This window comes from Anolis carolinensis, chromosome 6, assembly GCF_035594765.1.
Source record: "Anolis carolinensis isolate JA03-04 chromosome 6, rAnoCar3.1.pri, whole genome shotgun sequence".
In the NCBI taxonomy this organism is placed as follows: domain Eukaryota; kingdom Metazoa; phylum Chordata; class Lepidosauria; order Squamata; family Dactyloidae; genus Anolis; species Anolis carolinensis.
In genome coordinates, this window is record NC_085846.1 from 25,519,298 (window position 1) to 25,591,386 (window position 72,089).

Here is a 72,089-nt window from a genome sequence, read left to right on the forward strand (position 1 = left end):
AAAAAAATGCTGCACCTGCAGAGCTCAGGCATTGTTGTATTTCACTATTGTTGATTTTTGTGGAGGTGGTTGCCAAGGTCGTGGAAAGGGTCAACGTTTTCTAATGTTACACCATTAAGCTGTACTTCTGGCGTTGCAGAGGGATTGGCTGGTGCCTGCTGAAAGAGCACTTTGGTTTTCTCGATGTTCAGTCACAGGCTGAGCTTCTCATATGCTTCTGTAAAGGTGTTTAGTGTTGGAGATAGCAACCTTTCCAAGCCTCCTCTATTTAATGTTTTGTCTGTGTCACTTTATTTCCTGAAGTGTATGTCTTTTTTGTTTTACAGTTTCCTTAGCTTTATATACTTAAAGCAGTGGGAGGGGCTGCAGACCATGTTACTGGTTCAGTGACTGTTTGGAATGTTCAGTTTTAAAAAAGGACGAGTTAGAAGTCAGTTGAGTCTATTTAGAGTGCAGAGGTCAGTGATAGGAGTTAGAAGACGTTGAGGCTTGTATTTCTTTGTAAGTAGACTGTTATTAAAGAGAGCTATACAGAGCAATATAATTTTAAAGAGACTGTTAAAGATGCTAAGTTAAAGATACAAACTGAAACATTTTGAAGTTTAACCTGACAAGAAATGTACTTGTATATTTAAATACATGAAGTTGTGAGTAAAACAAACATGTTATTTTAATGAAGTCTACTTGAATATTTGTCGAATAGAAACTATATACGTGCCCAGTGATCTTCCATTACTCAAGAAACTAAGGAACACTCCTGAAACTCTGCTACCCAATAGGTTATGATCCTAACAGGTCACAATCCATTATTTATTTATTTATGACATTTATATCCCACTCTTCTCACCCAGAAGGGGACTCAGAGTGAGTTATAAGTATAATTTGGGGTGGCTATTTCACCCATTTGTTTACAGCCAAGTAATGCAAGAAAAGGCTTTAAATATTCACGAGGAGCCTCGTTTTTCTCTGTTAGGACATCATCTCATCCCCTTCCAACGTACTTCATATTTTTTTCTCCTTCCTTAATATCCCTGACATCTCTACAGGTTGGCTTATTTCCCGCCATTTTCACTCGGAGAAGAGATTCCTTACTGCGCACGCGCAGGACCGCCACCTCCCCATCCCCTCCTCCCTTCCCTGAATGAAAGGAGCGTCGCGTCAACGTCACGATAGAGTCCCGGATGTGTCAGGTCAGGGCGGTATGAGGAGACCACAAGGGGACGGCCGCAGCCACCGCGAATCGCTTTCAGGTGAGGCGGAGCGGGCAGCGAAGGCGACTAACGGCGTCGAGGGGCAAAGGGGGCAGGAAACGTCGCACCAACGGCCGCCCGGTTCCAAAATAACGAGCCCAAAGGGCCTGACGCAGGGAGAAGGGGCGGGGCAGAGGGGAAAAAACCGTTTGGGCGTGTGCTGCGCATGCGCCGCACCGTGATTGCCTCTATTGGTATGGTGGCGCATGTGCATTAATTCAGAGGTCTGCACAGGCGCCGTGTAGAGAAGCGCTGTGTCGGAAAGGGAGGGGCAGGTGAAGTCCGGGGCACGCCTGCGACGGCAAAAGTTTTTGTGGCACGTTACTCTTCTGCGCCTGCGCAAAGGGAATGCAAGAGGAACAGTCACATCCTGCAGCTTCCTGGCTTCCCTTCCCCTCCGCCCCCCTCCCAGCCCTTTCCCGTTGCGCCTGCGCATAATGTTGCTGCAGGGGCCTTGCGGAATAATGATCCTCTGCAGCTGCGCAAGGGGGAAAGACTGGCAAGAGGGAGACATGCTGCCAAATAGTGAGCCATGAGTGGTGTTGTTGCTGCTGCTTTTCACCAGGGGGAAGGAGGAGGGGTCAGGAACGGTGGTGGAGGGTTATCCTTTTTGGTAATTGTTTTGATCTCCTCCCATTGCGCCCGCCTGGGCCACAGACTCCCTCTCGTTTAGCCTAAAAGGGAATAAAGTGGCAGAAGTTACTTACTGAGGCCAACAGGTAAGAAGAGCTCCTCATCCTGAAGCATGTGGGTGGGAGCTGCAGGCCTCCTTGCCTTCTTTCCTTATGGCAGTTGGAGAGTGAGGTGGTGCTGAATGTAAACAAACTCTGTTCAGATGATTATTGGTATGAACTTGTTGGTGAAGTCTAGTGAAAGTAAAAGATGTTGGCTCCTAGTAAAGGGACAGTTCTGCACCTTGACAGATAGGCCTTGAATAGGCTTTGGATGCATTTTGCCTCTTACCTCTCTAAAACCTTTACCATTACACAAACCCAATCTTTTTAAAACTTACAATGGGAAAACCCTTTGAGAGAAGGCTGGGTAGTAATGTAAGTGGAGACCCACTTTGTTTCTTTGTTAATGACTCATGAATAGTGTTATGCCTGATCAAATCCTCTGAATGGTAATTTGAGTACAGTAAGTATGATTTTGAATGTGAAGGTGTATAACCAAGACACAGTAACTTTTGATATTTGTCTTGCTGTGAGTAGAAAATCACTTGAGTTCAGTATTTGCTAGATCTGTATCTGGTATTGTTTCTGCATAAAATAACTTTGAGTAGATGCTGCACCACCTGTCAACTGTATTGCAGTGGAGGGCAAAGCTATAGTTTCCTCCTCCACAGTTATTCAAGTTATTTTTATATATTAAATATGATAAGCTAATGTCAAGCTATGCTCCCAAATACAGTTTTGGCAAGCCCTTAAATAATAATAATAATAATAATAATAATAATAATTTTATTACTCATCTCTCCTTCTGTATTGATTTTGCCACATAAACATTCTTTTATCTTACATTCTTCTATTACATCTATAATTTACTGAAACAAAGATAATCAAACTTCAGGGGCTAGGAATGAAGACGAGTTGAACCAACTTGATAATGCACATTGTTGGATTAGTCAAGACTTTTTGAAAGTTTTACCCCTCCAGATGTCCAAAAGCGCAGGATCAATGATATATAAGATCAATAAAATGTGATGTGGACTATCACTTCACTACCCCCAAAACTGTTGCGAGTGCATTGCTTCTCTATCTATAGTAATTTATGTTAGAGAAGATTTTCCATCGTATATGAAGTAACTTGTCAAAGTGAAGATCTTCCATCAAATAGAGTCCTGAGCTCTGGGAAGAGCTCCACAACAAGGGCATGAGTGTAAAACCTCTTGGTATGCCTTGCTGTTAAATTCTGGCACACAGGGAATAAACAGCAGCATGGAGTCCAAATTGTTTGATGCTAGCAGTGAGTAATTGCAGTGGGAAAGATAGGAATGCAGCATAGTAAGAATAGAAACATAACTAATTAGATGGTGATGATGATCTAGTAGTGCTATTCCACATCATGATTATCAGTAGTTCTCATTATGTATAGTTGAGATTCCTGGGTAGAGTGACCATTTTAGCCGGTAGGAACTGTTGATTATATAGGAAGATAGGTTGAAGGAGGACTTTAAAGAGCTTCTCAACTGATCAGCCTGATTTGTATGAATGGCTTTTAAGTAATCAGGCACTTTTATAAACACACATTATTAACACTGATGATTTATGTAGGCAGGAGAGCTAGTAAAAAAGCAGACACTAGTTATTTTTATAAAGATAATTTGCAAGACTGTCTTAAAGTCCAGAATAATGACTATTCAGAAGTGGTAGGTTGTTCCGTGGAGTGTTAATGAGGCAGCGATGTTCTTTAAAAAATAGGTTGTGAAGTGGTGAATTTAAACTACAGAAGAGTAACTGTTCTTCTGTTAAACCAGTTGGCCTAAAAGATATGAAATTCTTTTGCAACCTTCTCAGAAAAAAGACTGGAAGAAAAAAAGAGAGCAGAGCAACATAGGGGTTCTTGGTATAGAGAGTTAGAAAGGCTAAAATAGGCCTTCACTGCAAGAAATAAATAATTTATTTTTCATCCTTGATGTTGAGAAATTAAAAAGAAGCCCTAAACCTAGGGTGAGCAAAATTTGACCATGGTATCACTTGCACTGAGCAGTTTCTGTTGCCCTCAGACCACCATTTTTGTTGGGTTGTATAATTTTCAGATAGAATGAGATGGTTACTTCCGGTTACTGGCAGCCAATCTGTTTCTTGGCACGATCCAAAATGGCAGCTATGACCTTACATTGAAACCTTACATGGTTTGGCTCCAGGCTATTTGAAAAACGGTATCTCCCTACATAAGCCAACCATAAATTCACCGTGTCTAGAATTGTTTCCACAGTACAGAGAAACTCACATTTGAAGAATTCTAAGCGGCCCCAGAAGACAAGCAGGACAGTGTTGGTACTTCTCTTATCTCTGATTAAGCTTGCAACTGTTATGAACAGTTCTCAGAAACTGGGAGTCTGATGATTTCTCCTTAGTGGCTGATCCCAAGTTGTGGATCTCCCTTCCACAGCAGATCTGGTAATTGCAGCCTATCAAATCTACTTCATTTCAAGGAGTCAACTGTGACTCGGGTTGACATTAAATTTAGCCAAAAGGCTAGGATGCTCTTCTACTTGAAATTCATCTTGTTCATTCTATACAGCTTTTAAAGGGAAAGACTAAACTAGACCTTCTCAGACATATTCATTTTGAATGTGGAAGGAGATTCAAAACATTTTGTCCCTATATGCAGCCTGAAGTTGTATGGTCCAGCAACATATGTGTTAGAAAAATGAAAGATAAAGCCACCTTGAACTGCAAGTAAAGCTACCTGGATGTTAAACCAGGATCCAACTGCTATATGGGAATATTATGGGATGGATCACAGAAGAAAAAGCTTGTGCCCACCTCCACATGGTTTCTGTTGCACTTTGACATCCAGTATTTAATATACTTTCTTAGATTTTTTTTTTATCTCACACTGAACCAGTAATGCACACAATATCAATCTTGATTGTATTGTTTATCAAAAATTCGTTAAACTGTGTTTTGGCTTTATGATTAGAATCAGTACTTGTATTAACTTCGGGGTCTCCTGGTAAGTAAAAGCAAGTAACCATATACAATATAAGTAACAGTAACAGAGTTTTGTTTTGGGAGTTCCATTTTAACAAGTGTTACCGTTGTTGGAATAACTAAATCAAGAGCAAAGGAAGTCCAGCCAGCCGGCCTTCCTGTACTGTATTATGTATTTAGTATCACTGTGGCCCATAGGATGTGTATGCCTTAGTAGATTTCTTCTTGTACCTCCTGAATTCTTCTGTCAGTGTATGAAAGCCTCCAACTCAATTTTTAAAAATATGTCTTGGCCAAATTTTCAGGCAATCTTTTCCTGAATATCACAATTTTTTCAAAAATCTCTAATCATATGGACACATGAGCTCACGTACACACATACAATCCCCAGAACCTCTCACTACTTCCAGTATCTCCATCTGTCTCTATAGTCCCTTTCAAAATGGTGACAGGGAGTGATGTCACAGCTGGTTGCTTTTTTGAGAGAGTCTGCAGAGGAAATTGAAGGAGTCTGGGGGTAAATTTACCTCTGTTCCCAACTGTTGTGCTTAGAGTTGACTAAGGGGGCAGTACCAGAGGTTCAACTATGTCGTAATGTTTGGGAAAGCATTACATACTGTGTTGCCATTATGCATTCATTTCACCACAATTGGCATAAATACCAATTGTGGTATTTATGCATATTCTATTATGCATACATTTCACCACAATTGGCATAAATACCAATTGTGGTATCTATATGTATATGCTTCTGTATATCTCCTTTCCCCGACAGCTGTGTGGTATAATTTTCCCCATCAATACTACACAAAGTAGTGATGACAAACAAGAATTGCTGGCCTGATAAGATGATCCTCAAGGCTTGAGGCAGTGTGCCTATAGTAACATTACCCTTTCCATTGCCAAATGTTTATATAGGTGCCCCATGGGTGCTATAGCTATCGTGACCATAGCTATTCATCCACTCTCTGAGAGAAGTAACCCTCTCAATTGCAGGTGGGATATGCTAGTTGTCAGATCAAACTCTCAGAGTGGTCTGTGACGGGCAGGTTGATATGGATTTTGTATTGATAAAAAACATAGCAAAGTGCTGCTTTTATATATGGTTAGGCCAGTACTCTGCCAACTAAAACACTATTCTGGTCTTCATGGTATTCTTATCATTGAAGCACTGCTATTTGCAAACAGCTTTTGGCATTGTTGCTGGCGGTGATGTAAGGGGAAAACTTTTCAAATGTATTGTATTGACTTTAAAAGTTAAATCTCACTGCTGTAGACTCTTAGAAATCAGGCAATTTAATTAAGGGCTGGCAGACTAACATTAAATTTTAGAAGTAAATCTGTTTTTTTTCCTCAAACATTTGTGTTCAAAGCTGTTAGGATCTTACATTTAGTATGAGGTCCAATAAACAAATTAAATTAGATCATGCTTAATTTAGGGTATTGGAAAGTTTTCTAAGTCAAAGATTTTCAAAAAATCCAGATATCTGTTTAATGCTACACTTTTTGTTAGTTACAGTTACTAAAGTACGGTTATTTTGATGAATTCTAATGTTTGAAGCTGTTTGATTCTCTTTCCCTCTGTCTGATTCGAGTAGTTCCCCTTTGAAATATCCTATGTATACATTCTGATTAACATTCTGTTATGTCGTCCCCCCCTTGATTTTTTTTAAAGCATAGGTAGAATGTAAAGAGATTTGAAATCTGAATCCCCCATATTTGGGCATGTGTGTTGCTCTTTAATCTGAGTGTTTTTGTAGTTTAAGTACTTTCAAAATCATGGCTACCTAAAATCCCTCTAATGCTGCATACTTGAATTTCCATTTGCAAGATATGATACATTAAAATAAAGTTAGATAGGAAATATTTGTAGCAGAAATAACATGAAGTCAACATTTATTATCTTTTGTTGACTACTTAGACCCTTTTTACACTGACCATTTAATGTAGTTTCAAACTGATATTGAAGAAAGTTGTTTTGTTGTACAGATGATTACATAGGAAATCCTGGAAACCAGTTTGAGGTCCAAATGGTGACGGTGGAGTATTGGTGCACATTATATTTGCCATGCTTTTGTTTGTCTGGCCACTGCAGTTTGAAACTAGCATTGAACTGCATTAAATGGTCAATATAGATGAGGCCTCCTTCATTCATTCATCATGTACTGTTGTTCACTTGTGTGATGAATAGTATACTTGGGGAATTTTAATGTGAAATTGGATGACATGTGAAATTAGATAATATAGAAAAAGAAGACTAAATTACAATCTTTTAAATTTTTAGAGCAGAATGTAAACGGTGGTATTTTCCAGATTTGATGTAAGTTTGTCTTTCTTCTATACTTGTTAATTATTTTGCCTTGTTCCCACGCAGCCTAGGAACTTCCCCATATAATCAGGCATAGGCAAACTTTGGCCCTCCAGGTGTTTTGGATCTCAACTCCCAGAAATCCCAGCCAGCTTACTGGTTGTTAGGAATTGTGGGAGTTGAAATCCAAAACACTTGGAGAACCATAGTTTGCCCATGCCTGCATGTTTATCCTCTTGTACTACATTTCTGCATTACATTTTTCCTCCCCCCCCCCCCCAATCCAGTGTATAAAGTTCCCCTTACATGCTGTTTGATCTATCTAGTTGATATGTGGTGTGGTTGGAAGTCCACTTCTGTTTTGGAAAAAATATGGTTTTTTAACATTAGAGAGATGGCTGCAATTGTTTAAACGATGAATTGCCGCCCTTGAAGGCTTCTAGGATAATCAGTTCACCATTTTGTTTCAAATAATGATTTCCCAGGAATTTGAGAGAGGTCAAGCATTACAAAAACATGCTGCTTTTGCACTCCCCTGTATGTGTTCTAGGTGGTTTCCAGAAAAAGGCAACTGATATGTGAATACTGGTAGTCCGCAAGTTATGAACAAGATAGGTTCTGTAGATTTATTTGTTGTACAGTAGAGTCTCACTTATCCAACACTCGCTTATCCAACGTTCTGGATTATCCAATGCATTTTTGTAGTCAATGTTTTCAATATATCGTGATATTTTGGTGCTAAATTCATAAATACAGTAATTACTGCATAGCATTACTGTGTATTGAACTACTTTTTCTGCCAAATTTGTTGTCTAACATGATGTTTTGGTGCTTCATTTGTAAAATCATAACCTAATTTGATGTTTAATAGGCTTTTCCTTAATGCCTCCTTATTATCCAACATATTTGCTTATCCAACATTCTGCCGGCCCGTTTATGTTGGATAAGTGAGACTCTACTGTATTTGTATGCAAGTAGGAACATGTACATTTTTGAGTATAACTCCATCCATCCACCTACCTACCTACCTACATATAAAGCATTGAATAGCGTAATAAAGGGTTAGCACCCCTGTGGTGTTTGTTTTGCTATCTCTGTCCCTGTTCAGAAGATTACATTTTTTGTCCCTGTGATAGTTAGATTTTGAAAAATTTGGTTTGTTGTGGAAACAAGGATTGGTGATAAAGCTTCAGTGAAGACATCTTTTCCGCATGATAACTCTTTCAGGAGTGAATTTTCCTTCCGAGGTGTAGATTTCTCTCACTTCCTGTTGTTTTACCTCTCTGTTCTTACTATGAGTTGTTTGTAACTCAAATACTATATTTGTAGTTTTAACAACCACTTTGCCCTTATAGCAAGCCTAGCTAAACTCAGCCCATGTCTGAAGTGGCTGTATGTTTGAATGTTTTGAGATCTGTTTCATTTTCCTATTTGAAAAAAAAAACTATCACCAAAATTCCAACAGCTTATTCCACGAGGACCTGCTGCATTCATAAGAGAATAGACACAACAGCATTTGGGACATCCGTCATGCTTTTGTTTTGGCATTCTATGCCCTTCATCCCGGACATTTCTGAAATTCTTAGAACAGCTACAAAACAGGACCACTTTTCATGTGATACATAGTTATGTACTAGAAAATTTCCTGAGGGCACATTACGCTGTTGTATAATTAAAATTAAGCAAATCTCTGCATGACTGTGGGTAGCTTGCGAGTCCCATCTAAATTATTTTAAGTTCCCTGAAGAAAGAACAGCATATCAACATACATATTTTAATTATGTTTAGTGCCCATGGATCACGGTGTCTAGAATTGTTTCCTCAGTATAGAGAAACTCACATTTGAAGAATTCAAACGACCCCAGAAGGCAAGCAGGACAGTGTTGGTACTTCTCTTATCTCTGATTAGGGTTGTAACTGTTATGATGGTTCTCAGAAACTGGGAGTCCCTGGTACTGGTAGTTGTTTATCAACTGCCTGTCCTTGTATTAGAAAATTTATACATGCCTACTGCTTATAAGACATTAAACGTAGTTGTAGTGTGTAGGGTAGGGTGGCAGAATCCAGCGTTGCCTACCTTTTTTTTGTTGGTTCAGATTTATTGCCTCTTCCAGCCCAATGCTTTGGGAAAGTATTTGATGCAACATTTCACAATATAAAATAATCTTGTATGCAAAATAGAGCCAATTAACCCAGGCGCTTGGCAGCAGATCTATGTTAAATAACTTGCTTCCATCTGAAGTCAGTTCAACCCAGTTTCACCTGCCTGTGCTCTAATATAGAAAGTGATAAAAACTCATTTAGTTCTCCCTTAATTGTAATAACTTTACCGCTCTCTGCTTTCAAGTGCTTCTTTACTGTGGAGGCAAAGTAGTTACTCCTTCCATAGGGACCAGTTAGTTCAGCCAGCCAGAACAAATATTATTTAATTTAAATTAACTTGCCCCATTGTGTAAGCTCTGTAACAGGTATCAACATTTAAAATGAAACAAGTACATAAAAAACTGCCTATTTACTGGCCTTTCTTCAGCATTCACTGTCAGATTCAATGCTTCCTTCTTACTATGATTATACTATTCTTTCCTTCAGCTCTGTATATTTTGGCTCCTTGTGCTTCAGTTTACTTTTTCTAAAGCTACCCAGCTCTCTTGGTTTGTTGGTTTGTTTTATGCACCCTTGTCCCCTATGAACCCCCTGTTTCAATCTGTCTTTTGTGGCAATATCTAAGGCACCTTCTGCATTGCAATATAATACAGATTATCAAAGATAATCCACATTATCTGCTTTGAACTGGATTATATGAGTCTACACTGCCATATAATCCAGTTCAAAGCAGATAACCTGGATTTTATATGGCAGTTTAGTAGGGGCCTGATACATATTCTGATCCAATAATCCAGGACATCTCCTTTCAGCCCATGTTTATCTAACACAAAATATATTACATATCCTTTCAGCAGAAACCCTATGATTCTGTCAAAATTACTGTGGTTTTCACAAGAATCTGGTAGTTACCAATTTTAACTAAACTACATTTAAAATCCTCAGTTGTTAGACTTCAACTCCCAGAAACACCAGTTCTTGGAGCCAGTGGTACAGGATTTTTAGTCTGAAATTTGGGAATTTTCAATTTAGGAATCACTGCTTCATGTCATACAGCACCTCAAATCCAATTCTGGGTCAGCTGAGTTTGTTTTTAAGGTTTGGGTACAGTTTTTTTTTTTACTGAACCGTAATTCCTTTTAGTGTTTAACAATTTAACTTTATAAATTGATTCAGTTGTTTTTTAAATCTTATATTCATGATTTATTAATTCTGTTGTATAGTTTTTAATCTATAATGTTTTAAATATGTATTAGCTGATTTGAGTTGCACTATTCAGAGAAAGGAAGGATACAAATGAATAAAACAGTCACTGGTAGAGCAAAGATCCTTGCATTCATTGTGGTCTTGCCAACTTCTAGCTCTGGGCCTGGGCTTCTGATACTGTAGACTTGTTGCTTATATTATGTTTTCAATTACTGTACTGTCTCTTTGTAAAACTAAATATTATTTTAAATATTTTCTAACTAATACTTTGTAATTATAAATAAGAAAAGTTCAAGATGGGTGTGGTAAATAACCCCAGTGAATCTGTAAAGATTCGTGTGTAGCATGGAATGTTAAGTTCTACTCTATTGAGGGAAGAGGTATTATTTAAATGTTTTCAGTTTACTGAAAGGCTATACGTATGCGTGGTAAAAGGTTATGGAAATAATTATTTTAAAATAATTATTGTTGCCTTGAAGAAAAAATGCCCTTCCACTGCCTTCCCCTACTTTGATTTACAAAATGAAACAATCACAGTGTAAACACATCATGAATTTGAGGTGGGAAAATTCTTGTCACCTGAAAAACTAAGTATGTTCTTGAAGTGCCATGGGAGCCTTTGGGCATTCTGTTGCCATAGAATTTCAAAAGGTGCTCCCAATGCTGTAGAATTAGTGCGTTTTGACATCATTTTAAACTGCCATGGCTCAATTCTATGGAATCATGCAAGCTGTAGTCTTGTGAGGTTTTTAGCCTTCTCTGCCACAGAGTGCTGGCGTCTCACCTAACTACAGCTCCCATGATTCCAAAGCATTTAGCCATGGCTGTCAAAGTGGTGTCAAACTACATTAATTATGTAGAGTAGATGCATCCATAGTTGCCTCTCTGAAAATAGTTTCCATGAACTGTGAGAATGATTTGGGTATTTAAGAGTCACATATTGGCTTGACTTATTGCCATTACCTCCCATCTGTCAGTTTTCTTGAGTTATTTTCCTTTCATAACTAAATCTGGCTGGAATTCATCCTGGTGCCTCAAGAAGGGCACGTTATTCCAGCATTATATAGCAACCACTAAACCAGAGCTGCCAAAAGCATTGTGTTTGCTGTTTTCCCTACTTGCAGACTAGGTACTGTTTTAGCCTTTCTTCCACTTTTCTCTGTTTGTGCTTGTCACATTCTCTTGACTGACTGACATAGTTCTTGCAATGTTAAAGAAGAACATTAATGACAGTTTCCTTTCTTGTCTGTTAAGTAATCTTCCATACAAATTGTCCAGTGTTTTTTCTTTGGTTTATTTTATGGCTTGACATTCAGACTTCTTGTCCTATTTATCTGTGTGCATCTTTCCCCTAATTAGGTCTCTAATTCCTTGCTTTTGCCTTGCTGATTCGATTGTCCCTTTCATATTAGTGTCTTCACACCTTCCCATTATACATGATTTAAGTGGTTTTTCATTTTTCTGTGTCCTTTTTTCATGATCCTATTATTAAAGATTTTGTGTAACAGATGATTGCTCTGTTGATTTGGATGGCTTTCTGATCCTTTTCTCTCTTTTGATTTTCTGTGGGCCCAGCTGAAGTTATCGAGACTGACTTACTACTTTCTCCTCCATTTTAAAAGCTTAATCTAAAAAGCTAAATTTATGTGGAAACTATAGCCAATTGGAATTACTACTCTGAATGATGCAGCATCATTTTATTTTCTGCACTGCTGCACAGCGGAGAATGAGATGTATCCTATCCTGGCTGTGAAAGTGGTGCTGGAGGAGTAGCAATTTTCCATCATCAAAAATGAATGTGAGACTCAAGTCAAACATAGTCTACCTTGAACTTTGGCCAACCTTTGCAGTATAGAAAATGGCAGAGAATTCTTCTGTGTCCATATTGAAATGTAGAGTGTCTGCTTAGTTTTGTTAAGAGTGTTTAAAACAGATTAAAAAAAAATACTAGCTTTGCTCGGCCACGCGTTGCTGTGCCTTATGGGAATCATTTGTTGGCCAGGTGGAATAGTAGTGAATAGTCTTGCAGCCTCAAAGCCTGGCTGTTTTCTTCTTATGGGAATCCTTGTTTGGTGAGCTGGAATGCAGTGGACTAGGGTTGCTGCCAGGAAGCCTGGGTACCTGTGTTCTAGGGGAATTATTTTTTAGGCTGCTAGAATTGCAATGAATAGCCTCACTGCTTCAAAGCCTGGCCGCCTTCTACTAAGGTTAATCCTTCGTTGGTCTGGTTGAATTGCACTGAATAGCCTTGCAGCTTCAGTGCCTGGCTGTGTTATACCTATGGGAATCATTCTTTGGTGAGCTGGAGTTGCACCCTCAATCAGAGAACCACTGTGAAGCCTGGCTACTTCCTTTGTAGGGAAATCCTTGTTTGGCCAGCTTGAATTGCACTGAATAGTCTTGCATCTTAAAAGCCTGGCTGCTTTCACACATCCTTGCTAGGCCAAGTTGAATGGGCTTCAAAGCCTGGGGGTTTTCCACCTAGGGGAAATCTTGGTTAGTCAGGTTGAATAGCACTGAATAGCCTTGCTGCTTGCAAGCCTGGCCGCTTTCTACCTTGCGGAATCCTTGGTTGGCCAGGTTGAATAGCAATTAATAGTCTCGGTGCGGCAGGTATGAATGCTGCACTGAGCCACCTTGATTAGCATTTAATGGCCTTGCAGCTTCAAAGCCTGGCTGCTTCCTGGGGGAATTCTTTGTTGGGAGGTGTTAGCTGACCCTGGTTGTTTCCTGTTTGGATTTCCCCTGTTTTCAGCGTGTTGCTCTTTATTTACTGTCCTGATTTAAGAGATTATATTGTACTGTATTACCACAGTAATTATTACATATTATATTTATAAGCTTATATTATCTGCTTAGAATTGGATTATATGAGGCCCCTTCTACACAGCTGTATAAAATCCACACTGAACTGGATTATATGGTAGTGTGCACTCAAGATAATCCAGTTCAAAGCAGATACTGTGGATTATGTACCTTGGCATTCTGGGTTATATAGCTGTGTGGAAGGGCCTTGAGTCTACACTGCCATATAATCCATTTCAAATCAGATAATCTGTATTTTATAGCCAGTGTGAATGAGGCCTAATTGCACTCTGCCTGTGCCCTGGGTGCCATTTTGGCTGAGGGAGTTTCTAGGATATGAAGGGGGTGGGGCCTAAAGGCAGCAGGAGGCCTAAAGACAGCAGGGCCTACCTTTCTGACTGGCAGTTACAGGGAGAAAGGCTCTTCCTCATCCTCTGTAATTTGGACTATTTTTCTAGGTTTTTTTTTAATTGAAAGACATAGATTGGATGACTATGCCTTTTGTGGCCAAATTTGGTGTGATTTGGTTCAGTGGTTTTGTTGTTTACTCCATGGGAAAAACACACATTACATTTATATATATATAGATAGATAAACAACAACAATAAAATACATTACACAAATTAAGAGAAGTAGTATAAATAATAACAATTAAATAATCAAACTTTTAAACCATTAAAAACCAGCTAAGATAGCATAAATCCATACATGGAACTAAGTCTCACTTACTTCTGAGCAGACATATATCTGTCTCAATTTTTTCATATGAGTAGATATGTACATTACTGTGCAGTAAGTCTTTTGGAGTGGTGCTTTTTTTCTTTTACAGCTGGGTTTTATTTGTCATCAAAATTTAAGAATTATTGTTAAAAGCAACAGTAACCACACATCCAGCAATATTACGCATTAGAGGTTGGTACATCAATGGTTGGAACAGTGCATGTACTGGAGCCTACTTTTTCTCTTAAAACTGAAGCCCTGAAATTTGAGAAGTAACAATAAAGAAGTGAAGTACACGTCTTTTCCTCACTTTGAGATTGGATGAGAAGTAGAAGGGGTTTGGTAAAGCAGTGTATACACCAGCATATTGTATAGGTTCCTTTTGATACTTTGGTCAAAACTAAGACATTACGGTAGTAGAAGATGATGTATCTGCTTCTATAGTCCTGAAAAGAAATATCATTGTTTTACTTTCCAAACCACTTGGCATCCCTTCTGCTCACCTTCTACCACCCATGGCCTTTTGAATAGCCAGTACAGTGGATCTTGTGCAGAAGGAATTGTGTTTCTGTGTGTAGACTGAGGACAATGTTAGGAAGTTTTAGTTTGAAAGCTAGTTGCCTAGTATTGAATTGAGTTTGGGAATGCAATAAATAGGATTTTGGACACATTTGAATTATTCTATGTAGAATAATAATGTAAGGCATATTCATAAACACTTCAAAATATCTGGCAGTTGCCCATCCTTCCATAAGACGATGTACTTGAAATAGGAATTCTTCACCATATTTAAAGGAAAGCCTTTCTTTGAAGAACCAATGTAAACAGAGGAAAACACAGACAGGATTCATGGATCATAGCTGGAGATGTAAGAGCTAACAATATACAGTTGTTTTAAATAATATGAGTAGCAGAAAATAATCAACAGAAAGTCTTCCTGCGCTCTTCCTGAAAAAACATGTGGGTTGAAATATGTATGCTGTTTGTTTTTACATATATCTAGGTTTCCTTTTAGGGGAATAAAGTATAACAGCTCATTAAAGCAAAAAACTATATGTAATTATTACAACACATGATAAAATACCTTTACAGTAATTGTCTGAAAATTAAAATGATCAGCAATAATCTGGAGCAGTAACATTAAGGAGCAATAACATTCAAATTGTTTTTTAATCAGAAAATTCTAAAACAAAATTTAAAATGTAGCATTTAATGTTAATCTTAAGAGAAATCATCTTAAATAAATGATACAGTAGAGTCTTGCTTATACAACATAAATGGGCCAGCAGAACGTTGGATAAGCGAATATGTTGGATAATAAGGAGAGATTAAGGAAAAGCCTATTAAACATTAAATTGGGTTATGATTTTACAAATTAAGCAGAAAAAGTAATTCAATACACAGTAATGCTATGTAGTAATTACTGTATTTACGAATTTAGCACCAAAATATCACGATGTATTGAAAACATTGACTACAAAAATGCGTTGGATAATCCAGAACGTTGGATAAGCGAGTGTTGGATAAGTGAGACTCTGCTGTACTTTAGACTTTGTCTGAAAGTCTGTATTGATGGAGAAATATGTTTCAGTCATAGTAGAATTCTGCGAAAGAAGAGCTATAGCTTAAAAGAGCTGTTTGATCTCAAGCCTTGCTCCTCATACTCACCAGTCAGATTGCTCAAACTATATACATATCTCAAAATACAGAGAGATTAATATGGGCAAAATCAGCTGGGAGAAAGCAAAAAGAAACAGCAATTGGTTTATACATTAGACACGTGCAAGGGGCCTGGATACCTTGGCATGCGGTCTTAGACCTGTGTTGCTTGAGGTGAGGGAGGGAGGAAGCTGTTCTGATGAGCTGCAAGTTCTGCACTTCACTTGTTCTCTCCTGCTAAGGATATACAGAATGAAACTTGCAGCAAGGGCAAGCTGTATCTTGCTGGAAAATGAAGGCAAAAGTTCTCAAGACATGCCTAACTATGATTTGGCTTTTTGAGGAAAGTAAATAAGCAAAGAATGGTAGGACTTGCTGTAAGAACAAGAAAGAGTGCTTTATACGTGAAAAAACAAAAGCCAGATGCTGGGGATGAGAAGAATGAGCAAGAAATTTGCAGAGAATTTATTCTTTGAAGCTATGCAGCAGATTTCAGGGCCTTCCTTCATTTGTTGTGCTGGGAGTTGGGCCCGCAAAACTGATTCTGCAGTACTGGAGAACAAGAATTCCACAAAGCAGAAATGAGGACACAACGTGTTTGCTGAATTGAAGAAATTTTATGGCTTTGTTGAGGAGAAGAGGACATGTGAGTGTGATGTTGTTTGATGACTTGCTTCTGAGAAAGGCAGAGGCAACACCTTGTTGCCCTGAGGAGTTATCATGGGAGGCACATTGTCTCTTGAATATTTAGGATGTGATAGGGAGTTTGGTAAGACTAGTCATCCTTTCTTGCTGCTCTAAATGGGAGCAAATGATCCTACGGGACACAGCTTTCATCATGTTAACTGTAAGGCTGTAGCTTATCAGATGAAGGTCAGGAAGTGTGGGTGGGCAGCTGATGTTTTGTTGCTTCTTCCTATTGAAGGAGAACCCAATAACTGGCTGCACATATAACATAGGTGAAAGTTTGGATTCTTGGACCAGGGTCTGTGCTTTCATAATGAAATTTTTCTCATGGGAAATCAGTTACATCTCATGAGGATTGAAATAATGTTTTTGGCTAGAATTTTGTAAACCTGGTCATGGAGTAGCTATAAACTAATTTCATGTGGGACAACAATTCAGTCCTAGATGACAGCATGATATAGGGTGGTAGTGTGAATGAGAGGGTGGGCATCAGGGTGCATATCCTCTTACATGTAGTGAGGCCAGTAATACTTTCCCTCATTTCCCTCAAAGCCTTTTTTAAATGGTCATTGGAAAAAGGTTTAATACTGGAATATTTTCTTCTAAAATAAATGCTTAAGACAGGAAATTAATATATGTACTTACTCCCCCCCCCAAATTATTTCTAAATGCTATCTGATAGGATATCTTTTTCATAAGATAGTGTGCAGAATCATATTACAGGTTGAGCATCTTGTATCTATAATTTTAATACTCAAAAATTGTTCACATGGATGACTTAGGTAGTGATATTTACCTTTGTGATGGTTCAGCATACACAAATTTAGTTTCATACACAAAACTATTCAAATATGAAACAAAAACGAATTTTGTGTTTAGACTTGTGTCTCATTCCCAAAATTTCTCATTATGTACATATGTGAAAATACAGATACTTCAAAATCCAAAGCATTTTGGATAAAGAATACCCAATCTGTAACACAATTCCTACCTTTGGTTTCCTTTTCTGTTTCTTTTTATGGAAATGAATGCTTTATCTCTGCTTGACACTGCAGAGAATTGGAAGAGATGAAGTAATTTTTCATGACTTCTTATGTTTTTATAGTTTTGTGTCTGCTACTAATGAAGTGGCAAAGCCAAAGAGATTCCACACAGCTCAGAACTTTGTAGCTTGATTAGTAACAAAAAGTAAGAATGCAAGTCATCTTTCCTTAAGTCATTATTGTCTGTATAAATTGTACTCTTTCAATACCAAACACAATAACCTAATGTCAGTCAAAATTATACATAATACACTAAGTTCCTAAAGTAAAATAATGACTTAGATTCTGAAAGTGTGCTAATATCTTTTTGAAGAAAATTGTTAAAAATATTTTCCCCATATATCTTGCAATTTTGCATCTTTAATAAGGAAGCGACTGACTTCAATAAGTAGTAGTCCGATGTATTCCAGTTTAAAGGGGCATGTGTCAGAAATTGAACAAGGGGCAAACTTAAGGGATGAATGCATACCAGTAATTAAAGTAATTTCAAGTTGCATCATCAGAAATATTTGGTTCAAATGTGAAGGAGTGATGACCTATCTGTATTTTTTTACTTGAATTGCTTTGTGCAGTTCTGAGAATCGCAATTTTAGAAAGATGCTGAGAAACGAGAGGTGCAAGGTATGGAATCAACTTTTATAAAAACACTTGCAAGTCCTTTCAAGTTTCCAAACTGATACATTTTTACTGAAGGAGAATTTAGTTTGTGAAAAAAATAAGCCAATTGATCTATCTGGTGAGCAGATCCTTTTGTACAATTCTTTGCCTTGCACTCACAGGTAGCCTGAAGACATTTAAGAAATATGGAATAAATTCTTGTGTTTTGGATTATTTACACTTCTTATCACAAAACATTTTTTAGTAATCAAAGCCTGAAGATTTCCTTCTGTGCACATTTTAGAAATTGGAAACGGATTTTGGAAGAATGTTCCTTTTCTTTTTTCATTTCAGGAGCAACTGTTCTTTCCTTAATGTTTAAAAATGAGGCCTAGAGATGTAATATTTTCAAAACAAAATCTGCATATGTGGAGGGAAAAAACTTTCCCAGTTTTCTTTGAGAAAAAATATTCAGTAAACGCCTTTTACAGATTGAAAGTCACTGTTACTTTAGGAATAAAAATATATATGTATTATTTGATTTGACATAAACCTATTGTATTTGCTACATTAAAGCATAGCTTATCCAAGCAATAATTAAAAATTACTTTTCATGTTCTTACATTTCTGGTTCCAAATGGAACCACAAGGTCCTGAACCATAAGAAACCTTTTTGCATAAAACAATGAAAGTAGAAGAACCTGTCAATAGTAGAAAAACATAGTCTCATAGTGTCAAGCAGACATGAAACACTCATTCCCATAAGAACAGGAGAAGAGAAACCAAGATGCAAAACTGCAGTGATCTGATGTTGTATGTAGCTTTTTTAACATAAAGGTCTTCCTGTTATATAGTCTTCCTTTTAACATAAAGGTTTTCTGTTAAATATCTGCCACAAATAATGAAGTAGATGTGTTCCTGGGTGTTTCTTCTTTAACAGAAAATTTGATACCAGAGGCAAAAATAATGTGGAAAGAAGACAAATGGATTCCCACACCACAAAAAAGTACAGTTCATACATGTTTCAGCAAACATTTTATAGAGAACTAGCCGTGTGTAGATAAGAAATAAAATAACTATCCTGTATACTCGAAGATAAGCCGAGTTTTCCAGCTCTTATTTATGAGCTGAAAAAGTCTCCCCCGGCTTATTATCGGGTCAAGGTCAAGCCAGCAATGGAGCCTGGAGGCTGTTGCTTGCAATATATGATATATTTATCTCTCATCTTACCCTCCCTTATCAGTGTTTTCTTTTCCAAAGCCTCCCTTGCTCTTAACCAAGGGAATATTTAAAAGGGAAAGAAGCCCTTGCAAGTCAGGAAGAAGAATATATACCCATTAATCTTATAAAAGCATTTCCCCCTGAAATATTTGTTAATCTCTGCTACAGATATATAGGCATTTCCCTCTGCAAGCCTTTGCAATCCCTATGTACCTTTATATTTGTATCTATCTATATACATTAATTTTGTATATGAATTTCCCCCTCATATGTTTGCAAGTCTTTGCAAATCCTATAAACATATAGATATCTAGATTTCAATGTACCTATATATCTGTATCTATGTGTATACATTATTTTACATATGAATTTTCACCTCATATGTTTGTGAGTCTTTGCAAATCCTATACAGATATAATTATCTATATATAGAGAGAGATGTCTAGATAGATATATATGAATATAGATATGTAGGACTTGCAAATATTGCAGGGGAAATGCACACACACACACACAAACATATAGAGATTTCTAGATAGATATAAACAAATATATAGGGCTTGCAAGTATTGCTGGAGGGAAATGCACATATATAGAGAGAGGATTTGCAAATGCTTCAGGGGGAAATACATATGTGAAATTAGTATATATAATTATAGATCTATATTTAGCTCTGAATTGTTTATGTAGGCATTGAATGTTTGCCTGTTACTATGTTGGAAGCTGGCCTGAGTCCCCATGGGGAGATAGGGCAGGGTACAAATGAAGTTTCTTCTTCTTCTTCTTCTTCTTCTTCTTCTTATTATTATTATTATTATGTTATTGTTAATACCATATTGTTTTTGTTGACTCTACCTTTCCACTTAGAGTTCGTTTACTGTTTTGCTTTGAAATACAGTAAATATTGAAAAACCTTTAACTTACTGATGCCCCAATATAATTTCATTGGGATCTATTTTCATTTTGAAATGTACTAGTAGCTGCTGCATTTTCCACCCTTGGCTTATACTCGAGTCAGTAAGTTTCCCCAGTTTTTTTTGTGGTAAATGTAGGTGCCTCAGCTTATATTAGGCTCGGCTTTAACTCGAGTATATATGTCAGGTTAGCCTCACCTGTGTGACAACATTTTGAGCATTCTAGAGACTACTTGAAAGATTTTTCTCAAAAGCATCCAGAACTGCTGGTGTTTCACCTGCTTCCACTTTTATGATTTTCATTTTGTTGGCCAGTCTAACAAATCTCTGCTTTTTTAAAACTTGATAGAAGTAGCTGGTGAGGTAAGCATATATTGCTCTCCCCCTCATAGAATCATAAGAATTCGAAGAGACCACAAGACCATGCAGTCCAACCCCCTGTCGTGCAGGAACACACAATCAAAGTACTCCCTTTTCTCTTATTTCTTTTCCCCCCTGAATCTTTAACGATCATCCCAATACTGATGCTGTTAAAAAACTTTCAACTAAACAGAAAATGGAAACCAAAAGAAGGGTCATGGCTGGTATAAAAAGACTTTTGTAGAAAGGAGTTTCTTTGTCAGAGGCTTTGTTCACTGAGGAATGCTTATGTAGTGCCAAATCTATTTTTTCGATTTCTCTGATGGGTGTCAGGGGAAAGATCCGGAGGGGAAAGTTTTTTCCCCTGAATTTGTTGGGATTTTGTGTGTGTGTGTGTGTGTGTGTGTGTGTGTTTTTGATCTGGAGGTCTTGTGTGGTCTGCAAAAAAATACTCTTGCCACTTATCAGAACTGTTCCTTTTCAGGGCTCTAGGAATATGGTTGTCCTTCTTGGGCCTATTGAAAAAGCACTTTTGTTCTGAAAAGCCTGGGGTTCCACTAAACATGCTGATGTCTTCAAGTTGTCAGTTTTTTTATGGAGACCTTGTGAATTCCATAGGGTTTTTTTCCTTAGGCAAGAAATATTCAGAGGTGGTTTGCCAAGGGGCAGTGGTTTGAGTGTTGGACTGTAACTCTGTAAACCAGGTTTTGAAAGCCATTGGGTGACACTCTCCCAGAGGAGCAACAGCCCCTGTCTTGTCTCTTATCTATTCAGGCAGCTTTTCAAAAAGTTTGAGTTTGTAATAACCTATAATCTGTTTAACTTCCTCTTCAGATGGATTATACCGCTGTTGAGTATGATTTTAATTATGTCTGTAAGCAGTTTTGAATGGTCAGAAATGGAGATATGATGTTGTTGACTGAATTAAAACCTTGACTTGAAAAATTGTGCTTTCACTTGGGAGCTTTCGTGGGGTTTTTTTGCCGAAGGCAGCCCAGTTTAATACCAAATTGTGGCAGCTGATAAAGAGACTGTAGTTAACCAGCATCTGCTTATGTGGTCTTCTTTGATCTTGCATAAATTGTGTTAGTTGAAAAGAGAACCAATAATATGGTGAAATGAATCCTACTTCATTGCTTCAATATTCCTGCTTCACCTTAATACCATGCTAAACACTCTATTTGAGAGGCAGATGCTGTGTTGCCACAAGTTTTCAAGAAGGGTGGTATTTCAGACATGCAGGAGCAGAGTGCTGTCTGGAGAACAGGTTTTGTCTGCTCTTTTTATCTTATTGATTGGCATTTTAAAATGTTCACTTAAAAAAACCTTGTTCTGTTTTTATTATCAAGCTGCCTGGGGTGTTATATGCAAGAAGGCAGGATAAAAAACTGAGGGAGAAAAGAGTCCACTTCTTTTCATTGCTTCTCCCTGTGTTGGCAAAAGAAACTTCAACTACTGTTTATTATTTGTCAGCATGTATTTTCCCCTTAGTGATGCTAGCATCTTCTCTATGGGAGCAAACAGAACTTTGGACAGGACTGGGAATGCACAAAGGCTTTGAGAAAGGTGTTTGATGAACAGCTTGGACACCAAGTGGTTGTTTTCAGAAAACGTTCACACAAGGGGACAGATAGGAAGGTATACATTCACATGCAGAACCACAGGAATTGAAAAGAGTAGAAAACCAAACTACCTTGCCACCCGCCTGTGTAAACTGCCTTATCCCATACTCTGTCAGTATGCAGGCTCTATGGAAAGAAAGCCTATCTCTTGATGTCTGCAGAAATTTGGAGTTGGCTCAAAGTTAAAATGGAGCAACCTGTACTTTGTGCATAACTGCCAAACTTGTTCCCTCGCCAATTAAAGTACAATGTTCTGTAAAAGTCTTAAGAGATTGCTCAGTGGAAGCAATTGTCTTTCTCAGTGCCTTAATTTGACAGCAGTGTCTTGAAACCTGAGCTCCTGGGTACCTATCTGTGAAGAATGTAAGAATGAAAACTTCCCCATGTGCACTGGGAGGGGGAAAGATAGGCCAAAGATGCTGACTGTGGAACTGCCTAGAATTTAACTTTTAATCTTTTCTCTCTGCTGTGTTGAATGTATTAGACACCAACATGGAAAACAAATAAAATGGACACAGTGCTGAGGAAAACAAGATTTTTGCACACTTTGCCTGTATAACTTCCAGGTGGAGTCAGTGCCATTGCCAATAAAACCAAAATTGTTGTGAAATCACTTCCTGTTTTGTTAAATATTGCTGTTGGAAGGTTTTTGGTAGAACAAAATGGCTTACGGTGGTTTAACAATTTTATGACCATACAGTATTTTTGTTAAAACATCCCCTGGTTTTTTTTAAGAGAAGGACCTAGATTTCTGTGTCAGGGATCACTAAAAAGAGCTTGAGAGCTGCACATTCGTCACCCTCAAATTACAGGATCTTAATTAGGGAGATACAGTAAGATAGCTGCATACATTTAGGATATATTAGTCTACTTTATTCCACCCATTTAAGAACACAGTGTTATCTTGTTTGATCAGACCATTTTACTTCAACCTCTGGTAGCTAAATTCATTTAGAAAATCACAGGCTGGTTCTGATTATGAAAGCCACGATTTTCAGCATCTGGCAATCAGATGCATATTGTTTTTGAACATCAAAGTCCCCTTTAGCATTCATACCTAATAGCTGTTAATAGCTCTCTGTGTCTGTGAGTACAGTAGGGGAAAGAGATGACATAGTAGATAAATTCACTTCCTATCCCAGCCTTTTCCAACATGGCACATTCCAGATGTGTTGAACTGCAGTGCCCACAGTGTTCCCTGCCTGGGAATGATCAAACTGCAGTTCAACACATCTGATGATCACCTGGTTATGGATGCTCTGATGCTTCTCCCTCAGCAGTGCACAAAGTAGTGGGAGCAGGGTGCATTTTGTGGTTATCTATTTACTGTCCCCTTCCCATTATCTGCTGTTCTCTCCCATTGTTTCCAGTGATAAGGATATAATAATACAACATCAGGGCTTTCATAGCCACTCTCACACACATCCCTTCACCTTCTGGATCTGAAGCTGTGTCTAGCTCATCTCCTTTCTTCATGTGATGTTGGTTTTCTGAAAGTGGAGGAGCAACAGCAATTGATTTTCTATTCTTCTTTGAAAGCAAGCTCTGACAGAAGGCCTACTATTGGAGAGCGGGAGAGCCACAAAATCTTGTGTCTCCTTGGATGCTCTTCCAGGTCCTATATGATGGCACCTTCATATAACTAAAAACCTATCTCGGCTGATAGCCAGTCATGCATTATCTGACACATTTCTCTTCTCGATATTTGAACCATTTATTTTCTAAACTAACACCCCCCAGTGTACTTTATAAGGGGGATGCTGTATCCGCCTGATCGTTTTGTTTCTCTTTTCTGTGTCTTCACTAGTTTCACATTCAAAATAATAATCAGGGTTATTTTTATGATTCAGCTACCTATGTATGCATGGATGGCTGTGATTACACATTTTCTGTTCATCTAATCTTTTCTACAGCTTCTCATATTTAAAAGTTTTACCACTTTGCTTGATTTCCTGCATCTCTTCTTATAGTATTTAAATAACTTATTTCTGCTTTTTATAGTTTCAGTTTTGCAATTGTTCCATCAGATAATTTCTTGGCTTGTCTTAATGTCAGTTCTCATTTGATTTGAGAGGCTACATACTCTTTAATTCTTCATGTGGGCAGTAATTCAAATTATGTGACTTTTGCTTTATCTGGCTACTTTCCGATTTAACCACACTGGCATCTTTTTTAAAAAAGTGCCTTTCCCTTTCTGTGATTAGCATTGTGGTAAATAACTTCCAAGCTTTCTGCTGTGATCTGATCCTCTTAATTATATCTTTCAGTTTTCTTTTACCTTATCAGCTTGCTGTTGGCTTCTTGACTTTGTGCCAAGGCACAGTTGTTTCTGTGTAGAAATACTGTTTCTTACATGAACTGAAATTATATTTACCCAACTTATTGAAGAGTACATGAAGTCACTTGATATTGTTAAACAGAACCATCTCTATGATTTATCACTATTTAGTGTTTTGATCTTCCAAGCAATACTATATCCTGAATATTACATACTCTGCATGATCAAATTGCCTCCAAGTCAGCTTATACCTATAATGAAATATAACAAAACAAGGACATGTATTCTTTTTTTTCTAGCTTATATTGAACAGCCTTATAGGATTTTCTGCAGCCAAGATATAGAAAGCTTTTTATGCCTTATTTGAAAAGTAGTACCTCTTTTGAAAGACTGGGTGCTCCAAGCCCAGAGAAGGCCTCTCTCTGGATCCCACAATGTCAAAGGTTTTTTTTTTGGTGGTTGTTCCAAAACTATGGAATTTCTTCCACAGGATACCTTTTTTCATCCACAAGTAAACCTTGTCATTTAAACAAACTCATGGTAATTAGCTGGTTATGGCTGAAAGGGGCAGTATAACCTGTAGTTTTATAGTTACGTTTTTTCAGTGCTTTTAGATTTTAAGATGGAGTGTTTTAATAGAATCGCCTAGACTGGAATCCTTTATTAGATTTAGGCTAGACTCCCATATGTGTAAGCATCATAGTTGTGATGCTACACAGCAATTGACAGCAGGATTGTATCAGTTGCTTCTTAGTACTTACTGGAAAGCAGCTGCTGTGATCAGCAGAGGTCTGTTCCCTTGTTACACAAGCAGCAGCTGACTGCTGTTTCCATCCCCTTCCTGAGAAATTGCTTGTGTGACAAACAGAATCATGGTTCTTTTCACACTGTATATTGTGCTGAAGATTGCTCACACAAGGGAAGTTGTGATGGAAATGTCTGCTGCCTTCTGATTGATAGGAGAACAGACCCCTTCTGATCACAATGGCTGCTGCCTAGTTAGTAATTGGAGTTCTTTCATGGTCCATATGTGGTCCCTAAACTAAGGCCTACATAAGGTTTGTAAACACATAATGGTCACAAGTGCATGCCTAAAGGTTTCTGATTTATAACTGCTAAAGAGGATTCTGGATATGGTTAATTGTTTAGCAACAGGTCTTTAATTATAGTTTGTTTAAAATTGTATTGTAACCTAACCTAGATCCAATGTTAGGAGAAAGGCTGAATATAAATTATTTAAATAATTAGATACATAAATAATCAAACAATCAAAAATCAACGTAATATTCCAAGGTCCTATATGTCAGCAGCATGTTCTTTAGAAGCCGAATAGACTTGATTTCACTTTTTCTTGTCTTGCCATATTTTGTCACCTTTCGGCTGCATTGCAGTAGATGACCATGTATTTAAGAAAGGGAAATGAACCAGCAGGGAAGAATTCAGAGGAGACCATCTGTGCCAATGCTAGGCTATGATCTGTGTTCAGGGCTGGAACTATTAACAGGAGACCAGCTGTCAATTTGCAAAGAAAGCAAAACAAAACAAACACGAACAAAGCCAGCATACAAATAGGGAATTATTCTGTTGGCCAGAAGAGTTATCAATCCATATAGTGGAGCATCAGTTTGGGTAGGGAAATTTCCAGGTGCCTAGATTTCTAACAGCCAGATGTTCATTCTAACAGTTTGTACTTGACTTTCGGAGCCTGTGCCTCTTGTCTACTAATGAGGCACAATGGTCTGTTGGCAAATGATTGTAAAACCTGACTTGAGTCACACCTTAATTTTTTTTTTCATCACATTGTGGGGCTGGTTCCTTCCATATAAGTAAACATCCTGCTCTTTATGTCAGCTTGCTGTCATGCTCCTTCCATGTGGAGCTTTCTTCATATAACGTATTGTCCTTGTAGCTGAGCAGAACTGTACTGAATCAGACCAAATACCTGTCTGGTCAATGCTCTGCTTCTGCAACTGACATCAAGTTGCATCTGGAAAACTCACAAAAGAATGATATGAGCAAAACAGTGCCACACTTTTTATGTTCTCCAAGAACTGGCACTGGCACTGAAAATAGCAATGTGACCTATAGCCACTGATAGTCTCCATGGATTTTTCTAATTCCATTTTATAGTCATCCAGTTGGTATTGAAAGATGTACAGCTGTTATACAGGAGATAATGTATGTCTGATCCCATCTTAAAGACATTCAAATTGGCTACTGTCAGTCCTGGAAGAAATGAAGGATTGTGATGTTGACTGTAGGAGTCAAGTCATCAAGAAATGATAGCTATTAGGATAGGGAGAAGGAGGCAAGGATATAATGCCAAGTCTTGGAAGACCTGTTTTGTGTAAGCTGCCCACTCCTTAAGATTCCCCTAGAAATACATCCCAGACCTTTCACTGTTGTTGTAAAACTGGAACCATTGAAAGGGATTTTGAGTCTTATATCAACAATCATTATGTTCTCTTTTCCACTTTTCCTCGGTCTGCATTAAAATGCACCACAGAATTTTCCAGAAATTTCTTTCTCTTTTCTTGTTGTTTTAAATGTAAGTTATTCAGATCTGACTTTTTTAAAAAGTGTTCTTGGCTCTGATAGCATTATACCATGTGTAGCACTGAAATTGAATACTCCTGAGCTTGTGCAGAGTTCCATTTCCTCTCCACTGATTGAAAGCTTCCACAGACCTTGTGTCAAAGGGATATGTAAAAGACTGGAATGTTGCTGCTTGCGAAGAGTCCTACACAGCAGGAATCAAATTAATGGCTCATTCCAAGTAGTAATTTGATGCCCTGGCATGGCAATGTGTGAAATCGTCTTTTCAGAGGGAGAAGAAGCGTGGCGGGTAATCTCTCTGTGCCAGGCTAATCTCAATATCTGCTGTGTTTCTGAAAGCTTTGTTGCCTTTTGAAAAATCTATTTAATTTTCTCTTGACGATTCAGAACTCTGTTGATAATGCTCTTATCAGCTTGCTTTAAGCCAGACGTGTATGGTATGTGCAGATTTGTCTGTTTATGATGGAATTTTTAACACCTTTTGTTGGTTACTTCTAACTTGTCTTTGCACATTGCACATTGCAAGTGGGGGAGACCACCCCTTCCTCACATTTTTAGTGAGGCTATTTTTATGCAGGTAATGTAGGTAAGCAATTGACAAGATTCATTTTTATGCAAATATTTTCCTCTTATATCTTTAAATGCATCATATACAAAAAAAATCATCTGGAGCTTCCCTGATAGGTTCATCCCCCATTCATTCCAGCAGCCCCCATCCCATCTTTATTGCTAGATTGTTGTAGTTAAAGCTGTTTATAATGCAGGAGTTGAATTAGTGGATGAAAGACAATGAATTCTGACCTGGGAGTCCTGACTGGAAGACCCATTCCAATTCTGAGGCTCCATCTCTTGCCTTGCAGTAAAGAACCCACTATAGTTTCCTTTCTGTAAGACGGAGATGACTGTAATTCAGAAGTTGTTTTAAAAAGGAGCATAACAAGCACTACTATGGTATGTGTAAATAGAAAAATATTCTTTAAAATGAGTTAATTGTGCAAATTGGGTAGTATAACAACTCCATGTTTAGTGATATGAGGGACTGAGGTTTTTCTTTTTTCTTTTTACAGTGACCCATCTCTAGACATAGACAACTTGTTTTGCATGAGGCTGCACTACTTTTGAGGTTTCTGGGACATCTGGACCTAGTGTTATCTTTAGATATTCCAGTAGCATCTGTATTCAGGAGCACCTTTTACTAGTTTTAGCTGGCTTGCTAGCAGTGGCCCTATATAAAGAAACAATCTGGCTTCTGTTGTCTGTTTGCTTGGTACATCTAGGCTAAATTACTGCAATGCAGTCTGTGTGGGGTGTCAGTCAAGGCAGTTTGGAAAGTGCCTTTGGTTCAAAATGTGGCTGCCAAAGAGTGGGAGTGAAGACGCATCACTTATCTTAAACTGATTTCATGGATTATCAGTTTGTTTCCAGGCTGAGGTTAAATGGTTGTATTGACTTTGAAACCCCCGTCTGGTCTAAAATCATACAGGTTTCTGTGATCAGCCATCTTCAAGTATACTCATAGTCTGAACATTCCTTTTAAACTTACATTACTCTTAACTATATTATTTTGATTAATTTAATTCTCTTGTGTTAAAATTGTATTTAGATGTCTAGACTATAATTGCTTTGAAAAATTGGTTATGAAATATGATGATGGTGATGAACTTTAATAGATGGCTGCTCACTCTCATATCTTCCCTGTGTATGTTTGTATGTATGTATGTATGTATGTATGTGTATATATATATATATATATGTGTGTGTGTGTGTCTGTGTGTGTGTGTGTGTGTGTATAATTTAGGGATGTTCCAATATTTATGCAGCACTTTTCTCAGCCATAACAGATCTCATAACAGCTCACAGTAATAAAATTAGACTTATCGGCAAATGATGTTGACCTCAAACTAAGATAGAGAGCAGATGGCATGGTGAACTTTGTTAGTAGTAGCTCTTTCTCAGGTAGGTGGATAATTGTGTAGAAATGCTAAGGAAAATATGTGTTGACCATCCCTTCCTATGGACCAACAATGGTCACAGACATCACATCCCAGCGATGGCTGAGCTGTGATCCTTCCGATGTTGTTGGGACTCTAGCTCTCATTGACCTTGGCCACCCTGGCCTACTAACATCTACAGAACCAGAGAGGCTACTGCCTTGAGGAAGTGGATGTTTAGCCTTTAATATATTTTCTGTTTCTAAAGTCCATGTTGCTTTGTAAAAGTGACATGAACAAAAATAGACCAATCCATTTTTGTCCATGTGGAGTATGCTCACAAGAGTTACTGGGATTGTGTGCATTATTCCATCTCTACTTCTGCTGCATTAGCCTCCAAAAAAATTCTTCAAAACAATTTAGGCAATTTGAAAATAATGGTCTCAAAGGTGTGGAGGAAACTTCATGAACAGGGATTTAAAATGGAATCTCCTGCATCCTTGTCTAGAATTGCAGTAAGTGTGTAGCCTGTTTATATGACTATTAGGAGCAAGGTGGCAATGGAAAAAAATGTCTGGATTAGAAGACCTGTCCTGGAGAGATGACACTTGCCAACAGATATATTGACTCAGTCTACTGCAAAGTGGAATAAATAGATTGTGTACACTTGCCCAGTTGGTGTACACAAAAGATAAAACTGCTCAACAAAGATATTGCTGCCTTCCTCAGGCTGAAGCTTTTTCAGCAGTAACATTGATCCTATTGTCATCCTTTTTTGATGCTGAGAGGTATAAGGGGAAGCAAATGTCATATTCGGTGTGATGCTTGTATATTTGTTATTTAAGAAGATTGTGTCAGTTTTCCCACTTACAATGGATAAAGGATGTGTTCATATCTTGAGAGCCATGCATGGTAGGAAGCATCTGCAAATTGTATTGGAAAAGGTAATGGAAGCCTGAAATGCATATGTCAGTTTTGATGAGAGAGGTCTGATGGGTTTGAGGTTGAGTTCCAAAAGTGTTGCTTTTCCTCCTCCTCCCCAATTCCAGTTCTGTGGAAACATCTGTTTATCCTTAGCTCCTCTCTCACACTTCTGCTGTTAGTGGCAGTTTTGTTGTGTGTTGTTGTTGTTTTAAAAAACCTCAGATTCTGAAGGGCGATTTGATGCATATATTTTGCCATCTTCTGGCACTCAAGTGTGTTAGGGAGTCACTGGGGATGGCAAGCTAGCGTGCCACTCCCCTAGGACCCTGCCTTTTAGCTGTGTGTCTTTGAATGGGCAGGCAATATCTAGTTCTGCCAGTATGGTAAGATGATGATGTCTGCTGTGTTGTTTGTGTGCATGTGTGTTTTGTGATGGACGGCTTGTGGCAAACAAAGTGATTCACATTTCTTTTTAATCTGAGCTGATTGTGCACAAGTGGTTGGTGGGTTGTTCTGACTATAGCTTTGAGAAGCAAAACAATAAGATATAGAAATTCAGACTTGCTCCTTGCAACTGCTTGTTGTTTGGGGAAAGTACCAGTTATCTCTAAACAAACAACTATATGATCTACCCTTCTGGTACCATGTGCATCTTGCTTTCCACAGACAACCATGTTGCTCCTGTACAGGGTTGTGCTAGGAAAAGGAGTGAAGGATTGTGTGCAATGCCAGCAGGCCTCTGTTACTCACAAAGTGAATGTTGCTATCGCTTGAGCTGAATTTCCATCTCTGTACATTGTGGCAGCCTTTATCTAGTTATCCTTTCTCCTTTTGGTCAGTTGCCTGTGGTGAAATTCAGAATGTAATCTCCTTGGGGTGGATTCCTCTTTCCTTTTCTGTAGTTCATTCTGTAGAATGCAACTTATGGAAACTAGTTATGCTACTGACTAAGTATGTTAGTCAGGTCTTCTGAAGAAATAATAGTCTTTCAATTTGTTGTGCTACAAAATATGCAGTATCATAGATAAGAGGAGCAGGAGCAAGAGAAGCCTTACGTTTTGGCTGAGTCACATTGCCCAAAGCAAACTGGAGTGTTAGCAAAGGATTTTTTGGTCACACAGTAGAGTCATCGTAGGATTGCATCTCATCTGCCTGGGCTACAATGCATCCATCCTCCATTAAGAGCAATGTACTGGGCTGCCAATGATTGCACCCACGTTCTGATGCTGAAGCTGCAGTTATGGTTCATTAGGCCCTGGTTCTGCTTGTGATGCAACTGCTAAATTTTATTCTGTATTTAATAAAAATGGGACTAGAGTGCATAATAAAGCAGCTGCCATATGTGTACAAAATGGAGACAGACCTCATATCCACTTCCAACAATCCCGCAAGATGTGTTTGCAATGCTTATCACCCCACAGACAGCTGTAAGGGTTGTCGTTCAACCCATCTTAAGGTACAGGAAGATGTTGTGGTTTAACTTTGAGTAGTTACTTTGTAGATACTTACTGGGGTGTGTATTTTCTACTTAGTTCGTGTTTCTGCTGTTGTACGCTCTTCGGCAGTGACAGCTGCATTTACGTTGCATGAGTTAATGGCGGTTTGTAAACAGCTTCAGGATTCACTTGGATTCAGATCCCATCTCAGCAATAGACTTGTGACCTTCGTTATATCTCTAATTCTGTTCTCCGTTCCCCACTGTAAAGAGGGAGTCATTATAACCTACAGTGGTGGCACTAACTTGAATAGTAAAGACTGTAGTAAATTTCTTTTCCTCATTGTTTAAATATTGTAAAGAAATAAGCATCAGAAGGTTCATAATCAGTTACAGAGTTTAGAAAATCTCAAGTGCATCACAATTGAATTTATGAATCATCAGTCAAATCCTGTCAAAATTTTGTTGAGGCTAACTGTTACCCTCACAAAACATACATCATACAAAATGTGCATTGGGCTCAAAAAACACAGAAGATCAAACAGGTGTTTTTTTTAAAAAAAATATGTAAAATCGTCTTCAGAAACTTGCTATTCCTTTGAAATGTAACAGAATTGCTGAATTTTTTAAGATGCACACCTTACCCTGTCTTTTTTCCAACCAGGCTGAAGATTGCACAACTAGATTTTTTAAACTAACTTGTGGAATCCTGTCTGAAATCTTCCAAACTGGCAATGTCAAGGGTACCGAGTCCTCCTCCTCCGGCAGAGATGTCAAGTGGACCTGTTGCAGAGAGCTGGTGTTACACTCAAGTAAGTCTGTGGTTTAGATCTTTTTCTTGGCATTCTTTTATCAGTGAATAGAATGTATCTTGATAGTAGTTTTAATACTGGGAACATTAAGTGTGCCTGCTTGAGCTGCTTTGACCCCAAGCACCTGTCTAGCAGCCTGTCATATTCAGGCTAGGATACTGAGGTCTTCTCAAACCACCAGTGAATCTAAAATCCTAGACTTAGGGATACACTTATTATCCTGGAGGGATTCCATACAGTCCTAAGTTGTACAAAGTATGAAATGTGGCCCTTATTCTTTATATATATATATATATTTCTTGATCAAAACCAGCCTTGGAATGGGCAATATAGCAGCCTAAACCATTCATATGGAACTACATGCTTGATCCTGTAAAAGACAAGCATTTTCAAGTCTTTATGTTTTGGAGAAAAAGGAAAAAGATTTAACACTATTCTTGCATTTAAATCATAGAACCCATACTGCTACTTTTTAGCTAGATAGTGCCCCATGTCCTCAAATGCAATAACCTTATTCCATCTGCTTAATCCATCCAATTAGATAATTTTGGTAGTGCCTCCAAAGCGCATTTGAAGTGAGGCTCTTGCATGCCTTTAAGGGAAGACAGCTTTATGTTTTGTTGGGGAGCCTGAAAGACTGCCATTCTCCATGCACATAATGGGTTATGAGGATTGTTTAGCATTGTAAACAGGAAGGGTGCTCTTACCCAGTCTTAAAAACAGAGGTCAAAGTAATAAATGAAAAAAAATGTAATGGAGGCACGAGGCTACATTTTCCCATTGCAAGAATCCAGCAGTTTAATCCTGAGAATGCCAGCATTAATTTAAAAAATAAAGTTGAGATCGCATGAATGTAAATAGGATTCTCAGGTCTCCCTTGAGGTGAATCAGGCCATAGGTTTTCTTCCTTTACTTCGGTTAAGAACATAAGACTCACAGTCTAAAGGTTTCCATTCACCTCTGTGTGTGAAGGACAAGCAAGATGCCAAAACTCTTGGATGTCTTACCACTTTTTTTAAGGATGAAGAAATTTTTAAGATGGCATCACTATCAACCGTTTCTTAATAAGAAAGATATCCCCCACTTTGTACAAAAATATTTATTTGATGAGCAGCATTAATAGGATTCTTTGTGTTTCAGTCTTTGAGTCTTTCAATAATTTTATTCTTCATACATGTATTTCTGGGCCTCCCTCCTCCCCCCTTTTTTTACAGATTAAAGTGGTCAAATTTTCCTACATGTGGACCATCAACAATTTCAGCTTTTGCCGGGAGGAAATGGGTGAGGTCATCAAAAGTTCAACATTTTCATCAGGAGCTAATGATAAATTGAAATGGTAAGGACCATTGCCCAATAAATTCTTGTCCAGAATGCACAGTGGGAAATGACATGAAACATTTTGACTTGACTTCATATGGTTCGTTAAATTGTGGCTAAGCTATACACTCACTAGAAACCTTGGACAATGTGTTGATCCTAAATTTCAATACTTACTTCAGTAAAATGGCAAAATAGTGACTGGGGCAGATACTGGATAGATACGATTGTTTTCAGATTGGGCATGGAATAACAATCTTCCTTAAGGGAAATAGTACCTTCCATCAAAGGGGGCACTGTAGGTCCGAGTTGCCAGCATGCTTTATGTTGTCATGTCATTAATGATACCTGTGTCGCCCAATGTATCTTACTCATCCAAAATAGGACTCAGATATCCTATAGAAGCAGTTGCCAGGTCCATTTATTTATTTCCAATATTTCTACCCCGCGCTTCTCACCCAAAGGGACTCAGGGCGGCATTTCTGCTAACAGCCGCCAAATGTCACAAATAAAAAATCAAAGCACAGGCACACATTGTAAAGAACAATAACTTATAAAGGTGTAAACCAGTTAGCCAAGCCACATACTATACAGCAGTCCTTCTTAGGCTGTCTGATGTGGCAGAATGGCAATTTCTACAGTTGTTTGTTTCTGTCCTGGAAACTAACCAGTTTGTGGTTATTTTCTAGGACAGAAGGGCAGCAGTGCTGTAGATAAAACAAACATATGCATAGTAGTTAGTTTCAACAGAGAACCAGTTATTTTCTGACCACCACAAGGTAGTAGCTAGAAATCCTGAATATGAGTAAAATGCCTGAGTGAAAAATCCTGAAGGAAATCCTTTCCGGTTTAGGATCTTTTTGAAGTATGCCATTACAGCATGAGTGTCAAACTCATTTTCATCTAGGGCCATGTCAGTTTTATAGTTGCCTTCAAAGGACCATTGAATCCATGGATGGAGAATCTGTGGATTTGTACTTTTTTTTTTTACTCAGTTGGATCCCTAGGTGTTATTGAGCAACAACTCCCCCTTCCTTTTGATGATCCATCATGTGGACTGGGAATAATGGAAATTGTAACCCAACAGCACTTGTGGCTCTGAGGTTGAGGAAAGGTTATGTCGTGTTCCAGGGCTCTCGCCCGATAATGAAACCAGAGCTTAACCAAACAAACCCAGGACGTGCCAAAACCAATTCACTTGAACGAACTTAACTACTGAGTCTTTTCAAGGCCTGACTACAGAACAGAAAAACAGCACACAGTTGAGGTAATACAAAACAAAGTCCCATGTTCCAAAGGCAGAATCTTTAGTCAAGGTTTCAAAATTAAGTCAGATAAGCAAGGTAAAACTGAAGTTCAAAGTCCAAAAGTACACACCGGTATTCAAGTCCATGAATTAAGCCAGGAAGTCAGTCCAGAGTTCAGGTACAAATTTTCAAGGTATAACAGGTATAGAGGAAGATTCAAGATAGGATCACAATAACAAAGTCTAGGTATCAAGACCCAACCCAGGGGTCACATCCAAGAAACAGATCCCATAATTCAATGTTACTGTTCTCAAAGAGCAAACTTGGGATTACTACAATGCGTTCTACTTGGGTTTGCTTTTGAAGACGGCCCGGAAGCTTCAATTAGTACGATTAGCCAGATGTATAACTGAAGTGGCGTACGGGGAACATATCACTCCTTTGTTACGCCAGCTCCACTGGCTGCCAATATGCTACCGAGCCCAATTCAAAGTGCTGGTCTTGACCTATAAAGCCCTAAACATTCTGGTCCAACTTACCTGTCCGAATGTATCTAGCCACATAAAATGAGATGGAAGACCAAATTTGGCTAGCGGGCCTTGAGTTTGACACATGTGTATTACAGAATGCAGTTTGTTGCTCCATGCAAGACAAATGGTTGCCTATCATGAATGGGAGAATTCATGATGAATTCATCATGGAAGAAAGATGGGCCTTCTGAAAAAAATTACCACTAGTTTCACTGGAACTGTGTGCATGATTGCATCAGGAGAATAAAATGTGATATTTTTTTTGTTTCTTCAGGTGTTTGCGTGTGAATCCAAAGGGCTTGGATGAAGAGAGTAAAGACTACCTTTCACTTTACCTGTTACTAGTCAGCTGTCCAAAGAGTGAAGTTCGAGCCAAATTCAAGTTTTCCATCCTGAATGCAAAAGGAGAAGAAACAAAGGCAATGGGTATGCCTAGTTGGTGGGTAGGTGCTTGTGTTTATTTTCCAAACATGAGCAGAAGAGAAGTTAAGGCTCCAGGTATTGCTTGTCCTGGTTTTTTTTCCCTTTCTGTTTAAAATTTCTGCCATTCATATGTTCTCAGAGAGTCAGCGAGCCTATCGGTTTGTGCAAGGCAAAGACTGGGGTTTCAAGAAATTCATTAGAAGAGACTTTCTCTTGGATGAAGCCAATGGACTTCTTCCTGATGACAAACTCACTCTCTTCTGTGAGGTAAGTGGTTCAAAATCTTTTTCTGCTTGAAGCAATGTGCATGAGGATGCTTCTGCCATCTTATGTAGGTCTGTTTATTCACATGGGGTGTTATTGTAGACTTGTCATTGGTGGACCTCTGGATCGTCTCCTTGCTTGAATAACTTGCTATATGGTCCATCTTGCATGCTTTAGTTCTCTGGAGTTACTAAAAAAGTGAGTTTTTTTAGTTGTAGTTGTTTGTGACATTCTGTCAGATGAGTCGTCAGAAGAGGAAATGGGGAAGTAAGTGCAGAATGTAGAAAAGTTACCTTTTTTGGACTAAATGTTCCAGGATTCCCCAGTCAGCATGGCCCCTGGCTGAACTGTATGGAAGATTCTGGCAGTTGTGGTCCGGAAAGTAGTTTCCAAGCTCTGAAGTATGTAGACCAGCAGTGCTTAGTGAATCAGTTTTAAAAATACAAAGAAAACATTTTCTGACAGAAGCCTATGAATCTGTGAAACCAGGAGTGAGATGAAAACGTGTGCTGTTTATTGCTGATGGTTAGGGTTTTTTCCTCCCATTTAGGTAGGTGTACCATATGTTCAACTGACCTTTTTCCTCCTCCTTGGCCACAGGTACCTCCAGTTGTGTTTCTATTTAGCAGCAATGGTGCTTGGGTTTTTCTTTCTTTTTATTTTTTTCTAAAGTTTTTTGGCACTGCTGAGGCTCTCTGGAGACTGGGTAACTTTTGTAAGTTGAGAGAGTCTTGTGTGGGTGTCTCTTTCCTTTAAAACTTGAAACTGCTCTAGAAGTTTGAGTTTGTGTGGCTCTAAAAATCAATTTACTTTCTGTTATGACTTCTTTCTCTAAAAATGTAAAAACATAAGCTGATTTTGTCTAAAAATGCAACAACATAGGCTGACTATTGGTCATGATTGGACCTGATTTTATTAGCCATCTTCTTATCCTTGCATGGTGTACATTTTTTTCAGGCTGGTAAGCTTGAGCCTGCCAGCTAGGCTACATAGGGATCCTCAAGGCACCCGTTTCTAGAAAGAGCCAGTTGCTGCATCAAAGAAGTAAGAGCCAGGTTCTTCACATTCCATGGGTGCAGTGCAGTATTGAGAACAGATGGCAGTGGCTTTAGGATAATTTAATATATTAAAAACATTTATGATTGTAGAGGTACTGAGCACAGTCTAGCCAGAATGACACACTTTTTAAATGCTATTGATTTTTGAAGGTGGAGATTGGAGCACATCTGTAATATTTCCAGTGAAATATTTATGGCCAGAGTGCTTAATTTGGGCTGTATCTTTTCTTAAGTATTTATTTTGGTTCAAGCTCATATAAGTAATCCCTCGTAAACTTTTTAAAAGCAGTGGGTTTCTTAGCTAAATTTTCAGAGCAAGCTTACAAATAAAACCGAAGAGGAGGATACATTCTAATTCTAATAGAAGGTATGTGTGTATGTGTATTACACCATCCATATCAAATTGCTCTTCTAATTTAATTACGCCAACCTGGCATTCCTCACTACCCCAGTATCTTGGTTGTAGGGTTGGATGGTCGCCTTTTTAATCCCATGGGGCGAATATATGCAAATTCCTTATTCCATCCAAGTGTGTGGGTGTACACAGGCTTTCTTTTCTGTGCATTTCTGTGTCTTTCTTTCAAAAAAGGTCTGAATCACTGACTGAGAAAATCCATGGGGATTTGTTGCTGCATTTTGTTTTGCTTTATGCTTTTAGGTTCACTGCTAATCCTACTTTTGTAGAGATGCTGACCCTTGTGCTTCCTTGCAGGTGAGTGTAGTACAGGACTCTGTCAATATCTCCGGCCAGAACTCCATGAATATGGTGAAGGTGCCTGAATGCCGCTTGGCTGATGAGTTGGGAGGCCTCTGGGAAAATTCTCGCTTCACGGACTGCTGCCTATGTGTGGCAGGCCAGGAGTTCCAGGCTCACAAAGCCATATTAGCAGGTCGGTAACTTCTCAGGCAGGAGGATTAGCAGGATGACGGTTGGAGAGGTCAATGACAGACTGAGTGCCTTCATGTGTCTTCTACAGGTTGTCTTTAAAGGGTGCCAAATGGCAAATTTTTAAAAAGGGAACAACTGATTCCAGGAAGAGGATGGGGGGGACATTGGGGAAACAATAGAAAATTAAACATTAGGGTACGGGAGAAAAGAGTCCCAAATGTATCATTGCATTATTGGCTTCAGAATGCAGCTTTCTGGTGTTGTTTTTTTAAAACTGCATTTCTAGCTCTTATGGATGCAAAGTTATATTTGAAAGTTTATAATGACTGAATGTTGAAACTAAAAAAAGCTAGATAGGTTGTTTTTTTTTAAAAAAAAATTGTTAATTGTTGGGGACCAATTTGGTGCTTTGGTTGTTTTTTGCTCTGCCATGGCTATCAAACCTGCATGTAGCTTGAGAAGAAATATTAAGGATATGATATATAGCAAATGAATGGACTGTACCTTACTTAAATAAGGTGTGATTTTCAGAGACCCTTTCACATGAATGATTGTGGCAGATGTGATACGAAATTAGTTTTGAACTGGTTTACTTTTTTAATGCAACATGTTGATATATCTTACTCATGAACCTTCTATCAATGTTTACTTTTCCCTTTTATGTTGGTACTTGTATCTGCAGGTACTGATTACATGTGCCAGTTTCTCTCTGGAGAGGAAGGGTTATATCTCCTCATGGTTTTAATTGCATTTCTGTTTTTTTATCCCCCCCCTTCCCATCCACCTCTGGCCACAGCACGTTCTCCAGTTTTCAGTGCTATGTTTGAACATGAAATGGAAGAGAGTAAAAAAGTAAGTGAACAGAGAAGACAGCTTTCAAGTTGTAGTCCTGTTTATTGTATACAAGGGGAAATGTTGAGGGAATGAAACAATTCTTGCTAGGCTCAAATAGTAGCGTAAAAGGATTTCAGAGTTTGGATCTCCACCTTCAAAGATGTGGCTGAAGCACAAGGACTCAAAACAGAAATTATATCTGTGGGTTGGCATGTCCAATCTGATGGGGCATTTTGCGCTGGGAGCAGGAAAAAGAGAGTTAGCTTAATGAACTGGATTTCGAATAGTTAGATCTTCAAAGTGGCTATGGAATCAACCCTGCTAATGAAATGCAACATGGTTGTAAGTGAAACAAGAAATTGATTCAAGCCCCTGTTCCACTATGAAGCTTACTGGTTGGTGTCTTTGCTTCAGGGAAGATTGTTACATTTCTACCTTACAGATTTGTGGGGAAAATACACCTGAAACATAGGCATCTTCTAAATGGCCCTGATTTTTTCAGACTGGGCAAGAAAGAAAATTGGCATATGAGCAAATCTAAACCATTTGGAAAGTACCTGTTGTGCCATTTGAGATTATGATTATATAACTATAGCACTTATTACTTCTACCTGCCTGAGGGAGAAGCAAACCAGAGGTATGGGGGGAGGGGGGAGGGGGGGATTTCAATACACTGTTTCCTGCAGCAAAAAAAAAAAAAATCTGTGCTGGCTCCTAAATATTTCTCTTTTCTTCCAATAGTTACTCTTGGTCTCAAGAGAGAGATTTGGGCCTTGAGGGGGCCAGCTGGATATGTTGATTGAATGTTGTAAGAATAATTTCAATCTTCCATCCATTGCAGAATCGAGTAGAAATCAATGACGTGGAACCGGAAGTTTTTAAAGAAATGATGTGCTTCATTTACACGGGGAAGGCACCCAATCTTGATAAAATGGCTGACGATTTGCTTGCAGCTGCTGACAAGGTATACAAGAAGCATGGCAGCCCAGCTTGTCTCTTTTTTGTCTATTAAAAAAGGTGGGGAAAAAACCACATTGGGAGACTCTGATATCGGCATGTTTTCATCTTTATTAAACACCTGAGCTAGTTTTCTTTATTTAATATCCTTCAAATGTTTTGAATTATAGTTGCGATCAGTCCTAGGCAATATGGTCCAAGATTATGGCAGTTTTTGTATTATATCTGAAGCCCCAATTTAGGTGAAAAGTATATATATGATAATGGTGATGGTGATTATATTAATGATGTTATTTCCCCTTTAACTACAAACTGAAACAGATTGGGCAAAAAATGGAAAGCAATTAGGATCTGCCTCCTCTTCCAAATCTCATCTTATTTGGAAATCTGTTGAATATGACAGCCATAAACAGAATAAATAAGAACAGAATAAATACTGGCAGGTTAAAACATAAATTAGGGTCTTTGATATTTCACAAGCACATTATCTGTTTTACTCCTTACTCTATATTGCTAACATCAGAACACAGAAAGAAAATGTGAATTCTTATCTGTGAAAACAGGGTTCTAGGAATTGGTTATGTTTTGACTTCTAGTGAGTTCTGATCAATTAGAGAACAGGATTCAGGATTTTCAGACTGGCCAAGTTCCACAAAGAAATGAAACAGTGGCAAGGTTCTGGCAGGGGCAAAGAATAACATTGGGGAGGATGGGCTTTTAGGAATTTGAATTGTTTTTCTAGCTCTAGTTTAATTTGCCATCAAAATAAACAGTCAGAAAGCCCTTGTGATTTGAGATATATGTTTGCAGAGAGAAGAAATCAATAGTGAATTTCAGATGGAAAACCTCAGTAGAGACGCCTTTTAAAATGTTCTAGTAGAAATTTATCACTTTCCAATTGGAATGTGAATTCTCCCCTACATTTCCACAACCTGTTGCTTCTCCCACCATCCAGCCATTTGGCAGGTGCCAAGTGAATCTATCTATTTAAAGGTCTGGGTTGTGGCAAGTACTGTGCAACAGAAGCAGTTCTAGTTGCCCACCTATTTGTAAGGCAGTAAAATTGAGGGAGCTTTTCATTGTTTGGGGGTGCCAGGGGTGATTTTTAAATATCTGCCTTCTCTAAATGTCCCTGTGTGACCTTTTAAAAACAGAAAGCAAAATCTTTTATGATAGCACATAAAACTTCTTAATATTTACCCGAGACGCTTAGAAACAGCTTGTTTTGTCTTTCTTGCAGTCTCTTAGGGGAAAATACATCATTATACTATAAGCAAAACATATTACAAATCCAAAACCCTGGAGACCTGCCATTGGCCTCTTAGGTGAAGATATGTTTAGCGAGTTAGACTTTGCCCTTCAGAGGTATTGTTGAGGAGGATGGAAAATATACATTGTTAAACTAGAAGGACCAGAAACCATGTGGAAGCCGCTTTCTTGTCATTTTATATTCATTGTGCCCAAGCTTTTAAAGTTCTGCAAATAGAATAAATTATACAGGTTACTGTATATGATCATGGATAAGCCTAGATTTTTTTTGTCAAAAAATTGACCCCATAGACCTGTATTGACTTACCTAATGTTGGGACCAAAAGAGTGTCAGTACTCTTTTGGTCCCAACAGCATCTTAACTTTTTATTTTTTTAAAAAGAACCATCCCCTTCTCTGCGTAGAGTAGCAAAAGGCAAGAGCTTATTCTGTTCCCACCTCTAAAGAAGCACTGTCTCCACCTATACTTTCTCCATCACAGTGCCACATCTTGCTATCTATATACACATAATAAAAGTGAAAATATGTATGTGTGTATGTGGCTGGGGTGTCCACTTCCACAGACAGGCTCCCACTTCCACAAATAGCTATAGGTCCTATGATGCAGGAGACACCAATGGCCCTCCCTCCAATGACATTGCAAGTTATAGCGAACACAACAAACATGTCCAAGAGACCTGCCAATGTCCTCCACAAACACCATACTGCCCACCACCCAAGTGAAGGCTTTCATCCAGGGACCATTTCATCCTAGATTTTATGTGTTTCCTCCACCACAGACATCCCAGTGTTCCTTACTCTCTCCATTGGTGTGGAATTTGCATGATCCCGCCCACTGCCTCTCCCATAACCCTTTCCTACTCATCTATAATGCACAGCAAACAGAGCAGAATTGATCAGAAACTGAACATACTGGAAGGGTTTGAGGAACTGATTCAACTTGATGGAAGTTGTAGTTCACCCTGCATCAAGACAGAGTACTGTGATGCACCCACCCACCCACCCACCAGCAATGGACCTGGACCAAATTTGGCACACAGATCCCCCATGACAAATGAAAAATACTGGAGGCCTTTGGGGGGAATTCACCTTGATTTATAGGAGTTGTAGCTCACATCCAGAGAGCACTGTAAGCCCAAAGAACAATGGATCTGGACCAAACTTGGCACGTATACCCAATATGCCCAAATTTGAATACTGGTGGGTTTTGGGAGGAATTGCCCTTGACATTTGGGAGTTGTAGGTACTGGGATTTAAAGTTCACCAGAAATCAAAGAGCACTCTGAACCCCACCAAAGATGGCCCTGGACCTACCTTGCATACAGGCAGAGCTTGTGGGGGATTGACTTTGGATCTGGGGGTTGTAGTTCTCCCTTATCCAGAGAGCACTGAACCCAGCTGATGACAGATCTGAACAAAACTTGACACACACAGCCCTGGTGACCAACATAACATACTGGAGGGTTTTTTTTGGGGGGGGGGGGGGGCATCAGCATGGGAGTTGTAGTTCACCTTGCATCCAGAGATTTTTATCAAACTTAACAAAACAAACAATGTCTTTTTCAAATAACCCGAGCACTGCAGGGTCCCCAAGCTAGTTTATGAATAAATCAGAGGAGAAATGACAGTGGCTATGGGTGACATGTCCTCTGAAGTGGCATTAGCCCTTTCCCCTCTCCACGGGATGATCCTTGACTTATCTATGAGTAGAATCAAATCCCTATTTTTGGCCCTAGAACCTGTCCTTGACTAATACTTAAGGTCAACCTATATATGAGTATGTATAGTAATTAGTTACCATTTTGCACAATTCTGCTTCTGTGAGTGAGGTTTGGCGTTGATTCTGAACAGTTTAGTAGAAAGGGGGCTAGTGTCCCTAGTTTTCCCGTCCCCAACCAGAATATGTTGTAGGTATTGTCTGAGGAGTTTGTCGTATCATTAGGTGAACAACACCAGCAGATACCAAGAACAGATCTAGTATTGTGCCCTCATGCATGCTTCTATGTCATTTCACTTTAATTTTGTGCATTAGGAGACTTCTATAATTGTGGGTGCAGAATGTTTTGCATTTAGGTTTGAGCAGACTCATTGAAAACCCAATGGGACTTCACTTAGTCACAGCAAATTAAGTCTCATTGAATTCAGTGGGAGTATTTTAACCCTGGCTAAATCTGCATTTATTCCACAGTGTTTTGTTGCTGATGCACAGTTTTGTAGAGAATTTGGAATGATTCGGCAGAGTATATGCACAGAGATGTTATTGGAATAAAAGATGCAGCCAGGGGGAGCAGGCAGTCACATATGCAAAACAGTGTGAATAACACAATAAAAATTACCTGACTGTGGAGAAGGCTCTAAATTTCAGCTTCTTTTTATCTCTTAATTGATTGATTGCAGTATGCTCTGGAACGCTTGAAGGTGATGTGCGAGGATGCCCTGTGCAGCAACTTATCTGTAGAAAATGCAGCAGAAATTCTAATCTTGGCTGATCTACACAGTGCTGACCAGTTAAAAACTCAAGCAGTTGACTTCATAAACTAGTAAGTAGATCTTCCTTTTTTCTTTGTCCCAGAGTGGTGGAAGTCTGGCCTGCAGAGAGTGCCCTACAACATTTCACTGTAAATTAGGTCCAATGACTCCTTATCACAAACTCAAATTAGCCCACCAAAAAAGATATGACCTCTTACATTCGAAGGGCAGGTACCTGCATCTTCCTTTCCAAAAACCAATTGTTTTCTCTCATTTTAACTGTGCCTTCACATCAGTGGAGAGTGCACCTCAGCTGCTCCTTTCTTTTGCCTTCATGCTAGAAAGAGACATTGTTTTCATAAGGGGTATGGAAAAACTGCCTATTGGAAAGGACAGTGAGAGTTGCATTCATGTTCATTTTCTCAAGCATTCCACTGGGAATTAGCAAGCCCTGCAGGAGCAATGAAATGCCAAGCACTTGCACACTAGCAACAGTTTTTAAAAAATTCTGCAGAGCATCCTCTTTGTGATGATTGCTATGTTTGTTTAAGAACTACTTGAGTTCTAACCATTTTCATGCCCGACTGATGAGTAGTAAGTACAATGCATGGATATTTGATTGAGTCAGAGAATATAATATCTGGAACAGTTTTGATTTTTTTTTAGGTAAATGTGATTGCCTACTCACCATCACACTGTTGAAAAACACCCTACAAAAGGCTGTAATTCTTGGGATGGCACAGAGGAGTCATCCATTTTCTTTGGTTCTCCCACAGGCCAGCCATTATATGGCAGGACCACGTTCCAAATTCTAGTAGGCTAATGATAAAAATATTTAAATAAGATGCCCAAGTGGAAAAAACTGTTTGTGAGTGAACTTCGTTTGGATGATTTTGCATTGCATGTTCATTCCAAACAAGGAATCAGCTTTTTAAATTGTTGTCATTTGTTTTCAGTCACGCTTCCGATGTCATGGAGACGTCAGGATGGAAGTCAATGGTAGTGTCTCACCCTCATTTGGTGGCTGAAGCGTACCGCTCGTTGGCCTCTGCGCAGTGTCCCTTTCTGGGGCCCCCACGCAAGCGACTGAAGCAATCCTAAACCCTGGACCCCATCGCACAACCCCACGCGTGTTTGTGTGTGTGTATTTTTTTAAATGGAAGTAGCAATGGAAGCCATTGCTTCTCCAACCTTGATCACCAGGTAGACGATGCAACCTGTGGAGCTTTTTACTCTGTTGTGGGGCTGGGGTGGGAGGGGAGGGGAAAAGAGACTGCTTTGAGATATGCAGACTTTTAAAAGAGAACAACAAATGGCACCAAGTAAACTTGGGGGCAAATTAGGGAGGGTGGACTTTGGGTAAAGGGGACTGTTCAGCCTAATATATCCCTGTTGCTGCATTGTCTGTGTGTTTCCCTTGGACTTGGCTGAGTCAAGAACTTAAGGGGGTTGGCCAGGCGCCGGCCCAAGACAACAGATCCCAACGATGATGAATGGAATTTAAGGCAAAAGAGAGAGAGAGAAATAGAGACAAAACATGGCCTCTGCATTTGACAGCAGAGAACAAGAAGATAGACATGCTTGGAGTGTGCTCTTTTCATCTTTGGAAGTGATGTTTGAGGAATAGAAGAAACTGAATTTGCCTTCGTGAAACAGAGTCCATGAATGGGACCGTTAGTGGGATTTTACGTCGAGACTTTTGCAAGATGAAGAGGCCTAGGCATCTTGAAATCCTTGCATTTGCCATCCAGCTGTGATATGGTGATTGCTCTCTCTTGCTAGCACTCTTACATGGTGCAAAAAGAAAAAGAAAAAAAAATCTCTTTTACAAAATGGCAACTTCCTAGAAGTCAAGAGCGGACTGATAGAGAAAAATATTCTCTGGCGAAGACATGGATAAGATGGAGGCAGCCATGATCAGCCTTCAGGAACTGTTGGGATTATGTTCTCGACTTGGAAATTGCTATCTATGAACAATGGTTACCTGTTTAGATATTGTGGGAATTTTGTTCCTCTGGTACCTCTTAAATTGCTCTAGTTTTGTTCCCCTTTAACTCCTGTGATTCCTTCATACCCTTGACTCTTCTGGTTTTTTTTTTTAAAAAAAGAAAATTTATTGTTCATGAGCACTGTGTCAAAGGTTTCTTGTCCTGAGTTGCTAAAACAATTCTTATTGAGTGTTTGTACCCAATCTACTGGTTTGTAGAAGGTCTGGTCCTGTTTCATTCTAAGCCAGTTTTCTTTTTTAGAAAAAAAAACCCCAAAATAGCTGGTAAAGCTTTTCTTTTTTCCCTTTTATTTTCTTTGGAAATATAATTACTCTTTTGTACTGTGTGTTATTCTGTCTTGTCTTCATGGGTTTTCTTTCTGTTTTTTAAAAAGAAACACAAATGCTTCCTGGTTCAGATTTGATTGTATGTGTGTGCTTTATTGATGTTGTTATGTCTTTTGCAATCAAGGAATTATAATAGCTGTCACTAAGACCCCTTGGATTAATATATCAGTAAGATCTATTTCAATTTAAACTGGCTGGCATCCCTGGAGTTTATCAAGGAAAGTTAAAGTTCTTGAATCTTGCCTCTTCTATATTGTATAAAGTGACTTAATCAGAACCTGGGAAAGTTGTTTTGGGGGCTCCAGCTTCCAAATCCACTGGCCTAAGTGACCATGATAGCTGGTGGAATGCTGATTTGGTACAATTTTTTCCAAATTCTAGAATGGAAGCATCAGTACATAGCTAAAATCTCACCCTTCTTATGCTTTCCTGGATCTTACTTACCTTAGTTGTAAGTAAAAAGCGTGATGCCAGATTTTTCCATGTTCCAGTTGGTGACAATGCCATATGCAATAGGGTACTTCATGATCAGGATCCCTCTCTTACTTTGAGCCTTACCTCCTACATAGCTATCTTTCTGGCCCGTACCAATCATGACAGGAGATATTTTCAGAAAGAAAGGTGAAATTTCATATGGAGCAGCCCCACACTAATGTCATAACGTGAAACATTTGGATAATTGTTTCACAAATGCAAATTTCTTTTCAGGTAAGTGGACGATTCTCAGATTTGGCAACAAGGGAATTGAAATGATGAATGAATGTATTGGAGGAATCTGCAAAAAAAGCTCTATACCTAGTGGTTCTTAGGCTCCTCAGAGTTGAGGTTTAATGGAATAACAAACAAGACTACTAATAATGATAGATTTTGATCTCAACTGGTAAATGGAATTCTGAATGCTAATTCTGAATGGTCCATTCGTATTAAGTTCAGATCCTTTCTCTCCTTGTCCAACTAATCGTCGTTGTTCTGTGTCTACAGATTACTCATTGGACTATTTCTGGATAGAAAGGAGGCATGCTCCCTTAGATTCTGTGCTTTCAAGGGCTTTCTTTTATACTTGAGGTTCTTTCACATATGTTACCTTCTTCTTTGTAGCCTCATGTGTGTTCTCTCTCTGGTGATACCCAACCTATTAAGATGATTGCCTGATGTCTCTAAACTCAGGAAAAAAGGGGTTTTTCTTTAAGAAGAACCATTTTGAGGACATGGTGCTTTAATTTATTGTAGTACCAATTCCTTGCCTTGTTAGGTTTACAACAGCTCTCCATAGTTTTAGAGCAAGGTCTTGGGCTTACACTCCCTTTCTAGAATTAAGGTCTGGAAACTAGACACTGGGCATGAGCTGTGTGCTATGGGGATGATAGAGGTAGATTCCACTGTAAATTGAGCCACTTCTTCAGGTTAGGGAGAATGGTGGATAGAAAAAGTTGTACTGATATGAATGTGTATTGGGCTATGTAGTATGTTTGATGCAATCAGCTCTTGCAGTGACCATGCCAGTTTTTAATTGAAGGATGGCAGTGCAATTTTGTAAGAGTAGAACAGAAGGACTATCCATTTTGATAGGCAAAGTGGTTCATTCCCCTGTTCTTGTTTCCAGACACTCATAAAATAGTGAAGGGTATTAACTTGAGCTATGTATGGCTCTCCAGATGTTATTGACATACATCTTCACATAGCCCTAGACAATGTAGACCATGGGAAAGGATAACAGAACTTGTAAACATCTATTGAGGGGAAGTTACTCATCCCTGAGGCAGGCATTTGTTACTCTTGTTCTACATCTTAGGAACAGAATTTGGGATGGGTTCATTGATAAAACAAGAATGAATGTCAAAAGCAGTTAAACATGTCCCATTTCCCTGTCTGATTCAATCAGATGTGACACCTAATACTCTTTTTTCTTTACCAGCCTGCTAAGAGACAAGTTGCTTCTGTCATACATGCTAGTTGCTATCCTAGGTTTGGTTTTTTTTAATACATTCTACTGAACAGATTTGTGGAGGATGGAAAGGACTGAGAGACAGGCTTCTCTTCTTCATGAAAACTAAGTAGATCACTAGAGGAGGAATAGAAATATCTAGCCTTCTGATGACAACCCACACATTTGCCTGAATGGAATTTCTGGCTAACAAATGACTGCTGCATGAATTCTTGAATACCAAATTGATATAACAAAGGAGGACATGCAGAGAACAACTTGATGTCTTCCAGATATTGTCAACTATCTATTGCAGCAGTGTTTCCAGTGGTCAGGCATGGGGGGAGTTGTCATCCAATAGTACTGGAAGGTCATAATTTCTTCACCTTGGTAGTACGGGATGGAAGGTAAAAGGAATGAAAAAAGTAAGTGTATATCTGTTTCTGTCTGTCTCAGTGTCATAAATATAAATGATGGGTTTTTAATGACTTCCAAATGTCCTAAGTGTTGTCAGGCCAAAGGGAAGAAGTAAATTCTGAAGAGCTTCTTGAAAAGAGCATGCCGTGATGACATCAGCCAAAAAAGTAGAGAATTTCTACTGGGAAGGGAAACAAGATAGAAGGGACATAAATGAGCAGTTGAGAGTACATATTCAGCAGCAGAACAATGTCAGAAGTACAGACAGTCTTAAGCTGAAGAATTAATAAGGAAGGGAGACAAGCAGCCAGAATAGGTAATGATAAAACCATCTGTCAAAGAAAAGAATTGTAAATGAGAGTCCAATTATTATATCTGAGTGAATCATTAGAAAAGATGTGGCCTGGAAATTTGTACAAATCCTCGTGACAACCATGTGTGTGCTGAGTTACCATTATGTAAGTTCGGGAGTGTTACCCTTTTGCACTATGAATCCCAGAATTTCCCTTTCAGTATAGTGTGTGACTGGGAGAATCTGGAAGTTGTAATACACTGTTCTCTGCTTACCTAAGACATGTACAATCTGGAAACACTCCTATACTATGAGGTATATGTGTTATATGCTTACACGTTATGTAAGCAATCCTCAAAAGTCAAAAGATGTATATATGTTCGTGTTACTATCAGCATGTTCTTTTCAATCTGTCTTAGGAGAGAAATTGATGTGAGACATATGATGCTGACTCTCTGGTAAGGATTAAACAGGGTTTTTTTTCTCCTTCATGTCAGGAGCAATCGGAATTGCTTCTGGAGTGAGAGAACTGGCCGTCTGCAAGGACGTTGCCCAGGGGACACCCGGATGTTTTGATGTTTTACCATCCTTGTGGGAGGCTTCTCTCATGTCCCCGCATGGAGCTGGAGCTGATAGAGGGAGCTCATCCGTGTTCTCCCCAGGTGGGATTCGAACCTGGCAGCCTTCAGGTCGGCAACCCAACCTTCAAGTCACAAGGCTTTTATCCCCTAGGCCACCGGAGGCTCCAAAACAGGTCTTCTGAACAAACTATATTAATAGCACCAATAATGTCTAAAGCCGCTCTGTCTGGATATTCTTATCATTGATTTATTTTCACTTTTATCCAGCCTTCCTCTTTTAAACATGACTCAAAGCGGTTTACAACACTAAATACAACACCAATTATCATTTAAAACCTACAACATATAAATATTAAAATGGCATTAAACATCGAAACAGGATTTTCTACTGCTTAGAATGTTAGGAAATGATTATACAGCAGTTTCCCAACACTGAGTTTACAGATACCCTTTCTCAATCATTGGTCATGCTGACTTGGACTTACAGGAATTGTTTTCCAGAAACATCTGGAAAGATTAATTTTAGGTTGGCTACTGTGTGTTTGTCTTATCAGTTCTCGTGATGGTTACCATCCCTAAATATAATATTTATAATTAAATCTGTCTTTCAATCTAGTCTTTTCAGTGCAATGTGGACTGGAAAAAAAATGAGGCCCGCATAGCAAGAAATGGTATAGCTCTATTACCAGATGTTGGTAGCGAGAACAGGGTAGATATCATCTTGCATCTTTTCAGTTTTTTTCCCGAGCTCCCAAGGACAGAACGATTTGTATGCTGGCTAGAAATCTTCCATAACCCTTGGCATCATTTCTTTTTCTGCATCTATTAAGCATTTTTTTCCTCCTTTTTATGCTGATGGGAGTATGTAAGCCCAATTTACCATTTTAAACGGCGTTTGGAGTGTTGCGTTTTTAATAATAGGAAAGCTTGCTAGAATCAATTGCATCCTGTCTGCGTCTCTAGGTAAGAGCAAGAAGACTGCCTTAATTATTCCACATAAGAAGCGGTGTTGTTTACTGAAAGGTTTGCTGTAACTTGACAAAGACTTCATCCCCATTGGGTTTGCAGGAGCAGCGATAACTGTTCAGGGAGTCTCTTGCCTCAGCTTCTACTTGGAGGATGCAGACACACTTGCAAGAAGTTAAACAGACCCTGACATCACCAGTCCTCCCTTTTCTTCAGGGAGGCGCTTGACTGGAAATCAAGGCTGGTTTTGGCAATCTTCTTTCTGGGGGGAACCAAAGGCACGTAGGCAGAAAAGACAATCCATGCTGGGACTTTTATGACTTTTTCTTTCCACTGGGGAAAGGCAAAGGACCAGAATGGGTCTTCTTGGCAGCTTTGGGAGATCTCTTCCCCAAGCGAGTAGGTTGATTTGTATTTATGTTGATGTAAGCTGTTTCATTATTAAAAAAAGATTTAAGTGAGAGCATAGATTAATGAACAAAGGGAAGTTTTAAATTGGAACATGTAAAAAGTCCTTCAACGAATTTGTGGCCATCATCTCTATAATGTTTTAGTACATATTCCTACAAGCCTAGGACTGAATTAGATGATCCTTGTGGTGCATTAAAATTCTGATTCTATGTTTTGAGCATAAGTAAAACCACTCTCCAAGTGCATAGGTACATTTGCAAAGCACTGGATGCAAGAGCTACTTTTTCTATGACATTAAATCATATTAGTAGGTCAAGGAAACTTCCTACTACAGAGCAGGAGGGGGGCAACCACAGACACCTGATGTTTTGGATTACAACCCACATAAGCAACGTCAACAGTCAAGGTTTAACAGGAATATTTATATTTATTTGTTTATTCCATGTTTATCCTACCTTTCTCTTGATGTGGGATGCAAGGTGGCTCACAAAAAATAAGAACAAGATCAGCTAAGACCTGATAATAAAATTGTGAATACAACTTTTACAAAATCGTTACGTTAATATCATAGCTGATTAACTGTAAAATCATTTGAAAACAGTTTTTTAAAATAGTTTTCCCTATAGGAGGGCTTTCTGCAAGTAATTACCGTGCCTATTAAAAGCTTGGTTAAACAAGAGCAACAACCAAAAGCCTAGCAAAAGGAGAGCAAGTAGGGAGAGGGTTTCTAGCCCAGGTGGAAGGGAATTTGTCTATGCTCTCCCAGTGTCCTCACAGATAGGCATATGATAGAAGTGGGATCAATAAGAAATGTTTCCCTGAGGATTTTACAATGCAGATTTGTATAATAAGGCCATACAATATGAACACAAACCACATAGCAGTGGTTTTCAACCTGGGGTCCCTAGATGTTTTTGACCTTCAACTCCCAGAAATCCTAACGGCTGGTAAAATGGCCAAAAACATCTGGGGACCCCAGGTTGAGAACCACTGCCATATAGAGTTCTATAAGCCATGACCAAAATCAAATTGATAGCTTGTAAAGGTAAAGGTTTCCCCTGATAAGTCCAGTCGTGTCCGACTCTGGGGGTTGGTGCTCATCTCCATTTCTAAGCCAAAAGCTGGCGTTGTCCATAGACACCTCCAAGGTCATGTGGCTGGCATGACTGCATGGTGCGCCATTATCTTCCCGCTGGAGCAGTACCTATTGATCTACTCACATTTGCATGTTTTCGAACTGCTAGATTGGCAGAAGCTGGAGCTAACAGTGGGTGCTCACTCTGCTCCGGATTAGAACCTGCAACCTTTCTGTCTGCAAGTTCAGCAGCTCAGCGCTTTAACACGCTGCGCCACTGGGGGCTCCTAATTGATTGCTAGTGAAGCTGTTCTGTGTTCCCATTTTGAATAACTGAAGTCCCCTACACCCAAAAAAGTCTGCCCCATGAAGAGTGAGTTCAAATGTTATGTAAATCATGGCATATGTTGCAATCAAAACATCTGAAAGTCATATTTCCCACTGTCACAGTAGAGAGTGTTTCTCCAGTGGTTCTGGGATGAAGCAGTCTTTTTCTCCTTGTAGTTGAGAGATTCACCAACAAAAATGATTCAAGCGAGATACTTCCTTGTTCACAGATGAGCCCAACTTAGAAAACAGCTGATTTCAGGCATGGCTCAGCTCTGAACCTTACTTTGAACTTGAGCAGATTATATAGTTTTCATGAGAAGCGAATGTGGTTTTGTTCATTGTAAAGAACAGGAAGACCTCAGCTCTCTGAAATTTGTGGTCTCCCTCTGTACATTTAAGTTGCTGGATCTACAGCTTTTAGTGAGCTGTAAGCAAAGAACCCAAATGCTGGTACATCCTGCTGTGAAATGAGATGCATATTTTGCAAAAACAGGTTTGTCAGCCAGGTTTCATAGGTCTGAAGATCTTTCAGACTTGGACCCAGCTTCTATACATATAAAATTGGCTAAAATTTAAATTACCTTTAGGGAAGTTACTACCAGTAATGGCACCTTAGAAACTTGGATTAGGCTAGTGATAGTTCATAGGTCATTACTACAGGGTTGTATGCCCTGTATTCATTGTGTAGCTTTTGCACTTTCAAGTGGAACTTCTGAGATATCAGAAAAACAAATGTGAGAATAAGGTATACGCAAGTCAAATTTTGCAGCAACTTTGCAGTTCACGATGGTTGATAGTCAATCTCTGGCATTTTGAAAAATGCAAAGACATAAAGGGGTATTTTCAGCCTCCTTCCCCGCCAGCCGGTTTCCAGATGCAAGTAGGGATATGTGGTATTGGAGAGCATTCTATGTGCCAAATTCAATCTTTTTTCTGGATTAATCATTTCTCTTTGCCCTCCCCATAATCAAACTTCCCTGGCAGCTTTCAGATAATATATAAAAAAAAACATTTAAAGAGGATCCAAATCCATAAAATGAAAATGTGACTTGCAAACATTACAAAGCAGAGAATAAAGCAATCCACAGGACATACATTCCTAGCCAGTACAAATTAATCTTTATACTTCCATAGTTTCAGATCCTAAGACTGTTTACAAAATCTTGTAAGTCTTTCAAAAATTTTGGGAGAAACCTAAAAATACAAGCATTGGCATTAAGAATATACAATGGATGCCATGTGAGTCTTGGAGGGCATTCCCACCATTAACAAGCCCCCCTTCTATCTCTGCTTCTAATGCTTTGATTGGCATTGATCCCATTAAGTGAAAGCCATCAGAAAATACTAGTGGTTTCCAAATAGGGGTCAGGGAAAAAATGGCTGAGGTCCTTGAGAACTCCTCCCAGACAGAGTTAGCAATACTAGATTAGATGGAATAGTGGATTTCACTCAATATAAACTTAGTCTCCGATGTGTACTTTCATAATTTCACAACCCAACAAAATAAAGCCTTGGTGTCATGGTTTTAGGCCTGTTCTTAGGGTTATTTGGGGCACTGATTCAGAAAATTGCTTTGGATAGACTACATCAGCTTTAGTTTCTTAGATATAGTTTTCTGTGGGTGAGCAGATAGAGACAGGTATATGGCATATGTTATGTATCTGAAAAACTACAGCTGATGGGGGAAACTGCAGCCATTTTTAGACCCAGGAGGTCAAATATACCCAGAAACAGATCTAACATTTGAGGCACGTAAATGTGTATTGGTCATTGTTGTTATCCCTGACTTCAAGGTCTTCTATTGGTTTCAAACATGACTCCACCTTTAACCAAAGTTGGAAAACAGATGCTGGGATAGCTTTTCTGGTTGTTCAAATCTCAGGGCATATTACAAACAAATTGTCCTTGGCAAATGGTTGAGTTTGAAAAGGGACATAAGAAGATAGCCTCCTAGTTGAAACTGTTTCCTAGAGCTAGAACCAGGCACTTTATATGATATCTGCAAAAACTAGAAAAACCACTTTGGATCAAGGCACTGATCTAGGAAGAGGGTGACAGGTATAAATAGCAAAGCACTTACCCAGAAACATTCCCATCTTTCTTCTGAGAGCCCCATTGAAAATTTTAGATGAATCTTTGGTACACATAGAAATGTAACCTTTGTCCAGAGCAATCACTTGTTAAACATAATTAGTTTCTCATTGCAAAAGTAGTTGTAATGCCACTGTTTTCCTCTTTCAGGTTACATTGTAAATCTTAAATTGCGGGCTGGAGAAGGGAAGCCGAAATTACTTCTGGCGCTATTGCTGTTTCTGGATACTGATCTTTCAGTCCAACAATGTCTGGAGAGTTGCACAATTGTTATCCCTACTGTAGCAGATCACCAAGGATTTCTGTCTCTTTAAAAGAAAAATCAAAATAACTCCTTTCATTTGAAATCGTGCTAGGTAATGAAATCGAGAAAGTTCAGGGTAGCCAAAAGTAGACAACACCCTCACCCTCATCCAAGAAATGGACTATGAACTGTTTAGCTTTGGTACTCAAATTCCTGGATTCAAAAGTTCTTTATTTCTGTTCCAGATGTTAGATTTTGGAGTTCTACATTTTAAAGTAGATTCTGCAAGCCTGACATCTGCCCAGCCTTGATCTGAAAGACCTTGAAAGAGGCAACCTGTTGGTATTGCTTCTCCTCTCTGCAAGCTAATGCTTCATATCTCATTTTTTGGTGCATGGATCTCTTTTTAATAAACAGTAATTGATACAGCTGAAGCCATCTGGCGATAGTAGGATCAGAGCTGCAGCATACTGTTCGTAAACCTCCCACTAACGTCCCTCCTTGCCTTCTTCAACATCCAAAATGCAGCTTTCTGGCTGCAGTATATGTTATGCTACTGCAGAGATGTCCGAGCCAGATGAACAGTTGGGGAAGCAGAATTTCTATAAGGAGGGGAAGGGAATATTTATCTAAGCTGTAATTCAGGTGGACATTTAAAGAAACAGCCATCTGAGGTGCTATTATTTGTAGTACAAATATGGTAGTCTGGGATTTAGGAAAGGTTTGCCTTTTTGGCCACTCCAAGGTGACTTTCCAGACATGCCAATATCCTTAAAAGACACAAGATCCCATCTGCATTTTGAAGCTAAGCAGGGACAGGCCTGGTTACTACTTGGTTGGGAAACCATTAATGAATACTAAGGTACTGAATGGGTACAATAGGGTACAACACAGGGCTGTGGCCACTTCATCAGCTTTCTTAAGCGGCGTTTATTAAAAGATGTCTGCCAGGCAGCCACTTGGTCTACCTCACTTACCTTTGTTGCCCCTTGCAAGGTGGACACACTCTCTAAAAGGGATGCAGCCTTTGGCAGAGCAGTCCTCTTCTCTTTGGTGGCATGATTCCCACCATCCAAGATTAGTAGCTCACTTATCTGCCATATGTGCAATTTCACACAGACCATGAAGAAGAACATATGGTTGCTTACCTGTAACCATGTTTCTTCAAGTAGTCATCTGTGAAATTCGCACATCCCCACCTGTCCTCTCTGTTATGTTGTCATGCCATGGTTCTTCTAGTTGCCACTCTGTGATGGAGGAACTGTGGCCATAGCCTCTCCCACTGACAATATACCTCCTTGGGGAGTGTGGACAGGGCTACTGCCGAAATGTATCTTAGAGGCTTTCTTGAAGATTCCATATTGACTGCGCAGGAAGTACCATATGTGTGATTTCACCGTATGTGCGAATTTCACAGATGACCATTCAAAGAAAGACGGTTACAGGTATGCAACCATATCTTCTACCCACTGTTCATAATTTTATGGAATCCCTACCATTACTGTGAGATCCTAACTATGAAGGCTTGGGTTTTCTTTGTGCTGGTGAAATGAAAAACCCATCCACAAATCTGTTGTTTCCTTCAGGCAAACAATAAATGTGGATGGGAAACTTCAAACCCCAGAAGCTTTGGGGAGCATTTCCAATGGTCGGTCTAGTGGCGAACCAACTGTTATTGGCTAAAAAAAAGATCTTTTGCTGCCTATCTCCCTTAGGCTTTAATTTATTATTGACAGACTTTGCTGAGGCATTTCTCTGCTTATTGTGAGAGTTTATCTTACCTTTCTGTCCTTCCCCCACCCTACAGTTGATTTTTCCTTTATGAAAGATGACAACTCGCCCGTTTACCAACAAAACAACAGACCAGAGAGCTGGTTTGCTTTGAAAACGCTTTAGCTTTTGTTCTGCGGCTGAAAGACAACCTTCTTTATGTCTGTAAGAAGCTGCATATGGGAAAATCTGTGGGCTGCTTCTGTTCCTTTTTGTTTTCAGAAAAGTGTTTGGAGCCTTTGACAAAGGCTGTCTTGCTAAACTAATTACCTTGGTGCATCACTTTTAAATACACACAAATACATTTAGGGCAATGTTTCCTACTACATGATTCTTGCACCAGACATGATTAATAGCTAGAAGACCTTTAAAAACTTCAAGACTTCTCCTCCATTTAAATTCTTTATCATTATATCCCTGTGTGTGTGTGGTCATGAACAGAGGAGACTGTGTTCTGCATCTTATTCTAGACTACATTTCAGACTTTCAGAAGAGGTGATCAACATATGTTCGGCATGCGGCATGTCCCCCATCCCAACTATTTTTGTTGTTATTCAAAATGCCACAAAATGTGACTCATTATGGTGTTACCACTGGGGTTGGGTTGCAAACTGGATAATTCTATTTAAAGCAATATTTTTTCCTCCTTTGGATGCCTGCTTCTAATATTTTGTAGGGTGACATCAAGCCCGTAACTGATTTAGGAAACATTCAATGGCTCATGGATCAGCCCCAATAACTAACTCCTGGGTCTTAAACCCAGCCTGGATTTTGGTCTGTGACGGTCCCACCAGAATATAGACATGTAGACTTTGATCATATCTGAGTTCTACAGGTGTCTTGTTGATAATGTCTAGGGATACAATCCAGACGACATTATAACCTGGAAAAAATAACCTAGTTACTTTGGGTTTATTCACAGTGAGGAACATTGAGAGTTTATTTATTCTCAATTCATAGTTTATTTTTCTTGAGTCCCCAATGAGTATTTTCTTGGGCTGTTAAGTGGATTTGCCAGACCCCTCTAGGCTGCAGCTGGTACATGCAACAAATATCTTTATTATGTATGTTCCAGCTCACTAGAAAACGGAGGCTAAATGTATTTAAAATTATATAACATTGCCCTATAATATATTTTTTCTTAGTATATTTGTTTTTAGGCCTATTTCTGGGATTATTTGGGGTGCTGATTCAGAAAATTGCATTGAATAGACCACATCAGCTCTAGATTCTTAGATATGATTATAATGAGTCATTATGGGTGAGCAGATGGCAACTGGTGTATGCCATAGGTTCAGTATTTCAAAAGCTAGAGCTGATAAGGGGAAACTGGTGCCATTTTTGGAATTAGCAGTTCTAATATACCCAGATATAGGTCTAACATTTGAGGTACCAAAATGTGTTTTTGGCCAGTGTAATGGAGTTGCCATTGTTTTGGCCCTAGCTTCTGCCAACCTAGCAGTTCGAAAGCAAGCAATGTGAGTATATGAACAGGGACCGCCTTGGTGGGAAGGTAAAAGGACACCCCATACAGACATGCCAGCAAAACACAGTTGGAGATGTCTACGGACAACAGGCTCCTCGGCCTGGAAAATGGAACAAGAGCACCTCCCCATGACTGGAGTTGAGCATTGCCTCCAGACACCGGAGATGAAAAAGGGGAAAGCTTTTACCTTTGTTTGTGTACATGTATGTCGTCGTTTTATAAAAGGCATTTAATCTTTGCCTTTTATGTGTACTGTAATCTGCTCTGAGTCTCACCGGGGAGATAAAGGGGAATATAAATAAAGCGTATTATTATTATTATTGTTTCCAAATATATGTGAGGCACTGCGTTTAGCTTCTTGTAAATGCAGGTTCACTTCCAGTTTTCTGTTTTACGGCAACATAGCCAATGCCTGCTTGATTCAGGAAATTTGAAAGGCACTAGTATAGTAGGGGAGAGAGAAAGTCAAATGTGGAAGCATAGTAATAGAAGAAGAAATAATACCCAGCTGTTGCAGATGGTATTTTTTGCCTGCTTTTCTCCCAGGGCAGTTGGTAATGCAATTTCGAAAATGAGACCTGCTGGTTTCAAAAATACTTCAAAGCTTTCCTTCACAATTACAGGTCTGTGTGTGATGGAGCTGGTAGTTTGAGATGTTTGGCAGTGAAGGAAATGTGTTTTGCACCAACCCAGAAGCACACCCTCCTTGTTTCCACAATTCTGGATTTACCGTAGATGCAATGGGAAGGGAGAAAAATCAAGTCTAGGCAAGCTGATATTCCAGGTGACTACTGTTGGGAAAACAGGTCATAGCTTAACAGAAGAACATATGTTTTGTATGTAGAAAGCTCATCCACTGGCATTTCCCAGATATGGTTGGGAAAGTTCTCTGCAAGTCAAGAATGATCAGGTATGTGTCCAAAAGAAGGGCAACCAAAAGTAAAAGGTCTGAAAGCCAATCCCTTTGAGGAGCAGTTTAGAGAGCTGGGTATATTTAGCCTGGAGAAAAGAAGGTTAAGAGAGGACATGTTAGCATTGTTGAAATATTTGAAAGGATGTCATAATAACGAGGTGAAAAACTGGTTTCTCCTGCTCCAGAGACTAGGATACAAAGCAATAGATTCAAAGTGCTGGAGAAGAGATTCTACTTAAACATTTCAGCCGAGGAATATGCTGCCTCAGAGTGTGCTGGAGTCTTCTCTGGAGGCTTTTAGAAAGAGGATTGATTACTATCTAGAATACTTTGATTGTATGCTCCTGTGTGGCAACATGGGGTTGGACTGGAATTTAAATTTCAGAGAAGAAGGTGAGAGCTAGGCAAAAAGGGCAGGAGACCAGCTTTAAACCTGCATAGGCAGGTGCAGCTGGAGCATGTGGTTTGGTGTGCAGCTAAGTCACTATTGGGGTTAAAAAGATCTAATAATGTAGATTCTGCACACATCTTCCATTCATCTTCAGATTTCAATGAGATACCCAGGTTATGCTCTGAGTGATAGGGAGCTTTTCAGTTGGGAGGTAATAATAAAACAGGCATTTGGGTAAAGTTGAAGGTCTTCTTCAGACCTTAAGAATGTTTTCTTTAGGGACAATACCACCCAGAATCCTTCAATTGGTATAGACATTGATTGTTGTCTGGCTGACTCTGGAAGCTGTTAGTCTAAAATAGTGGTCCCCAAACTTTTTTTGACCAGGGGCCTCTTGACCAGGGACCACTTTGAATGGGGCCACTTGACCAAGGACTACTTTGACCAAGGACCATTCTCCAATATTAGTACCAAAAGGGTTACGAATCAGTTTTTGGTCAGCTTTAGATTCAGTTTAGTTATCTGGGGTGCTGATTCAGAAAATTACATTGGATAAACCACATCAGCTCTACTTTCTGATACAGAACATCTGCCATGTAGTGAATTGCCATCTGCTCGCCCACAGAAAACCATATTTAATAAGCTAGAGCTGATGTGTTCTATCCAATGCAATATTCTGAATCAGTACCCCAAATAACGAGTCTAAAAACAAAGACACAAAGAAAAAAAGTTTTTTTTTGGTGGGGCTGTGATTTTATCCTTGGTAGTAACAGTGAGGCTGCAGACCATATTTTAGTTTTTGCGGACTTGATTTTATCATGTTACACTGTTTGCCTGATGCTAGTGCCATGAGTTTGCACCTTCCCTTTCCTTGTAGTCCAGTTTTACATAGGATACTGCCTTAATTTTAAAGAAGTATAATCCTGTCTGGAAGCCCTTTCCCCCCCACTCCCCTAAAGATGCTTCATGGCTGTAGTTTTAGAGTGTGTTGTGTTACGATGCACAAAGGTATGAGAGAAATTAGTGTACTGCATCACCATTGCCTCAAGGGGGAACTGCAGTCTGTATTCACAAATCATAAACCATTCCCTTTTTTTGAACCTCCATTATAAATTATACATCAGTTTTATTTCCAAATTGCTCCTTTTAATTTGTTTGCCTTTTTTTTGAAAGCTAATTTCATTTGTGAGCTCATCATCTTCCCAATAATCCAGGTTGCTGGCTATATCTAAGTTGATGTTAGAGATTTCCTCTATAGACATGCATAGGAAGGATTTTTCCACAGGCCACACTCACAAGTGGTGTTTTCTCATTACGAGTGTGTGTGTGTGTGTGTGTGTGTGAGAGAGAGAGAGAGAGAGAGAGAAAGAGAGAGAGAGTGCACAATATCTTAATGGCTTGAGGTCTTGATATTTGAAGGAGCGCCTCTCCTTACAGACCCCATCTAAGGATTAAGGTCTGCTGGAGAAGCCTTCCTTTTTGTCCCAATGGGTCCAATAAAGAATTGTTTTGATTAAGAAAGCATCTGATAAAGAAGCTCTTTTAAACAAAGCTTTTTCTGCTTTTCCTCTTCAGCTCCTGTCTAGCTGAAAGTTTTTTTAGTAGCACCAGCATTAAATAAATGCCATAGAAGGCTGGAAAAAACAGACTTCCAGCGTCAGTTACAGCAGCATGTCGGGCAGTAAATAATGCAATTAACAAAAGTTGGGAAAGAGTGGGATTCACTTCTAGCCGAGCCTCGTTTACTGATCTGTAGTTGTCTACAACAAGCAAGGCAAACAGCAGAAATAGAGACCAGTGGGGAGCAGGCAAGCTTGTTTCTCCAGCTTCCTGCCCCCCAGCATTTGACAAAGGATAGAACTTTAAGTGTTTGCACTAAAATGGAACTCATATTAAAAGTGAAGGGCAGTGAAGGATACTTCTTTGAAGAAGCATTCAAATGGTCTCTGGAAACTGTAGGGAAAAAGATTCTAGGCAGGATTATATTTGCTTATAATTAAGGCAGTAACCTCTGTGTAGACTGGACAGCAAATAAAAAGGAGAGGTGTAAACCGATGGCACAAGCTCTAGGCAAAGAGTAGATAATACAAAAGTCACCTTTTAGACTAGCAATTCCCAGAATCATCCAGACAACAACAACAACCATTTCTAGTTGGAGGATTCTGAATAGTATGCTCCCCAAAGAGAACATTCCTAAGGTCTGAAAAAGACTTTAAGCATTACCAAAATGCATATTTTGTGATTACCTCCCACCCTGAACCTACAGAGGAAATCTCTAACAACAATCTAGAAAGTTCAGATAAATTCCTGGCTGTAAGGGTTACTTACCAGTGGACTATACTGCCTGGGAGTGTGGTGGGGGTCTCCTTCTCTGGTGGTTTTTAAGCAGAGCATAGATGGCCATCAGCCAGGAGTGCTTTGGTTATGTCTTCCTATATGGTAGAATGAGGTTCGTCTAGATGGTGCTTGTGGTTTCTTCCAAATTTATGCTTCTGTTGTGATTCTATAATGTGGTTGGCTAGCACTGAATAGTATGCACTTTGATCTGAGCTGAGAAGTCGCCCAGTGGGTTTTGGATGACTAAGCAGGGAAGTGGAAAGGAGGAGAGAGGAACCGGCAGTGCATCTACATCAGTGGTTCTCAACCTTTTTTGACCAGGGACCCCTTTGACCAGGAACCACTCTCCAACATTAGTACCAAAAGGGTTACAAATCAGTTTTTGGTCAACTTTAGATACGGTTTGGTTATTTGGGGTGCTGATTCAGAAAATTGCATTGGATAGACCACATCAACTCTAGTTTCTGATACAGAACATATGCCATCCAGTAGTTTGCTTGCCCACAGAAAACCATATTTAATCATCTAGAGCTAATGTGTTCTATCCAATGCAATTTTCTGAATCAGCACCCCAAATAACTCCAGAAATGGGCATAAAAACAAAGACACCAAGGTGCCCCCGCTTCCAGGCGCCACATGGAATGGCTCCTCACAGGGGAGGGAGGAGGAGAAGCAGCAGTCAGGAGACTTGTTGTCGCTCCTTTTGTGGGTAATCAGCCTCCTCCCCTCCTGACATCTCCGTTGCCTCAGCACTATAAGAGGGTTTTGTGAGACCGGTCTCTCTCATTGCAACGGTGTAGTAACGGTGAGGCCACAGACCAAATTTTAGTTCTTGGGGGCCACTGGTGGTCCACAGACCACAGGTTTAGAACCACTGATCTACATGGTAGAATTAATCTAGATTGACACCACTTTAACTGCATAGCTCAATGTTATGGAACCATGGGAGTTGCAATATTTCAAGGTTTTAGATCTTCTCTGTAAAAGGGAACCATACTGCACTCCCCAGGACTCCATAGCACTGATTAAATTTAAAGTGGTATCAAATTGCATTCATTCTTCAGTGTAGATGTACTTATTGTTGTCCTTTAAAACAGGTACAGCATGTGTTGGTTTTGTTCTTGGTATCCCGTCAAGAGTGGCAGGCCAGCTGTTGGCTGGTCCCCTCTCTGTGGCAGATGCATTGGCCCTTCTTTTCAGAAAGTGGACCTCTTGCCAGCGTGGAGTCCCTGTAGGCCCGTGGGCTCAGTCGCCAGATAGCAAGTGAGAACAGCCAAAGTTGTATTTCTGGAATGGCTTGGAAAGGCGGTGCTGTGCTGGAACACCAGCCATTCATTTGTATGCAGCTCGGTGTTTCATACCGTCGCAATCCCCGGTGGCAGCGCAAAGCCCTGGCCATCTGTTGGGCTACTGAGTGACTTCTGGCGAGCAACGTGGTGGTCTTTTCTGCTGACAGATAGATCTGTTTCCCTCCTCCTCCTGCCTCCCTCGCCACCCAAGAGAAGCAGCTGTGGCCGCCACACGGAGCGTCTCCTTTTCTTCACACGTCGAGGGAGCCACGTTCACACACAGACACGGGTGTGAAGTGATCCTTAATAAGCATCACCCTGTTGCACTCCCTGCGGTTTTTTGTGCCGCTGGAAAAAAAGCTATTTTTCCTGATCTGAGGAGACAAGCAGAGCTTAATTATAAGCAACGATGGAAGAAGGGTTTGTTAAGGTTGCTGAGTTGGCCCATATTGCCAAATTAATGCCGGTTCCAAAGGAGAAGCCAACTGAAGGCTTCTTGAAAAACTGGAAACCGTTTCTGAACTTTTTGGACAATATAGTAATCTGTGCTTGAGGTTCTTAGGAATTTTATTAAGATTATTTAATAAAACCTGTAATGATAGAATAATACTTTACCCTCCTTTCATTTTGTGCAGTTGGAAATAAGACCTTTTTCTGAACAAAACGGATGATGATGGTGGTGGTGATATTTTCCCCATTTCCCCCTTTCATTACAGTCAATATGGTCTGGCGGGGGAAGAGGGGTGTTCAGAGCACTGTTGTGTTTTAATTGTACAATCATTGCTCCACAATTGCACTTTTGACTTTTGCGGATTTGATTTAAAATGTTCTCCCAAGAAATGTCTTGGTTCTCAGGTCCAGCAGAAAGCGACCACAGAGTTATGCTGAAAGACACAGAAATTTCTTGATAAGTGTTCTCTCAAATTAAAAAAAGAACAATATCTTCATTTGTGATTTTTCAGTTTTGGGGAAAGGGGCTTTGCCCCTAACCCCAATGGATGTGGATGGCTGACTGTACGTCTTTTCCCTTATTTTTTTCTGGTGGAATGGAATCATTGTATAGGGCTTTAGATACTGGATCTGTGTGGCAAAACGATAGGATTACCTCTCCAAACAAGAATTCTGCATCTCACAAAATTTTCATTAACCTCCCAAATTTCTAGCATTGCAAACTGCGAGACACTGAAAACATTTTATACCCAAATTTCCATTATTTGCTATGTATGCAATCCCTTGGTAATTCTGCCTGCTACCTTCTCCCGGGGTGGCGGTGGCACAGCGGGTTAAGCAGCTGAGCTGCTGAACTTGCTGACCGAAAGGTTGGAAGTTCAAATCCGGTGAGTGGTTGAGCTACCGCTGTTAGCCCCAGCTTCTACCCCAGCAGTTCGAAAAACATGCAAATGTGAGTAGAACAATAGGTACTGCTCCGGTAGGAAGGTAATGGCACTCCATGCAGTCATGCTGGCCACATGACCTTAGAGGTGTCTATGGACAATGCCAGCTCTTTGGCTTAGAAATGGAAACCCCAGAGTCGGACACGACTAGACTTAATGTCAGGGGAAAACCTTAAACCTCTTGGGGTGCCTGAACTGTATTTCTAAAGACTCGAATGATGTTTCGTGTTTCTACAATGATAGAAATTTGGGGGCTGAAGGCTAGGCAGAATTCTTATTGCAGAGCCAGAATGCCTTCTTTTCTCTTTCCCCAGCAGTTATATTTTGGTGGCTGTATTCTTGTCATCTACAAGGTGGAGACAACAATATGTAAATATTATTGATGGATGGATAGATTGGTACTTTACACGTTTCGACCATCTAGTAAACAAAATTCTCTGAGCTGGGTTTACAAGTGGTTTTTCAATATAGCAGAAGACAAAATCACCTTGAAACCTAATATGTGCCTTGAAAATTCAAATAATTGCCAGAATTGCATAGCATTGAGCTGTGGTAGTTGAAGTGGGATCAAACTGTATTCATTCTACACTGTAGACGGACATCTATCTATCTGTCTGTCTGTCTGTCTGTCTGTCTGTCTGCCTATCTATCTATCTATCTATCTATCTATCTATCTATCTATCTATCTATCTATCACTCCACCTTTCCCTGATGGGTGGTTTAAGCGCTTTGAAGCACCACTGTTCTCTTGCTGAATGAGCTCTGTAAAGTGCCGCAAACACTGATGGCCCTTTATTAATAACAAGAAATAATAAGAGTGTGTTCTGGAAATGTCTCGTCCGCAGGAGGTCAGCCTTTTAAAATTAACGGCAGTTTTGCAGCTTACTGTTAACACGATTGTACTCTCGCTGACAGCTGATTTTAAGGAAGATGAGGGGGGAGAGAAAAAAACTGGACACAGGTGGAGGTCTTATTATCATAGGTAATTAAAGTATACTAATTAAATTAAGACTCCATCTGTCTGAGCCGAGCAAGCCAGCCGAGTCCTTTAATTAAGATACCGTGTTTACCATAATGGAGGCTGGGAGCAGAAGGCTTGACTGTAGAAGGGATAAGCAAAGAGCATGCAGCCAATGAGGATGTGCCAAGGAATGGATCCCTGAAGCGACTGAAAATGATTTAACGAACAAGCGACAGCAACAAAGATAGGAAAGGAGGCTTGAAATAAACCTTCCCTTACATTGGGCCCAGAGGGAGAAGCCTTGGTCCTGTCTTCTAAAGTTTCCCTCTATTGTTGTATGGGAGCAAATTTTCTCAATGCAATATTGACTTTTATCAGAACTAACTTGATTTTGAAGCTGCGGGTTTTGTTTTGTTTTGTTTTTTGACTGGGGAAGGTGAAGTTTTATTATGTAAGGCACCTTGGTGTGGGAAAAGGGCAAAGAAATTGATTAAACAGCGGAGAACCAACCATGCTTTGAATTGTATGCATAATGTCCTGTGAAAAAAACATATCACAGTTTTGAAAAAGGTGCAGACAAAGGTACCAAATTAATATTAACAAGTTCAACTAACACTCTTGCAAAAAATAATAATACATAGTTCTGAGGTTGGGTGAGGGTATTTTTCATGTATTTGTGTGAATTAGGGGTTTTTCTACATGATTTGGTGTCAACTTTGCCTCAAAATCTCACTAATTTTTTTAAAAACGAGGGATTTAGTGCAGGTATGGGCAAACTTTGGCCCTCTAGGTGTTTTGGACTCCAACTCCCAGAATTCCTAACAGCTGGAGGCCCAAAATTTGCCCATGCCTGATTTAGAAGCTTAGAAAAACTGGTGTGGAGTTTTAGGTGCTACAAAAGCAGAGTCCAAGAATTGCAAGTCAGAATTTGCCTATACAGTAGAGTCTCACTTATCCAACAATCGCTTATCCAACATTCTGGTTTATCCAACACATTTTTGTAGTCAATGTTTTCAATACATCATGATATTTTGGTGCTAAATTCATAAATACAGTAATTACTACATAGCATTACTACATATTGAACTACTTTTTCTGTAAATTTTTTTGTTAAACATGATGTTTTGGTGCTTAATTTGTAAAATCATAACCTAATTTGATGTGTAATAGGCTTTTCCTTAATCTCTCCTTATTATCCAACATATTCGCTTATCCAACCTTCTGCCGGCCCATTTATGTTGGATAAGTGAGACTCTACTGTACTTAGAAAAAAAGAAGATATGAAGAGAGGTGCAAAATTGGGATTAGAAAGGAATGGATAGGGGAATATTTTTCTCTTTTTGAGGGCCTATCTCACTGTCCTGGAACTTGGGTTACCAACTGACAGTGGTGGGAAATGTGGAACAGACAAAAGGCCATGATACTTCATATAGCTAGGGTTGCCATCTCAGGAGGTTGCCAAGCCCTGAGGTTCCAGGGATGCCTTCTGATGATGTCCTTCAACATTAAAGATTAACCATGTTGCTTACATCATATCATTCAAATGATAAATACAAAATCTGCCAAATGAAAAACAATTTGTGTGGGTGGAAGGTAAGTTTTCCAAGTTATGCACTGAACAGGAAAAAAAACACATTTTTGTGCCTGTTTTGTCTACTCCCATCGAAGTGCTTCTTTTAAAAACACAGAAGTTATGGTCCAACCAAGGGAAGATTTCCAAATCAATGTGTTGTCAAAGGCTTTCCTGGCTGGAATCACTGGATTACTGTAAGTCTTCCAGGCTGTATGACTATGTTCCAGAATTATTATCTTCTGATGTTTCACCCACATCTATGGCAGGCATCTTCAGAGATTGTGAGGTCTGTTGGAAACTAGGCAAGTGCAGTTTATGTATCTGTGAAAGGTCCAGGGTGGGAGAAAAAACTCTTGTCTGTTTGAAGCAAGTGTGAATGTTGCAATTGATTAGCATTGAATAGCCTTGCAGCTTCAAAGCTTAGCTGCTTCCTGCCTGGGGGAATCCTTTGTTATGTGGCCCTGATTGTTTCCTGTCTGGAATTCCCCTGTTTTTGAGTGTTGTTCTTTATTTACTGTCCTGGTTTTAGAGTTTTTTAAAAATATCGATAGGCAGATTTTGTTCATTTTCATGGTTTCCTCCTTTCTGTTGAAATTGTCCACATGCTTGTGGATTCCAGTGGCTTCTCTGTGTAGTCTGACATGGTGGTTGTTAGAGTGGTTCAGCATTTCTGTGTTCTCAAATAATATTTCCAAATCTGTCTGCAGCAACAAGAGACCAATAATACATGTATGTATTGTATTTTCAAGGGAGCACTTTTGCCTTGGGAGTTCTCTCCTTTGCCTTGAAGCGCAAGCCAGGGACTGAGATCTAGAAATTGCATAGTGTGTGGTTAGACTCTGGAAATTGCTACTACAAGAAGAAGTGATGCCTATCAACATGGAAATCATTACAGGGAAATTAGACAAAGGTGAGGAGGTCAACTGCTACTAGTCATAATGATGGATATATATTCCCTATAGTGCCAGATTGCAGTGTCCTTATGTATATCAGTAGCTGAAGAGTGTCACAGAATCAGAGTCTTCGAGTTGGAAGGTTAGCCCTAAGGGCCATCTAGCCCAACTCCCTGCCATGCTCTTGTCCTTGACCTGCTCTTACAGTCAAGTGTTTCTTATTATTATAATGCACGTTATTTTAAATTACAGCAAGATACCTGTCTGTCAAACTATTCCCTCACCAAACTACAAATCCCAAATTGTATAGGATGGGACCATGACAGCTAGAGGAGTATCAAAGTTGTAATTATGGATACACTTTTGATGTAGCTTTATTGGGTAAGAGACAGAGGTGCGCAGTAGGAAGTCGTGGATCTCAGTCTTGTTTCTGCCATAGATTCACTTTGGTGCTTTAGATGTTTTGGTCTTCAGCTCCCAGCATCTCCAACCATTTGCCAAAGTGGTTGAGGCTGGTGGGAGCTGAAGTCCAAAACACCTGGCAGGCAAAAATTTGAGTATTGCTTCCTTACAAATTATTCTCTCTCAGTTTTAGTTCTCTTCCTGCTCCCTCTTCAGCTGTAATGAAAGATGTAACATATATTTTTCTTGTAAAGATTAATGCTTTTAAAACTTCTAAGTGCCATATAAGTATTGAGTATTATAGGAGCTCCCGGTGGCACTATGGGGTAAAGCCTTGTGCTGGCAGGTCTGCTGACTTGAAGGTTGGGTTGCTGACCTGAAGGATGCCGGTTCGAATCCAACCCAGGGAGAGCGAAGATGAGCTCCCTCTGTCAGCTCTAGCTCCATGCAGGGACATGAGAGAAGCCTTCCACAAGGATGGGAAAAACATCAAAAACATCTGGGCGTCCTCTGGGCAACATCCTTGCAGACAGCCAATTCTCTCACACCAGAAGCCACTCTCAGTTTCTCAAGTCGCTTCTGACACACACGAAAACAGTGAGTATTATTAGATGTTCTGTTTTTGTTTCAACATTTATTATTTTTCCAAACCTTGGCTCAAAGCTGAGGCGTAATTTCTCATTGCTTTGCTGTTGTTTCATGTTGTCTCCTGCTTCCCTCTTTCTGCCCAAAAGTGTGAGAGTAGTTTGCGGTGATGTTGATTTGGGTAAGAAAGTCAAAGGAGATGAGTTAGAGCAGCTCCCCCAAACGGATGCCCTCCAGATGTATTTGCTACCTGGGTGTGATTGGAACTCTAGCTCTATCACATCTCTAAGGCATCAACCTGGAGAAGGCTGGATTACAGAGTATTTTTAAAAATATGATCTCCTTCTTAAAATGAGATTTTTACTTCTTCTGTCAATAAAGAATCCCTTTGAATTTTTCACTATCAAGCACTTAAGCCGATTTATTGGAAGATGTCTCCTAAGTAGGCAGTAATTCAGGCAATCTTTTCTATTTTAAAATCATACCAGTTGCCTTTTGTCGTGCTTATCTAGTGATTATATGAGCTCACATTTTATTCACTGTGCACAGCAGAGTTTACTGTATGCTTAACGTTATCATTAATTTATTTGGAGAAATTAAATGTAAATATTTTAAAGGACTTTCTCCCCTCAGGGAGCCCCTGGTGGCACAGTGGATTAAACCGCCAAGCTGCTGAACTTGCTGACCGAAAGGTTGGTGGTTCTAATCTGGGGAGCAGGATGAGCTTCCACTGTTAGGCCTAGCTTCTGCCAACCTAGCAGTTTGAAAACATGTCAATGTGAGTAGATCAATAGGTACTGCTCTTGCAGGAAGGTACGGCACTCCATGCAGTCATGCCGGCTACATGACCTTGGAGGGGTCTACGGACAACGCCGGCTCTTCAGCTTAGAAATGGAGATGAGCACCAACCTAAACTTAATGTCAGGGGAAAACCTTTAGCTTTTTCCCAATCACATTCATAGCTCTCCCACAACTGAATGATGATATTAAAGCTCTGTCAATGATGATGATGGTAATACAGACCACAGTTTCTGATATTGGACCTGGTATAGCACATCCTAAGGTAGAAAACTTGAGTCGTATAGTACTCCTGGGCCGCTGGTGGCACAGTGTGTTAAAGCGCTGAATTGCTGAACTTGCAGACCAAAAGGTCACAGGTTCGAATTTGGGGAGCGGAATGAGCGCCCGCTGTTAGCCCCAGCTTCTGCCAACCTAGCAGTTCGAAAACATGCAAATGTGAGTAGATCAATAGGTACCGCTCCAGCGGGAAGGTAACGGTGCTCCATGCAGTCATGTCGACCACATGACCTTGGAGGCATCTACGGACAACACCGGCTCTTTGGCTTAGAAATGGAGATGAGCACCAACCCCCAGAATCGGACATGACATGACTTAACGTCAGGGGAAACCTTTACATTTATCTAAATACCCCTAGTTGAGGAGGTGGTTTGTATGGCTGAACACTCCTCCGTAATGTAAAATGTTTAAAGAATGCTCTTGACATAGAAATCTAGTTGAGGCATGAAAAGTTCCATCTTTGTCTTCTTGCCCTGTTGAGGGGCACTCAGACTGAATTGTATCAGTTCAGTTGTGTGCAGCTGAATTGGTACAGCCCAGATTCAGTGCAAATTGAGGCAACTTTCAGTGGAAGTTGACAATAGAGTTGCACTGGAGAACCTAGAGTTCTTAGTGTGAACCTATTAATGGAATCCAAAAATATAATAATAATAATAATAATAATAATAATAATTTATATACCTCCCTATCTCCTCAAGGGACTCAAGGCAGTTTCCAACATAGCAAGGAAACCATACAACAAAACATAATACAATAAAGAACATAAGTATACAAAACATACATATCAATCAATTAACCACAGACTTAAGACTAATGACAAGATAATCCATCGGTGGGCCAAGATACAGTAACCAGGGGTTCAATGTTGGAATGGCCAACTATAAGGTGCTAGGCAGGTCAAGAGCAGCAGTATGGCATGGGGCCAGGAAGTGAATAAAATGTTGAGTGGGATCATTGCCAGGAGGACCAAGGATTAGTCCTGCTCAAAGATCTACAGGAACCACTGGATTTTCAGATCCTTGTGGAAAGAGGATAGAGAAGGGGCTTGCCTAATATCTCTGGGAAGGGCATTCCAGAACCGGGGAGCCACCACCGAGAAGGCCCTCTCCCTTGTCCCCACCACCTGCGCTTGTGACGGTGGCGGAAGTGAGAGGAGGGCCTCCCCAGAAAATCTTAGAGCCCACGCAGGTTTGTAGGGGGAAATGCGATCGCGGACATAGGCAGGGCCCAAACCATATAATCGAAATCGCAAAAGTTAAACCTGCAAAGGTGGGTTTTCCCATCATTCTGTTCTGGTGTGCAAATGTTGCAGAGGGCCATTCACATTTGAAAACGCTGCTTACTTTACCTTCACCAATTTAGTGGGAACTATTAAATCAGACTGGACTCCTTCGGATGAGTAAGACTGCCGTTTCTATCACCCCTGACCATTGGAGTTGTGGGGCACCAGGCTGTGAATGGTTCTGTTAAATAACCAGATGAAGCCTGTTCATGTTTAACTCAGTTGAAATGACAGGGCATATGGAAGTGGAGAAAGAAGCTCCATATGCAGGCTTCTGTTTTTGATTTCCATCCCTTTCCTCGGTACTCTCAGGAGAGGCCAAGACGGGTAGTAGAGCAGATGGGATGATCTAGGAGAAATCTATCATGTGAGAAACGGAGCCTTTGCCCGCCCAGAAGGAGGTTTGCAGCTTCATCTTCAGGACACTGTGCTATCATCAGAGCACCCGGAGGGAGTATCTGGACTGCCTGACACACCTCTTCTTTAGGGCTTTTGGCCCAGGACTGCAATGCAGCTGAATTGTCTGAGAATGTATTCCCACTGTCTGTTCTTTCGGACGGAAAACAGTACTGCTAGACCTGACCTAGGGTCAGCATTCGGTTCCTGACCGTAACCCATTAGATTTCTATGGGAAGCCCTGAAGCAGGACACAGGCAACAACAAAATCCCTTTATTGGTATTGCCCACCAATTGTCCCTGATCCTTGAAGTATGTAGCTGCCATGACTAGCGGACACTGACAACCTTCTTCTCCCAAATTTGCCTAATCTCTTTTCAAAGCCATCTTAAATTGGTGGCCCACACCATGCCTTGTAGCAGTGAATGTCACAGTTCCACTATGCACTGTTAACTAAGTCCTTGCTTTCAATGTATCCCTAATTTCTCTTCATTCAACTACATTAGCAAATTCCTGCTTCTTTAGGCCATAAAATGGGAAAAAACCCTCACCTTACTTGTTTTCTCTACACCAATAACTTCTTTTGCAATCTTCCTAGTTATTCCTGTCTACTGTCCTGTGCTTTGAAATATTGAATAGTAGGGCTTTAGACTGTTCCAAAGCCTGGTCTGAAAGTTGTGCTGTTAACTTCTTTAAAAATCCAATAAACAGGATTAAACTGTCTGTTAAGCAGAGACTAAGAAAATGCACTTGGTCAGTGGTTAAGGCAAGTCTCAAGTTGGATCTACACTGCCCTATGTACCAGGATCGGATACCAGATTATCTGCTGTAAACTATATGATAGGAATCTACACTGCCAGATAATCTGGGATAAGAAGATAATATGAGATTAGATCCTGTGATATAGGGCAGTGTAGATCCACCTAAGGGTTCTTTGTATATTCCATACTGGATTTTAGCTGTTTGGATATATGCTCTGCACATTCTTTCTACCTTCCAGTGCAAAATGTCAGGATATATAACTAAACAACGTGGCAGAGAATGGTGGGCACTCGAGTGAATTGATATACAGTTGATTCTCCACATTGGTAGATTTGACATGTGAAGATTTGATTATTCGTGGATTTGATTAAAATGCTCTTTCTATGAATCTTCAGGCCCTGCAACGTGACTTTGTGGTCAACTAGATCAGTGGTTCTCAACCTGTGGGCCCCCAGATGTTTTAGCTTTCAACTCCTAGAAATCCTAACAGCTAATAAACTGGATTTCTGGGAGTTGTAGGCCATAATACCTATGGACCCACAGGTTGTGAGCCACTGAACTAGAG

The 72,089-nt window shown here is 39.6% G+C and overlaps 1 protein-coding gene across 3 annotated transcripts; it reads left to right on the top strand.

The window, feature by feature from the left end:
- Window positions 1–1,096: 1,096 nt before the first annotated feature.
- Window positions 1,097–45,681, top strand: spop (speckle type BTB/POZ protein). 3 transcript variants are annotated; one of them, XM_008113514.3, is made up of 10 exons: window positions 1,097–1,250; window positions 31,943–32,090; window positions 33,305–33,426; window positions 35,459–35,610; window positions 35,747–35,874; window positions 37,642–37,819; window positions 38,615–38,670; window positions 39,494–39,616; window positions 43,276–43,418; window positions 44,304–45,681. In XM_008113514.3, exons 2-10 carry the CDS (start codon window positions 32,013–32,015, stop codon window positions 44,446–44,448), a joined length of 1,125 nt encoding a protein of 374 aa, XP_008111721.1. In that variant the 5' UTR covers window positions 1,097–1,250; window positions 31,943–32,012; the 3' UTR covers window positions 44,449–45,681. The 3 variants fall into 3 exon arrangements, with proteins under 3 accessions (XP_008111721.1, XP_008111722.1, XP_003222682.1); XM_008113515.3 differs by lacking the exon at window positions 1,097–1,250 and adding an exon at window positions 1,620–1,775; XM_003222634.4 differs by lacking the exon at window positions 1,097–1,250 and adding an exon at window positions 1,745–1,969.
- Window positions 45,682–72,089: the final 26,408 nt, after the last annotated feature.

What these genes read in the sequence shown, in the direction of transcription:
- spop (XM_008113514.3), top strand. Translation starts at nt 32,013, where the DNA reads ATGTCAAGGGTACCGAGTCCTCCTCCTCCGGCAGAGATGTCAAGTGGA. An exon ending in TCACAAAGCCATATTAGCAG is followed by an intron (nt 37,820 to 38,614) that starts GTCGGTAACTTC and finishes CTCTGGCCACAG; the next exon opens with CACGTTCTCCAGTTTTCAGT. An exon ending in AAATGGAAGAGAGTAAAAAA is followed by an intron (nt 38,671 to 39,493) that starts GTAAGTGAACAG and finishes CATCCATTGCAG; the next exon opens with AATCGAGTAGAAATCAATGA.